The 72,089-nt window shown below is 36.1% G+C and overlaps 1 protein-coding gene and 1 non-coding gene across 2 annotated transcripts; both read right to left on the bottom strand.

Annotated features, from left to right (window-relative positions):
- Window positions 1–12,900: 12,900 nt before the first annotated feature.
- On the bottom strand, window positions 12,901–61,416 carry LOC150065054 (aldehyde dehydrogenase 1A1-like). The gene is made up of 13 exons (XM_090329635.1): window positions 61,297–61,416; window positions 51,506–51,610; window positions 43,509–43,649; window positions 40,355–40,484; window positions 36,288–36,349; window positions 34,523–34,651; window positions 32,855–32,968; window positions 28,217–28,319; window positions 26,062–26,246; window positions 23,162–23,326; window positions 20,743–20,900; window positions 18,583–18,657; window positions 12,901–13,895 (listed from the first exon to the last, which is right to left on the bottom strand). The coding sequence occupies exons 1-13, from the start codon at window positions 61,357–61,359 to the stop codon at window positions 13,823–13,825; spliced, it is 1,503 nt and encodes a 500-aa protein (XP_090185761.1). The 5' UTR covers window positions 61,360–61,416; the 3' UTR covers window positions 12,901–13,822.
- Window positions 43,183–43,286, bottom strand: LOC150065055 (U6 spliceosomal RNA). Its single transcript, XR_016535093.1, has one exon. It is a non-coding gene; the product is annotated as a U6 spliceosomal RNA (small nuclear RNA).
- Window positions 61,417–72,089: the final 10,673 nt, after the last annotated feature.

Here is a 72,089-nt window from a genome sequence, read left to right as displayed (position 1 = left end):
AAGCCGCAGAGTGCTAGCTCTGAGCTGAACAGCTGGGGGACAGCACTCAAGCACCAAGCTCAGGACTCACAGTGGCAGGGTGCTAGCCTTGAGCTGGAGAGCTGAGGGACAGTGCCCAAGCCCTGAGTTCAAGTCCAGCAACTAAGCAAGTGAATTGCCAATGGGACATTTATCCCTGTGTGGGGAAACTCTACTGGGACACGACGCAGAAAGCCTCTGCTTGGATGGCAGAGATGGTGTCAGATCTTAGTCACTTGTGCTTGGCCGATCAAATTAATCAGAGCCGGGAGGTCATAGAATAGTTTGTAAGCATGCCTTACTAATGCCCGTGCCTTTCATAACTGGGCAGGAACTTGTCAATCTTCTGTGATAGTGGATAGTTTAAAGCCCTAATTGAGCAAAATTTTTATTTATTTATTTATTTATTTATTTTTGACACCAGCCACAAATTCAGGAAAAGTTTGTGGATCTGAGACTTGTGTCTCTATTAATCTGTTTAGATCTGACAACTGAAGCATTGTTAAGGTTGCAGAAATTTAGTTCCCCAGACAATCAAGAAAAGGCTTTTGCAAATGGGTGCTATGTAACTACACTATTGTAGCCAAAGATGGTTTGTGCAGTTGTTAAATGTCAAATATGATCTCTAGTTTGGAGTAAATTATTATTCCTGATATCTAATCCTTGCAATCCCTAATAAACAGGCTAGGCTTTTTAAGGTCCCTGGTCAAGCACAGAGACAACGCCCCTGAGTCAGCTTGAAGAAGTCACAGAAGCCGAATCTCCGCCCATCTATCCCCTTTAGATGAAGGGACCAGTCATTTTTGGAAAGTGAGACAGGATAATGAGATATTAGAGATAGTGAAAAGAATAGAAATTGCACTTGTGTTTCTTTTAAAAATAAAGACGGGGGATATGTCGGGAGCAAGAGTGGAAACAAACTGTACTTTGATTTGCATCAGATAATTGCTTGATTGTCTTATTGTTTTTTGGCCTTCTCCTGTTCAATTGATCTGAGATTTACCATATGAATGTAACCCTCAACAGCTCCCTGATTAACGATCTGGATGTAACACCTGGGAGGGCCCTGGTCTCGGGAGGGGATAAAAACTTTGTGTGAAGAATAAACGAGGCGGCAGTTTTTGCTTGGGCTGCAGACCTCCTGGACCCGATGTGTTTGTCTCTCTTCTAATTTTTCCAGTCCCTGCCCCTTATTTCAGGAACCCCAATTTGCTGCCGGGAGGCCCCGGCAAGTGTCATCAAGGTGAAATTTTTGCTAAGTGTTATTTTTATGGACAAGAAAACCTATTAAATGGTTTTTGATCTTTATTTGCATCTTGTTCTCCCAACAGGTTGTTGTATCACCACCAGGTGGAGGCAGAGGCCATTTTAATAAAGTGTTAAATTTCAAGCCTAAATGTGGTTAAATGTTTCTGTGTCACCTTGGGGAAGAGTATATATATATATATATATATATATATATATATACTTTATACTTTCATAAACACTTATAACACTAATTCCTTCCAATGGATGCTCTTGCTGGAAAGTTATCATGTTATTTTTATATTTTCCATGACTGTTGAGTCACTGTGTCTCCATTCTCTAGCTATGACTTAGGACATTTCTGGCACAAGTAGCAGAGTCATTTCAGCTGACTCAAGAAAAAGGATATTATTATAAATATGGAACAAGGATATCATAGATATTTGTGGAAGAGGAATAAAATACCTGCTGAGCATACCAGGATCAGGGGCCAATTCTTTGCTTGTCCTAATCAAGATATGGCTATTCTTATTATTATTGTCCTTATATTCAATATTGATTCATTAAATATACATGGAGTCTCCACTATCGTGCTAGGCCTAGATAAGAGGGAATAAATGACATCAAATGAGAAAATAGACTTTAAACAAATAAGCTTATACCAGTATATACATTTCTACATATAACATTATAGCTATTTGTGTGTGTGCGTGTGTGTGTGTGTGTGTGTGTGTGTGTGTGGTGCTTGTACTTAAGGCCTCATGCTCATGCTTAGCATTTTTAACTAAGATTGCTACTTTATCACTGTGCCACAGCTACACTTCTAGCTCTTTGCTGGTTAATTGGGAATAAGAGTCTCACAGCCTTTCTTGCCTACTCTTGCTTTCTCCTTATAAATATCAATCTTGAGCTTGTAGTCTCCTGACTAGCTAGGATTACAGGTATAAGTAGCACGTGGCAACAATATAACCTTAAGGACAATATGTAACACTGACATTTGATTAAAAGATTTAGTAAAAACCTGTATTCAATGTGACATTTATAATCAGACCCCAAACCATGAGTAGGACTTGGCCAGTGGGAGAATGGAATAAGTAGTTACATATGTCATCAAGCGGTCAAACCAGAAATAACTTATCTCTTATGTCTCCATGCATAAGCAAAAGGCTAATTAGTTAAATAGGTCAATGATTTAATATGGAATGGAGATGAATTTAAGGTAAATGGAAGAAATTTTAACAGAATTAGTAGAAATTCGTTGATGTAGAAAGCTGGGGAATATTAATGGGTTGGTTACACTTAGACTATTTATAATTATTAACTGTTAGTTAATCGAGGTAGAAATTATACATCTGCCCAATGTTTTCAAGACTATTATAATTTGCAAGTGCATAAAGGCAACTTGCCTTACATTTTAAGTGAGTTGATCTTTTGGCTTCTTGTAGGAAGATTAATCCCGACTAACTAGCAGATATGGATATCTTTCTCACCTCTTAAATAGCATAAAGAACTAAAAATAATGTTATAACTCCACAGGATATTTCATTTAAATCAGGCCATCAGGACTACAAAAACACCACTTGACCAGCAGCATCTGGGACATAACTAAGCACAATGATGCATAATTCACTCTAATAGTCCTCACAGCCTCCCAACTTTCCTGGTCTCAATTTAATCATAAGTGCCAGTGAGCTACACAGAGAATCTGCTTCATGGCTTTACTTCCACTCTCACTCCTGATTTCACCAAGAACTATCCACAGGGAAATGTGGTGAATTATTAGGGTTTTAATAACAATCCTGATTCCTATGTTGATGTTCAAGTATTTCCTGGATTTGGAATAATGCAGAACACAGACATCTAAGACTGACTAGAAGCAGAATCTAATATTGGAGTAAAAGAATGGATATAAAATAATAACTACACTATAAAGCCAAGCTATTGAAGTGAATGAACTCTATAAGGATCCTGTTTGCACATGCATAAACCATTTACAATTTTCTGAATAAACTATAAAATTTGTAATGCAAATTAAAACTTTTTTTTAAAATTCAAATCTTTTGGAATATTTTTAATGAAAAGAAAGAAGACAGTATTCAAATCTGCTTTTGTCTGTTATGGAGCCACTCTATTAGAAATAACTGGATGTATCTGGTCTTAGTCCATAATATTTTATTAAACATCAGAACTTATTTTTGATTCCACAGTGTAACTAGACTTCCAAAGGTATGATTAAAACTGTAGAATCTCAGAGTTGTTTCTTTTATGACCAGAAATGCTGAGCATTTCTTCATGTGTCTATAGGCCATTTTTATTTCTTCTTCAGAGAAGACTCTCTTCAAGTCTTTGGCACATATTTCATGGGATGGTTGTTTCTTTGGAGATTAGTTTTGGAGTGCTTCAATTTTTTGAGCTGTTGATATATTTGAGATACAAGGCCTTTGTCCATTGTATAGTTAGTGAAGATCTTCTCCAATTCTGTAGGCTTCCTAATTAATTTACCAGCTATGTCCTTTGCCATACAAAAGCTCTGCAGTTTAATGCAGCCCCACTTATCCAGCCTTTCTCTGATTTGTTGTGATTCTGGTCCCTATTAAGAAAGTTTTGACATGTGTCAAAGAGGCCTAGTGTATCTCCTATTCCTTCTGGTGAAGTTTTCAGCATGTTGGCTTTTACCTTGAGGTCATTGACCCATTTGGAGTTAGAGATTCCACCTCACTCCAGTAAGAATGGCAAGGAGGGATGACTACTACAACAGATGCTGGAGGGGATGTGGCCAGGAGGGATCACTTCTACACTGTTGTTGGGAGTGCAAACTCGTTCAACCACTATGGAAAGCAGTATGGCAGTTCCTCAAAAGACTAAACATAGAGCTCCCCTATGACCCAGCAATTCCACTACTTGGCATTTACCCAATTGTCCAGAAACAAGGACATACTAAATCCACTAGCACAACAATGTTCATTGCAGCAATATTTACCATAGCAAAGATATGGAACCAACCCAGATGTCCATCAGTTGATGATTGGATCAACAAGATGTGTTATTTGTACACGATGGAATTCTATGCTGCTGCAGAAAGAATGACTTCGCCCCATTTTGTTAGGAAATGGAAAGACTTAGAAAAAAATCCTATTAAGTGAAGTAAGCCAGACTCAAAGGAACATAGGCTCAATGGTTTCCCTCATTTGTCATAATGTGTAGAAACCTTGGGCTCTCCTAGCAGAGATCTGCAATAGAGCAAAAACTAGATACATAAGACCATACAGTATGACACTAAATGAAAGGACCTCTGGGATATAGAAAGAAAAGCCATATAATGAGTGATTGTTGTCCTTAATGTACTATGTTATCTCTCATCTCTTTTGCTGTCCCTTGGTTATCTCATATTGTTACAGTATCTCACTTTGTTATCTGACATATCGGATACACTTGTATTTGGTTATTTGAAATTGGATAGGGAAGGGGGGAAAACAAGATGAGGGGTGGGGATGGGAGAGAGGGAAATGGGGACCAAGACATGAGACAGGGTTTCAATATATGTGAAGGAATGCACCTTCTATCTGGTGAATATAATGTAACCCTTCTATTAATTACAATAAAATTATATGAAAAAAGATTAAAAATGTACCCCATTTTTCAAAATTAGCTTATGTGTTTTTTCTGGATTTATGAGCAATATTTATACAACCAAATCTTCCCATGTAAATTGGGCTAATTAGGTACAGGATGGAACAGATAAAAATATTCACAGAAATGACAACAGTATAAGAAAAATTGGAAATTCTTTTCTTTTCATGCCTCCAGCTTCTGTCTGTAGTCATGTAGACAAAATGAGTGAGTCAAACAACAGTTGAAAAACCACTTCTCATAGCTCTGAGCTGTGATTAAGATGACAGCCAGGATTCAGTTTGCAGTATTCCTAATTATGATTGTGCAACCCTGTCAATTCAGCCTTTGTGCCTCAGTGCCCTTACCTATAAAATGGGCATTGTTCCAGTTGGTACACACCAGGAGAAAATAATGAGAATGGAACATGATCAAGTTTCTAAACTAGATGGTGGGAAAATAATTCCTTATGAAGTGTAGATAGCATTCTTGATTGCCCATGATTTTGTTTTATTGCTTATTTTTACCAAACCATGTTGCTAAAATAGTGAATCTCAGTTTGGCACGACTTTGGTTCTCATCCCCAGGGTACAAAATGGTATCAGTAGAAAGGAATTCAGAGTAGCTTGTAAGTAAGTCACAGTTCAGGCTGTGTCCCCACTCCACACCCTCTACACAAGGAAGACTTATGAAGCCCAAGAGGTAAACAGTGCCAAAGTTGAGTAATCCTGCGGGAAAGAGTCAATGACTCATTTTGTTGCTGAGTGTGTGTTGTATAAGGGTACAACTTTATTCTATGTTTTCTAGTTGATTCTCTTCTTCTCCCCTATTATTCTGGATTGCGATGTTTCAATATGACTGTGTCTACAGATGAAGATAAAGATAACGAAAACTGAAGATTGCTACTAACAGCTGGGGAAGAAAACAAACCTGTCAACACTTTGACATTGGATATTTGTTATTGTTGTTGTTGTTGATGATGATGATCCTGGGGCCTGTAGAACTTTGTTCAACTTGGGGCTAGAGCTCTCACAGCAACACTTCTGGCTTTCTGAAAGTTAACTGGAGACAAGAGACTCATGCACTTCCCACTGTGTTTCTCAGATCTCAACCTCCTGAGTAGCTAGTATTACAGGCATGAGCCACAAGACTTAGAGACAAAACATTTGTGTTATGTAGCCACCTAGTTTGTGGTATTTCATTTTTGCATCTCTAATAAATAAACACTGAGGTGGGTAATGGAAGATGACAGAGCAAACTGAGGTATAGAAAGAGACTTCAAATTAATGGGTGTGGCAATCCTAAAGATTGTGTGAGAACTAAGTGGAACAAATGAGTGGTGAATAAATACTTATTGGTGTGGAGACAAAATGTGTTATCTGAATTAGTCTGAAGAATAGGCAACAGTAGGTCAAGAATTGTCAAATTAGTAAGGGCAATCACTTCGTACAAATGTGTCTGTAGGCAGTGTGAATTCATCTTTCCTAATTGATAAAATTCTCAGGAGTGGGTTAATGAAAATCAAATTTCCTTACCAGGATTCATCTTTAAGGAACAAGAGAATTCCTAAGAGTCTCTGTTTATGTGCAAGTTAAGATGTTAAATGTGTTCGCCTAAGTTTCACACATTCAAGTCTTCGTTCCCAGAGTTGGGAAGAGATAAAATCTTTGGAAGATAGATTCGTGGGAGGCAGGAAGAATATATCTAGCTTATTGAGAAAAATGACCTTAAAGGAGATTGTGGGAATCTAGTATCTTCCTGCTTCCTGGCTCATTCCTAGGGCTGTTTGGTTTTGTTATGATAGGCTGCTCTTGTCAGAAGCCTGGAGTGATAGAGCTAGATCAATTTTGGGCCAGAACTTCTAGAAGCACGCACCCAAATTACATCTTTTCTTTTTGTGTTTTTCTTTTCTTCTTTTTTTTTTGCCAGCCGTAGCTTGAACTCAGAGCCTGAGAACTGTCCTTTGGCTTTCTCAAGGCTAGAGCTCTACCACTCAAGTCACAGTACCACTTCTGGCTATTTCTATGTATGTAGTACCAGAGTTGAATCTAGGTGTTTGTGGATGCGAGGCAGGCACTGTACTACAATGCCAAAGTCCTGGTCCCTTAAATCTCTCTTATAAATAGTGGCTTTAACTATATTTTTGGCAGTGGAGGAAAACTGATTAATGTAGTCTGCATTCACTGTTCTCTAAGCACCGTTCCTTAGAGGAAATTAGAAACAACACACCTTATTTTGTGGTACCTATTCATGAATTCTTCACATCTCTTTTCCTCATATTTATTGATGTTACGGTAGAAATCAACATGGAAAATAACTGATTATAGTGAAAAATTAGATAATCAAAAACATTGAGCTATTTACATGCCTTTTTTCTCTTATCAGCAAAGTACATAAAACTTAATGCCTTGATGTTCATATGCAGAAAAATAAGTGCTGTCTAGTTTCAAACTTCAAGAAACAATTGCAATTTTACAATATATTATACCAAAAATTGTTCTTTTATGTGTGATTCTACATGTTGATATAGTAATAATAATTATTATTTTGAAATAATAGAGCTTGAACTTACCTTGTACTTGCTTAGCTGATGTTCTATCTTGGTGGGGGTGGGAAATAGGGACCAAGACATAAGAAAGGGTATCAATGTATGTGAATTAATGCACCTTCTATCTGGCAAATATAATGCAACTCTTCTATTAATTACAATAAAATATATGGAAAATTGCCGGGGCCAGCCGGCAGCAAACCAGGGTTCGCGGATTGGGATTCCTGAAATAGGGGCAAGGACTAGGAAAAAAATAGAAGAGAGACAAACAGATGGAGTTCGGGAGGACTACAGCCCAAGTCAGCAGTCCAAGAAGACTGTGAGCTCCAGACTGCTGCCTAAGACTCTCTCGTTTATTTTCAGTTCCAACCTTAAATACTCTTCTTAAAACTAGGGAACTGCCAGAGGCTACATTCATACAAAATAGTAAACAAATCACATATACTTATAAATGAGAAAGGATTAACATTGCTTAAAGTCATCATGATAAGAACTGATTGACATTGCTTAAAGTCATCCTGATAAGAACTGATTGACATTGCTTAAAGTCATCCTGATAAGAGTTACTTCCTTGTGTATACAGTTGTGTAGGTCCAAGGTCAGGTCCAAGGTCATTGACCCCACAGTCGGTCCCCAACAGAAAATAAATACTATTTTGCAGTACTAGAGCTTGAACTTACCTTGTACTTGCATAGCAGGTGTTCCACTATGCTTTCAGTCCTACTTTTTGCTGATTATTTTGGGGCTGGAATCTTGTGCAGTCCTTTCTATGTGGGCTCACCGTGAACTTCAATCCTTCTAATCTCAGCCTCCTGAGTAGCTAGGATTATAGGTTTGAGGCACTGGCACCCATGCCATCATCATTTTCTATGTGGTAAGTACAATAGTGATTCATATCTAATTATGTTATTAATATCATGCCAAATCCTAGTGATATTTTTTTTCCTGTGTTTGATTAATTGCTCTATGTGGAAACAATGGGAAGTCTCCATTTACACTCTCCTGGGTATTTGCATTGGTGCTGAACACAGAGAAGAAAACGTAACATGGTGTGATGAAGTCAAATAATCAATTTAGTAGAGCTGATATGAATAGTTAAAATTGATTAAAATTTCCTTATGTCATTTCAGAATATAATATATCTTTTATATACATTTTACAATTGGAGAAGAAAATGTGTCTTGGCAATTATTAATCTTCACTTTAGACTGCATCTTGAAAGAAGGATGCATTTTAGCTGAAAAGGAAATTTATATTTTCTGAGTAAGGTAACAGCATGAAATATTTTTCTGCTAGAAACCCAATTAACTCTTTAATAAGATAAGCACATGATTAGCAAAGGCTATCTTTCTCAACCTTTTCTTTAAAGCAAGGTTTCTCAATCTTGGCACTATTACAATGCTGAACTAGGTAATTCTCTGTTGGTAGAGGCTGTCCTACAAATTTGAGTGTTTGTAACTTCCTTGGTCTTGATACATTTGATGCCATTAGCATTTCCTATCCAGTTGTGACCACCAAAAAATGTCTTCAGACATTATCAGTTCTCCTCCATGAGCGATTAAAGAATCCTAATTGTTTTGCATATTGGTTTTACCAGGAATATGGAGGGAACTCTAAAGATGCACAAAGAACTCTCAAAGCCCTGAACATTTTCCTGTGTATACAGAATGGGCAGACAGCAGGGGAGACCACGTACTACTTGATGTCTTCTGAGTTCTGTATAACCATTATTCTATTCTTCCTGTCAGTCTGTCTGCTACTGTTTGTCTCTTTCTCTGTCAGTTGGATTCATACCCCTTCATTGAGATTCTATCCTTCCTTGACAGAAATGGCCATCATGTTTTATTGTTACATTTACTAGCTAATGCTGCTGTTTCCTTTTATGATGCTGAAGATATCCAGAGCAAATGTGCCAAGAACACCTCAGAGACTCAGAGATGCCCAGATAGACAGGCTATCCATAAACTGTCCTGTGAGATACTAACTTCATTCTTGGTATTACCAGTTACCAAATAGAAACTGTAGGTAACTATAAGTGGCAAAGCATTTCTGGGCACCCTGATAGCTTCTGTCATCCTCAGTGGGTGGCAGCAGCAAGAACAGTGTGCATCAGTAAATGGTGCCTTCTAGTGTAGAAGCTCTTGTGCAGACCCTGGATACTGTGACTATGGCCCTTGGAGCTTAGGGCCCAACAGTGGCAGGGAGTATGAAAGCTCTTCAAAGTTAATCTTCCAGTAACTAGGTCCCAGCTTCCCTTCTGGCTCTTTACAGCCTTCTGATTTTCTTCCTGCTCTAGCAATCTACTCTGTAGCACATTCTGCCTCATTCAGCCATTCCTCTTTATCTTGGCCACTTCTACTCTTGAGCCACCATCTCCATAGTTTCTGTCTTCCTCTTCCAGTTTTTTGTTTGTTTGTTTGTTCTGTTTTTGTGTGTGTGTGTGTGTGTGTGTGTGTGTGTGTGTGTGTGTGACAGCTCCATTGTATGAAAATTTTTATTCCTTTTAGGAAAATGAACTGAGCCCAGAACAAATTTATAAGATGTGTGTCTGGTTTCTTTGCTGTATATATCGGATCTAAGGGAGGAGAAGGGAAGCATAGTAAGGAAGTGGGGGAAACAAGATGAGGGGCAGGATTTGGGGGAGGGAAATGGGAACCAAGATATGAAAAAAATGTATCAGTGTTTGTGAAGCAATGCACCATCTATCTGGTGAATATAGTGTAACCCTTCTATTAATTACAATAAAATATATGATAAAAGAGAAATGATGGGACTCAGGGTGAACTAATTCAGCAGTGAAACCCACTAGGCACTATGCTGGAAATGAACTATACAATTTGGGGGAGGAGAATTAGGAGGGAATAAATTTGGAAAGGATGAGGGCAGGGGTGACATTGTTTAAAAGGAAATATACTCATTATTTGACTTAATTGGAGAAAAGAGTATGTATATTTTACTTGCCTGGTCTGGTTTCTTCACACCCTACTTCCGGTATAGCTAGGATTATAAGCATGAGCCACAAGTGCCAAATCCAGTCTGAAAGACACAGCCTCAGCATTATCACTGTGATTCAGTACATTTTTTTTACTCATTTGGTACTTGTGTGTACAGTGTTATTATTCTCTCATTCCTTTTTCTTCCAAGCTCTAGTTGGACTATTTCCCTTAGTTATGACTTAACTATGTGAAAATTCTTAATTGAAGGGCTTCCTTCCTTCACCTTTATCTTCACTATGTTTTGCTTATAACTTCCATTCCCTTGTTTTTTGTAGCATACAAACCCAGATTATATTTCACCTTTGCAAATCAGTAGGCAGTAGTTTAAACGTTGCAGAATGTTATATAGCTATTATCACCACTTTATTTAGCCTGAATCAGGATTGCACACTGGAAAAACCATTCTTTTTCAATGATAGGGGGAGAGTTGAGTCTGGTATAGGTGATATATAACAGAGGTATCATGAGCTGTGAGCATCCCTCTTTGGCGCCCATGTGGTGAGGGTAAAGTGGCGGCAGAGCCCACAAGTAATGACACAAACCCTTAGTTCAACCCTCAAGACTGGCAAAAAGTACACTAAATGAGCACGTTTTAAAGGCTATTGCCAGTATGTCTTTTATATAAATAATGGGATGAATACAATAATGTCCAGAAATTCAGGATGAGCTAATATAAAACAGTTATTTTTTCTGTTTAATCCTAAAAGGTCCTATTTATACAATGAAGATTTAATTTTCAAATATTTAACATTGCTTCTGGTTTTTATCATGTTTTCTGTTCAGCACTCATTGTTATACATTAGAAGATGTCCTGGTGGAATTCTATTGCAATAGTAACATATCAACCACCATTACGGTGAGGCAATATCAGAGTCACTAGGGCATTAATAACTGTAAAATATTAAAAATAAATAAGTTTATTTTGTGAATGTTGATTTTGCCTTTCAAAGGAATTTTACTAATTTAGATTTTTCTTGAATCAGCTGTATTTCACTTAATCCATTTGTGTACACTTGCATACCACCTTATGTATTCACTTCCATATATAAGGAAAAACAGACAGCCTTGGTCTCTCTGGTCCTGAATTATTTCACTTAACATAATTTTCCAGATGTTTACATTTCCTCAAATGGGGTGAGATGGGGTCAAGGTATAGGTAAATAAAGAGAGGAAGGAGAGAAGGCATCTAAGAATCCAAGATTATTAAAAGTAAAGAAAGGTGTGGTAGGGGAAAGATGGGTGAGTATGTTGCAAGAGATGACACTGATCAAGATATATTGTATTTATAAACTCCTTTATTAAAAGGCAAGTTCTTTGTCTAACTAATTAAACAACAAGATTAAAATTAATTTATATAAGCTCTGAATTTGGAGTTAAAGCTATCCTAAAAATTACTTAGCTTAAACTTTAAGTTGTTGTACTAAGACTATGTCATAAGAATACATAAATCTTCACTTGCTTTTACTTGGGTCTAACTTGCTTCCTGCAGGTGAAGACAGCAGAATGAACAGTCTTTGTTTTGAGGGTATAACAGAAACTTGCGAAATTTAGGTTTACAAACAATATATGTGATTTTTCATATGTGACCACCATCAAAGCATCATTCAGCATCATTCAGGTTTCCTTAATAGTCAAGTGTGTTAAAGGAGGCCAGGGGAAAGATAATCTCACAACTAAGGGGAATTGTAGAAAAATTTATATTAAAACAAAATTCAATCCAACATTTCAATCTATTTCCTGCAAAATTAAGAAGAGAGAGAGAGAAGGAGCAAGTAGGAGAGGGATGGATGAAAATGGTAAAGGCGTGACTTTGGTAAAGACAAATTACATTCATAAACACTTTTTTTAAATGGCAAATCCTTTGTAATAAAAATTTAAGTAAAAAAACTAGCCGCAAATTAACAAAACTTAAACAGGTTTTAGTCTTTCAACACCTAGAATATATTGTTAAAGAAGGGAATATGTTGTATAGAATGACACAGATGTTTTAAAGAAATGTATCCTGATGAGCTATGTTGCTGTAAATCACATCAACACTAAGGGTAATACCTGGTATAATAATCTTTATTAAACCATTCAAAATTCCCTAGACTAGACCTTATCATTACTCTTTGGGCAGATCATTCAGTCTTATGGTTTATAGAAACATTATTTTGTTTATGCCTGCTATTAAGCATAGTAGGGATTGTGTCTTTTTTCTCTAGTAAAAGAATTCACTTCCATTGAACAGATCACTTAGTGTTTGCTTGTTTTGTATACTATTTGTGTTTACAGTGACATGGAAAGGCATTCTCTACAAAGAACTCATCCCAAATGTGTACTATTGATTTTCAAGGATTCTTCTGGAAATTAAAATATTTCTTTACGCACGTGAAGAGTACTGGATTGGATGTTTATTTTCAGGGCAATTGTATGCTTCATAAAATGATGTTTTGAGAGACACCATAATTCAAACTTTTGTCAAAAAAATCGAACAGAAAAAAATCATTCAGGATTACGTTTATTATGCTTTGCATTCAGATACAGCTAAGTATTTCATTTGACAAGCAGGCATGACATTCTAGGAAACATTTTGAGCAACTTACTGTGTGATTAATGTGCATTAAGTACAACAGGAAGTCAGGATGGGATACAAAAACCTAAAGAACTAAAGATCTTTTCCTATAAAGTTATTATTTTAGATATGTAGCTATAGTGGAATGCATATGAGCTATCTTTTACTCAAATCCATCCTTTTTATTTAGGATAGGAATAAGGATCATAAATGAAAAGGAATGCACTACATGGTTTCATGGTTTCAGAATTCACAACATGGTTCCCATGTGTAGTAATTGCCTGAGTTTTTAGTCCTCGGTCCCTCACGACCTGCAGGAGGGATCGATAGAACAAGCCCCGACCCTGACCAGCCTAGAAAGGAGAGGGCCAACTGATGGCTCCCCAGCCCTTCCTCGTCAGAGGACAATCAGATGTGTCAGGGAGACCTGACAAGGCAGGAACTCGTTTATTGAGGAAATACATTTAGCTAATATAGGATGCAGGAGCCAATCAGCACAAAGGTGGACAGGGCAAGGGGAGGTAGGTAAAGAAGGGGAATCAGGTGCTGTCCAACAAGGCGGAAGTGTTCCGGGCCAATCCCAGAGGTAGCCTTACTTTACAACACAAACCACAGCCAAGCCTTCCAACCAGGTGACAGGCAGGTTGGGTCCCAAAACTAGGACACTAGTACACGAGGTAGGACTCCTTTCCGTTTCCCTGATGTGACGTGCCCCACAGTATTAGCACTAGTGATTAGCTATGTTTTTTTAAAATCAAAAACAAATGAGTTTATACTTAAATCTAACTGTATTAGTAACTCTAGAATATGCTTAGACATTGAAGAAGTGTCTTTACTTTTGTAGTGGTTCTCTTAGGAATTCTTCTCAGAGATTTTTATGGCAACTGTCTTGACCTCAGTGTATTCATGTAGACCATATTCTCCCCTAAAGAGAAGGAAAAATACCTTTAAACACCACTGTGGAGAAAGAGCTAGTCCTAAATACTGCACAAGTCTCTTTTTTGCTTATTGGACTACAGGCAATGGAAGATACGTTCTATGTGCTGAAAATTTCACACAAGAGCTAGCTGATCAGAAGTTGTTCTGAGAAAAATGAACCTATTTGTATAGGAAATTTCTTTAAAACATCTTTCCTCCTAAATAATCGCATACTTTCAGTTGGCTTTCCAGAATCTATCCACTTTTAATGTTACTTGTCTACTAAAGTTCTAACTACTCTGAAGACAATTCAATTCAACAAAGATTGCATCATTCTTGGATTAGGTTCATATAAACAAGCAAGAGGTAATATAAGGGCAATTGGGTTATGTAATCACTCAGCAGTAACACACACAAAAAAAACTGCAAGCTAAAGTGAAGCTTATATTTACCATTACCAACAGCAAAGATTGTAAAGGGGAAGAAACAATGTCACTTTCTCTCATCTTTTGCAACCATAGTTTGAAGAATATCATTTGATTCACAGCAAAATATAAAATAAAATAAACCTTAATGCTTATCCATAGGCTTTTCTTTCTTTTTAGATTTCTTACACGTATTAAAAAAGTGTGAAATAAAGATTAGTCTAACTTCTACCTATCATAGTTTTGCATGTGTTTTATTCCCACTTTAAATGACCTCTTTTTTCTCAATCACTTTCTCATATATCTCTAAGGCTATATCAAGTACCAAAAGTAACATGCCAAGCTGCTGTATCCTGTAAGTTTGCAGAAGAATAAGATCTTGATCGTTCCCCCCTCTTTTTTTTTTCGTGCTGTAGGCAGGTATGCTGAAGACAATTCCCCCTCCACACCCTGCCCCTAGAAACCTAATCTCCTTACACTGATTATTTTCTTCGATAATTAAGCTTTAGAAAATACCTTTGCAAAAGCTTCAATGATCATGTCATTCAAAATAATTAAAGGGTTGAGACTCAGCTGTCTGAAGTCCATTAAAAGGTAATATTTTATTTCTAAAGGTTCATAAATTCATCCTCGATTTTTCAACAATAGAATTTACATTGTAGTTTGAGTTATAAGAACATTGGAGACTTTTGGGAGGATTATAAATGAAATTTATCACATTCATGCTGCCACTAGGTGCTTTTCAGTAGGATTACTGTACCACATTTTATCTGTGTTGGATCACAAGAACACGTGCTGCCATTTTGCTTTCTTACTGAGCCCAAGTAAGAGTTAATAGTTTTGTGCTCTAAAAGTCACCTGGGACTTTATGCAAAGGCTGATTTGGATTCAGTAGTTCTGGAGTGAGACTGCATTTCTAATAGAATTCCACTTTCCAACCTATTTCTCTTTTCACCTCTGTGCCTAGAAATGAGCTTTGTTCAAATGAAGAAAGAAGAAAATGGAAATATTTGCTGAACTGAATTGTTAAATATAGTCACACAAAATTGTTCATTTGATTTCTTGCTCTAAACCCAGTTATGCACAACATTGCCTTGTACTACCTTTGTTGAAGGAAGCAAGGGAAAGTGATAGCTAGCTGGGTGTTGGTGGCTCAGACATGTATATTCCTAGTTACTCAGGAGTCTGAGATCGATCTAGGATCATGATTTGAAGCCAGGCAGGAAAGTCTATGAGACTCATTTTGAATTAAAAACCCAAAAGGTGAAAGTGGAGTGGTGGCTCAAGTGATTGAGTAAAAGCTATAGGATAGCATGTAGGTCCTAATTCAAGCATCAGTTCCTGCACAGGAAGAAGGGAAGGAAGGAAGGAGCAAGGAAAGAAGAAAGGGAGGAAGGGAAATACTGGAAAGGATTGAGGGTCACAAAATCTGAAATGTCCTCCTGGCCAAGCTCAAGCTAGTCTTCATGAAAATATCAGGATTGTACCAGGGAGTGTTATCTGTCATTCAGCCCAGTAGAAATTCATGGTTAAAGATCCAAAAATTGGACTAGGCCTTCCATATTACCAGTAAACACTAGGATCTACATGACATTAGTTTTGGCTTCTTCAGGACTCTCCTCTAAACTGGTGAATTCTGTTTTTATACCTTTGAATTTATATTATAATTTAACTCTAGGGGGTTTGAGGTTATCAGTTAAGTACTGTTTGAATATCATATAGTAAATGACTGGTTTATTTCTCCAGTTTTACTAGGAATCTCATAGTAGCAATCTCAGCTGGAATTTCTGAAGTAAAAACTATAATCTAATCTTCTTCTTTGTATGTTATTGAATGAAATTATTTAGACCAAAATTGTGAACTTTAAGGAAAATATATGGATGGGAGATTTTGGCCTTTAGTCTTCCTATTTCATTTCCTTATGACTTATGTTAAAGTCTGACAAAATTATTTATCACAAAATGGATATATTTTGCCTAATTGTTTATCCCTTTAATATTTTGCCTTTATTTCCATGCAAATTTGTTACATACCTGGGCCAGCAATGCATGAACTGCCCCTTAAAGTAAGCTAACCTTTCTAATAACGTTTTGTAGAAAGTAATTAGTTCTGTCCAGGAATCCTGCAGTAACAGAAAATACAAAGAGTAGCAATGAAGAAAGGAAAGAAAAAAATGTCTTCATTTGAGTAATCGTAAAGTAGAAACTGAGCATCTTAAAATTAAAGTGGCATGCAATCTCCATTTGAAATATAAAGAAACAGAGGCTCAAGAGTCAGACAACAGAAACTAGGCCATGTGGTTTGCCAGTGTTAGAGTCAAGACTGAAATACGATTTCGTGTCTATATGTCTTCTGTTGCGAGTATGTACACTGCTTACCAGCTGAATTTTCAATAGAAGATATCCATAGCTTTTCATTATTTCCCTAAACAGATCCAAGCAAATTTTTGTTGATTCTGGACACAGAATCTCTACCACTTGAGCCATACTGCCATTCTATACTTTATTGAAGATGAAGAGTCTCATGGATTTTTCTGCCCTGGCTAGTTCTGACTGTGATCCTCAGATCTCAGCCTCCTGAGTAGCTAGGTTTTACAAGCATGACCTATAAGTATGCAGCTACCACTAACATTTCATGCACTGCATTGTTACTGGAGTTCAAACCATAGAAATTTTAGCTGGAAAGAATCTCAAAAATTGATTTCCTTTTTTTTTCTCACATAAGTCTTATCCATCTTTAAGAGATGCACATTATTATTGTTAGAAACATGTTGTATGAATCTCTGTTTACCAGAGGCCAGATTTTCTGACCTTTCAACAGTTTGGACTAGTCCATTATGACTTATTTCATTCTGTGTGTTGTATATGTTCCACTCTCTTTTTTTTAACCTAGTCTTTCTGCCAACAAAGTGATACAGAAGATAAAGCATAGTCTCAGGCTTCTGAGATTCCTAGAGCTTTATTCATAGCAAGTACACAGTTAATAAATATTGAGAAGTGGATAGAATATTTTGTCATATCTCAAAACTAAGGTTTATTTTACTTGCTATTATCAAATGGTAAGCATTCCTTTGTTTGATTTCATATCTGACTACCCCTACATTTATGTAGTAAAAATTCTAAGAGCAGAAAGGTACATGCACATTAAATACAATGTCAGTGATTTTTGTGTGTACATATGTGGGTATATTTTAAGATGTCTATTTATCTTGGTTTCAAAAGCAACTGAAAGCCTATAAAAACATTTATGTACCAATATTCTCAATCTAGTCACAACCATAAAATCAGATTTCCTGAATCAAATTTTCCTCTGGATTTGTATTGATTTTTTAAAATTTTATTGTATTTTTTTTTGCCAGCCCTGGGCCTTGAACTCAGGGCCTGGGCACTGTCCTATGGCTTTCTCAAGGCTAGCACTCTACCACTTGATCCACAGCACCTTTTCTGGCTTTTTTCTTTTTTCTTTTTTTTGCCAGTCCTGGGCTTGAGCTCAGGGCCTGAGCACTGTCCTTGGACTTTCTCAATAGAGCTCTACCACTTGTGCCTCAGCACCACTTCTGGCTTTTTTCTATGTATGTGGTACCGAGGAATCGAACCCGGATCTTCATGCATCCTAGGCAAGCACTTTAACCACTAGGCCAAACTCCTGGCCCTTTTCTGGCTTTTTTCTATGTATGTGGTACCGATAAATCAAAACCAGGTCTTTGTGCAAGCTAGGCACAAATTCTACCACTAGGCAAAACTACCAGCCTTCTATTGATTTTTAATATCCTAAATAACTCATTCAAGTAATTTAAATTTGAGAGTCTGTATAAGTAATCTTTTAATGCATTAAAATCATTCATCTGAATACTAAATAGTTTTGTGGATAAGGGAGAAAATTGTGTTATTTAAGGGGTATATTGAAGGAACTAGATCATTCTTCTATTTACATATTCCTTTTAAAGATTCACCTCCTTTCTGGAAGTATTTCCCAGATGGGTTACATCAACTATTTAACAATTAATTTAGAAAATAATCTATTGACCACCAGTAACATAAAGTATATATGGTCCCTATCAACCACAGGACCTTAGTAATAAATTACCTTTCATTGTGCTGTTGCCTTTCCGCACATTAAGGGATAAACAACCTGTAATAAGCTATTTATAAAGTTGCAGGAAAGAATAGAAGCACACTTATTTAAAGAGACAAACATGGATTAATTCCCTGAGAGTTACAACTATTTTCATCAAAATTAGTATTTATCTTCATAAAATGTTATTCTTACAATTCTCTTCCATTTCCAGACATCTTGAAGCCACCAAAGGGGCACTGGGAAGGTAGCATAAGATAGCAATTTACCCTAAAAGAAAACAAAAAAGTATTTTTTCTATAATATACAGGCAATACTGTACATATGAAATAACTTCTAAACTGTGAATTGTAGAAATTGATAAAATTTTATAGGAATTACATTTACATGAATTTAAGTATAACAAAATATAAGAAAATCATGAAATACAGTACAGACAGTATATATATCCATATATTACTCACAAATGAATATAATCATACAACCACATATGTGAATAGACGGTAAATGACAAATATGATATGAAGGGAAGGATAGGCATTTATTGGAGAATGGAATTTATTGTATTGTGTTCTTTACCACCAATAATCCATAAGCTTTATGATTTTCTTAATGTTTATAAACTTAGTAGGCTAAAATCAACTTTTGTTGTAATTTTAATCCAAATGACACTCAATTTTGTTTTTATTACCTGGCTCAGTAACCTGCTAATACACAGATGTTAACAGGAATTAGACTGCTTATCAATTTATCAGATATCCTAAAGTCTTGAAGATGTTTATACAAAAATTGAATTGCAAAATAGGAATAAATTCAAATTTTTGAAACGGGATTAAGACAAAGGGTCTGGTAAGAAGATAGGTGTGCATTCAATGAATAATTTGTTTACCTTTAAATATCCTAGTATTCTATGTTGGCAGATAAATCCATCTAGATAAAGGACTTTCCTTTCCTTTCCATTTCTTTTCTTATTTTTTGGCTGTCTCGGGGTCTTAAATTCAAACTCAGGAGAGGGGCACTATCCCTTAGTTTCTTTGTGTGTGTGTGTGTGTGTGTGTGTGTGTTTGTGTGTGTGTGTGTGTGTGTGTGTGTATGTGTGAGAGAGAGAGAGTATGTGTGTGTGTGTGTGTGTGTGTGTGCGTATGTGTGTGTGTTTGGCCAGTCATGGGCCTTGAACTCAGAGCCTGAGCAGTCCTTGGGCTTTCTCAGGGTGAGAGCTCTATCACTTGAGCCACAGCACCACTTCCAGTTTTTTCTATGTATGAGGTACCAAGGAATTGTGCCTGGATCATTGTGCATGCTAGGAAAGCACTCTACAAGTAGGCCAAACTCCCAGCCACCCTGTGATTCTTTTTGTTCAAGGCTAGTCCTCTAACACTTGAGCCAAGGCACCACTTCTGGTTTTTAAATGCAAATCAAAACTACATTGAAAGTCCACGTTACCCCTGTTAGAGTGGCCATTATCAAGAAAACTAATAATAACAGATGCTAGTCGGATGTGGCTAAAAGGGAACGTGAATATACTGCTGGTGGAAATGTAAATTGTTCAACAACTCTGGAAAGCTGTAGCGAGGTGATTATATACAGGTTCCCTGTGACTCAGTAATTCTATTCCTGAGCATTTATCCAACAGAACACAAATGATGCCACATTTAACCTACCAGCACAACCATACTCATTGCAGCATTATTTACCATAGATAAGAACTCGACACAGATGTCCCTTAGTGAACAAATGGATCAAGAACATGCGGTATATACACAGTGGAATTCTATACTTCCATCAGAAAGAATGATATTGCACCTTTCATAAGTGGAAAGACTTGCAAAAACGTATGTTAAGTGAAGTAAACCAGACCCAAAGGACTATAGATTGCATCATTTTCTTCATCTGTTGTAACTAGAAAGTATCTATAAATCTACACTGGATGGTGTAAACACACTGGATGGTAAAAGACAAAAAATTCACTTTGACCTGATAGCTATTACAAGACACTAAGTGTTCACACAGTGAAAGTGAAGGAGGATATTCTTAGAAGAGGATCATGGATGCTCAATAGCTTTGTGCATATAATCATATAGGATGATGTTTATTGATATGAATCCCAAGAAATGAAGAGTTTTTTTGTTATTTTTGCTTTTCATTTTTTCTTCTTCGTTGCTGTTTTCGATTTCTCTACTTTCTGTCTTGTATGCATGTTTATCTGTTTGGAGGAGGGTAAAGGGAGCAAACGAATGGTGGGATGAAGGATGGACAAATGTGGAAGTGATACTCACTAGACACTATGCTGAAAATGAAGCATATAACTAGTGTGGGAGTAGGGACAGGAGTATACATTTTTACACTTTGACTTACCACACTACTCCCGCTTGCAGAGCAGAGGAGACGGTTAGAGCTTTATCAAGGTCTTTGGTAAAGATCCCTGCGGCTAAGCCATAGCTAGTATTGTTTGCTCTCTTGATCACTTCATCTACAGTTTTGAACTTCATGATCTGTTGCACTGGTCCAAATATCTATATCAGGAAAAATGAAAACAATAAATAAAAGCAGATTTAAACTCAGCATTTCAAATGAAGGCATAGATAGGTTTTCCTACCCTTCTCTGTGTAGAATTTGTGTCAAACTATTTCTGTGGAAATGATGGTTTCAATTCGTTTTTTTCTTTTGGCTGACTCAGAAAGTGATTATCTCAAATTTTTTCTTTTCTTTCTCTCTCTTTCTCCTCTCTCTCTCTCTCTCTCTCTCTCTCTCTCTCTCTCTCTCTCTTTCTTTCTTTGTTTCTTTCTTTCTTATTCTTTTGTGAGTCATAGGGCTTGAACTTGGCCTGGGCACTGTCCCTGAGTTCTTCAGCTCAAGGCTACCACCCATAGCCAAGCCCCCCTTTCCATTTTCTAGAGGTTAATTGGAGATAAGAGTCTCAGATGCTTTTGTGCCCAGTCTGGCTTGAAACCTTGATCCTCAGATCTCAGCCTCCTGAGTAGCTAAGATTACAGGCGTTAGTCACTGTGCCCAGCGACTCTCCCAATTTCTGCCTTCTGAGAAGATAGGATTCCATGCATTAGCCACACAACCTGGTTTCTATTTGTTTATTTCTTCTTTACGGAAACTTGATTATGCCTTATTTCTTAGTTTGACAACATGTAAGGCATAGAAAAAATAACTTCAGACCTGGGTGTTGGGACACTTGTCTGAAATCTCAGTTATCAGGAAGGAAGACAGTTGAGGACTCAGCTCAATCAAGTTTGATGCATGTGTAAGTACAGCTATCTAGACAAGATAGAAGGAACTGGTCTAAAACTTCCTTTGGCAAAAACACAAGACCCTTTCCAAGAAATAACTCAATGAAAACCTTGTGAAATGGCTAAGGTGATAGATTTCATTCTTTGTAAATGAGATGTTCTCAGTAAAAACCACCAGGTTTGTAAAACAAACAAGCAAATCATAAGTAACAACAAAAACAAACCAAAGAGCCAAAAGAAAGCAAGGAAAAAGAAATCACACACACATACACAAAACAAATAAATAAATAAACATAAGCTCTCTTTCATATTATGAACATAAAGTACAAAGTACAACTTTACTTAAGGGAAGGTTTATGGTTTCATATCTTTGAGCTACTGCTATCTTTATCTTAGTATATGACAGAGCACATTTACAACACAAAGTCAGCTTATCTTTATCAAACTCTACCTGTTTCAAAGTCCTCAGAGTCTACAAGATATATTACTTACCTCTTCTAAATGTAACCTTATTATATATTATATCTCTAGAAAATATCTGTCATCAACTTATTTAATCTCACCTACTATTTAACCAAAATAGACAATGTGCTAAACAATATAATGCTACATCATATATACTAGTAAATATGTTATTTATATATTTAAATCTTCTACTTTCATATGTACGTGGCTTCCAGTATGTTTTTATTTAATTAGACTTCATAATATTGTGAATGCTATTAAATATTTGGCAACTAATAACTATATAGACATATACATCATGTATTTATAATTTATACACATATAAGTATAAAGTATACTGTTGAGAACATGCAGAAGGTGGGGATGAATGGCTCACATGTAGAAAAAATGAGAAAGGAAAACATGGGCTCTTACCTCTCAGAAAATAGAACTCAAGCATTTTCTGATTCATTTACTTGTGGTAAGAATACTTAAAATCTTTCTTGCAATGTTCAGAATATGACAAATTGTTGCTAATTATAGTCATCATATTGTACAGTATGTATCTGAACATATTTCTTGTGCCTAATTCAAATATGTGTCCTTTAGTCACCATCTCATTACTTTCCCCGCCACTTCTCTCACAAACACCATTCTCCTCTCTGGTTCGGTGAAGCTGGCTTGACCATATGCTACCCATAATTGAGATAGATCATTTAGTATATGTTTTCCTATGCCCCACCTATTTCATGTAAGATAATGTTCTCTGTGAGTATTTGGTTATTACATATGTAACAGGATTCCTATTGTATCAGTTAGTTTCAAGCTCTGAACAACACCCAGAGACTGTTGGTAGTCTTGCTCAGGGTTTGACTAGAAATTCTTGTTCCTTATTACATGTGGCATTAACCATAAATAAGCCTTTATGGATCTTACTTTAAGAGTATTTACTGAGAAAGATATAAAAGACATGAGAATATTTTCAGAGAGAAGGGGAGGAAAAGAGAAAGAGAGAGGGAGAGAAGTATATAGCAATAAGACAGAGAGAGTAACCAAAGGGACAGAGCAGAAAGAAACAACAGACAATTTACCTCCTCTTTGGCAATGCGCATCTCATCTGTAACATTAGAGAAAACTGTGGGTTGGACAAAATAGCCTTTATTCCCCCAGCGTCCTCCTCCGCATTCCAGTTTGGCTCCTTCTTTCTTCCCACTCTCAATAAGATCAAGGACTTTATTATGCTGCTCCTTGTCCACCTATTTCAAAGATTATCATATGTATATAGTTAAACTTCAATGGTTGGACCTTCAAAACGTGGGATACTTGTTGAATCCCCATAGAATTCAGAGCAGTTCCTATTCATTCTTGGGTGAATTTATTTCTCATGAATTTTTAGGGAAAAAACATGGAGAATATTTACATTTAGGATATAAGATTATAGGAAACACATGTTGGCACTAGGATCACATATGTGTCACAGATGGTTTTAGCTCAATTTGATAGTAAAGTTTACTCATGATCTTTCTTATTTGACTGAAAAAGAGGTTTGGTTACATAACTCCACATAAAGCTTCTATTAGAAGTTGTTAATCAGACTATGAATTTAAAATCATGACATTATCTATTTCAAATCATAGGGTTTTCCTGCCTGTGACCAGTATATAGACTGATAAGAATCCAAATCCTGCATAAATCCTGCATGTGTATCAGAAGGAAACTGAAAAAAATTTGTTGGGTCCGGGGAGTTTGGCCTAGTGGTAGAGTGCTTGCTTAGCATGCATGGAGTCCAGGTTCAATTCCTAGGTACCACATACATAGAAAAACAAAAAACAAAAAAACAAAAAACAAACAAACAGAACTGGCTCTGTGGCTCCAGTGGCAGAGCATTAGCCTGCCCAAGGACAGTGTTCAGGCCCTCATTTAAGGCCCCTGGACTGGGAAAAAATGGTGGGAAAGCCTGTAGAATGACTGAAAAAAATATGGACTTTTCAGTCTTCTCCCTAGGTCTGATAAATCTCTAGGAAAGATGGAGGCATACGTCATGGACAGAAATTTTTTCTCTTTTTAAGGGCATATTTGGTTTAGTTGGTAAATTTCATTTCACCATAATCACATGGGGTTTTTAGGCGTTTTCACTTAGACTAAAGTATTTGGCTTTTTTTTTAAAGTCACTATCCAATCATGTTTGCACAAAGCAGGAGATCTTAACACTATACAAGTCATCAGCTTGTGTGCTACTGTATAAAATCTAAGAGCTGATGGCATAGTTCAGATAATCAATTTGTACGTTTTTCTTTTCCTTCCTTTCCTCCTTCCCTTCTTTCCTTTCCTCCTTCCCTCTTTCTATCCTGCCCTCCCTTTTTCTGTTCCTTTTTTCTTGTCATCCTTTTTGTACTGGTGTATCAGTACTGAAGCTTGCACTGATGGGATGAAGTCAGGGCCTGACTGCTATCTCTTACCTTATTTGCTCAAGAGTGGCAGCCTACCACTTCAACTACACTTCCACTTCTGCCTTTTTGGTGGTCAATTGGAAACAAGAGTCTCACTGTTTTTCTTGCTGGGGTTGGCTTCAAACCATTAATTTTAGGTCCCAGTCTCCTGAGTAGCTAGAATTTCTAGTGAGTCAGTAGTATCCAAAACAAACTCTATATTTTTATAAGTTTGACTGTATATTTTCTTTGATTCCTCATATTTGATGGGTTGAGAAAGAAAGATTTTTTTTAAAAAAGACAGACAACTCTCTAGTTTAAGGAGAATAAGTATATAAATCAGTCATGTATATATCTATTCATTTAGCATCATTTATTATTTACCATGATTCAAAAATCCCAAGATTTATATTACTATGGACACTCATGGAAGAGGAAAAAGAATATGAGAGAAGTCAAACTTTTAAAAATGGCCAGTAATTTAAAAATCTATCACTCAAAACCATGAGAAAATACTATTTTGCTGAAGTCAGACATTTTATGTAGACTCAATGCCTTTTTAAATTAAAACACTGTTTTAAAGTTTTTACGTACATATTTGAATCTATAAAGTCAAACAGGAAAATTACTCCAAAAATGGAGGGAAATTATACATATGAATATATATGATATAAATAATAATTCACAACTCTGTTGTAGTTGCTCTAACAGTTAAATACTCTGAATGTGTTATCTCTAAAATAAGAAAAAATATTTAAAATTACAAATACGTTAGGCCAGGATTTTCTCTAAATAATGACTCTCTTGTGACATTTATGACAAAGAGCCTGTAGCCATATTTTAAAATACTATTACTAAATCACAGTAGATTAAGCACTAGGCTAACACTTCAACGAGTATCTTTTTCCATAAGTGTTTTCTTACAACAAGAGATGGATAACTGTAGGGTGTGTAAGTCCTGAGGAAGAATTAGTCTTTTGTTTCTCAAGGTTCTAAAATACCTACTTATCCTACTTAGTCAGATCAAACTGTCATAAAACTATATTCACTTCCAGAGATTAAAATCTTACCTTAATAAATTAGATCAATGGATTATTTATTTTAGAATTGTATAAACCAGGATTATAAAACATGATTCTGACTCTTTCTCTTAGAAGGGATTCATTTCAGCCCAGTTTTATAAACTGTGGTTTATATATATATATATATATATTCTCCGTTGGGAGAAAACATTGGCTAGTAAAACTTCAATGTGAAGGATCTTGGAGTTTTCTCTTCTTATTTTATATATGTATGTATGTATATATGTATGTATCTTATTTGTCGGTAAAGAGATAGGACTTCATATTTATATAAACATGTAGGTTTTTAGAAAGAGACAATTATAGCAGAAAATATACTAAAATTCTTTTGGGGAAAGTGATATTAATTTATAATGGAAGTAAGATCCTTCACATTGATTTGAAAAGCTACCAAATATAATCACAATTGGCAACTAAAATAGATTTGTCTTGTTCTTGTCTCTTGAAATGCCATTCCTCCTGTGAGTTTTCAAAACTCACCTGTGGACCTTGAGTTATTCCTGGATTCAGAGGATTACCAAGAACACATTTCTTAGTTCGTTCAACACTCCTTCTCACAAACTCGTCATAAATGGTTTCTTCCACAAAAAGTCTAGAAGCAGCTACACAGATCTGGCCCTGGTGAGAGAACACGCCGTGGTGTGCAAATTCTACGGCAGAGTCCACTATAATAAAAATAGTCACAGTGAAGAGGAAATACTTTCTAAAAATTTTATATACGTATATTATATATATATATATATATTTCTCACAGGCAATACAGTGTTACAGAAAAGTGACATATGGTGTAGTCAAACATAGAATTAATTTAGCCCACTTCTTATAAGTAAGGTAAAAATTAATTATTATGGTCCTGTATTTACTATCGAAACAGCAGCAAAAAAATACTAGAACCTGGCTGGGAGTTTGACCTAGTGGTACAATGCTTGCGTATCATGCATGAACACCTGGGTTCAATTCCTCAGTACCATGTACATAGAAAAAAAAAAGGCAGAAGTGGTGCTGAGGCTCAAGTGGTAGAGCTCTAGCCTTGAGAAAGGCCAAGGACAGTGCTCAGGCCCTGAGCTCAAGCCCAGGACTGGCAAAAAATAATTACTGGGGGCCAGGAGTTTTCCTAGTGGTAGAGTGCTAGCCTAGCATGCACAAAGACCCGGGTCCAATTCCAAGGTACCACATGCATAGAAAAAAGCTAGATGTAGTGCTGAGGCTCAAGTGGTAGAGCTCTAGCCTTGAGAAAGTCCTAGGACAGCACTCAGGCCCTGAGCTCAAGCCCAGGACTGGCAAAAAAAATTACTAGAATCTGAAGGAAAAGGCAGTAATTATTATGGCTTAATATAAACATCACTAAGAAAGTGAATTTTTATACTAAAATTGAATGTTATTACAAAGAATTATTTTGCAAATTATTTTTATAACTACCTATTGATAGGTAATAAATATGTTCATACTCCATTGTTATAACATGTAAATTAACTAAGCATGGACGCAATATTTTTGCCTAAATATACGTTTTCTTGAGATTCTACTTTTACCTAGCTAACAAAAAATCTGAACTGTCTAATGTCGCAAGTAATTTTTAAATATTCTTAAATATTTTGATGATTAGCAAAAGTGATAGGCCTGAGCAGCAATAGCAACTGATATTTACAATCACTCTTCCAAATTACAATTTTATTGGTAAGGAAAACATTTTCAAAATCAGTGTAAAATCACACGTATTTTAGTATGAATAACTATAAACACTTCTTGGTTTGCTTTACATGGAACACTTGGCCTAGTGCTTATCTGGGAAAGTGTGTGTGTGTGTGTGTGTGTGTGTGTGTGTGTGTGTCTTGATCAATCATCTTGATCAATGGGGGACTTCTTGATCCTAATTCTGCAAATCAATTCAACATTAAAGCAACTAAGGTACATAAAAGTGTTTTACAGACAGGTTTGGTGAATTAGAATTCTTGTTGCATTTACAGAATGATTAACATGGTAGTAATTATTTTTTTAACAAACCCTTCAACTAATATCACAATAGTATCTGATTCCTCAAAATACTTAAAACTTTCTACTTTTAGCCTCATTAACCTCATATTAATAATGCACAGGGATATTTGACCATCTATTTTGACTACTGAGTTCCTATTTACAAAGGAATTATGAAGATTCTATCTGGTAATATAACAACAATGAACCTACAATAATAAATGTTGGATTGCACCACCACTGTAGACTTAGAATATGTAAACTCAATTATTGGAGGTAAAAAAAAATGTTTGTAAATAGGTTTCATTTACTTCTGGCCTTTTCATTTAATGCACACACAACCCAGGGCAAATGGACAAAGAAAATATATGAAATCACTATCTCCTTGTTCTCAACCCAATATGTCTGGTGTCCCTCATCTTATCTAAAGCAATGCTAATAATTAAAGACTTAGAATTACTAAAAGTGCAACACTTATTTTATTTAAGGTACATATGATGACATCACATCCTATTCTCCACATTTTAAGTTGATATGGACTATGGTTAATTTATTACATTTCCAAGCAACCTTATTTGTAACATTCAAATTCACTCTATTGTTTGATCTGATTTCAGGAGAGGAAGAAAGATGAAAAATGAACAAAGGGGTGGCTACTCACAGTCTGCATCAGCAAACACAATGCAGGGGCTCTTCCCCCCCAGCTCCAGGGTGACCCTCTTCAGATTGCTTTTCCCAGCAGCTTCTTTGATTAGCTGGCCAACCTGAAATGGATCATTGCTAAAGGTTTAGTCCACCTGTCTAAAGAAAGGTTCATTTAATATTTAAAGTTTATATCATATCTGTGCCATTCTAAAATATGTTGAGAAGAAGCATGGAGTAGCATTTTCAAAGACTTAGATATAAAAGGCTCCATCTTCCAAGTTTATACAAATGAGATGAATGAGAAAAATGTTCACAGGCAAGAGAGTGGATAATAGTGAACATAATAGTGAACTATATGTGTGGCAGGAGGTTATTTCCTTGTCATTCAGACTTCATCTGTGAATTGACAAGACATGTCATGACACAACTGCAACGTATCTATTTTTTGGAGGGTGGGTCATAGGGCTTGATCTCTGGGTCTGGGCATTGTCCCTGAGTTCTCCAGCTCAAGGCTACCACCCTACCATTTGAGTCACTTCTCCACGTCCTGTTTTCTAGTGATTAATTGGAGAGAAGAGTCTCATGTTCTTTAGCACCCAGGCTTGCTTTGAACCATGATTCTCGTATTTCAGAGTAAGTAGCTAAGATTGCAGGCATGAGCTGGGCTTGGCTGCAATATACCTATTTTTTTTTTTTTGCCAGTCCTGGGCTTGAGCTCAGGGCCTGAGCACTGTCCTTGGACTTTCTCAAGGCTAGAGCTCTACCACTTGAGCCTTAGCACCACTTCCGGCTTTTTTCTATGTATGTGGTACAGAGGAATCGAACCTGGGTCTCCATGCATGCTAGGCAAACACTTTAACCACTAGGCCAAACTCCCGGCCCGCAATATATCTATTTTATATTTTATTATTCTACTAATGCTCAGGAGTCTCTCTCTGTCTCTGTCTCTGTCTCTGTCTGTCTCTCTCTCTCTCTCTCTCTCTCTGTCTCTCTCTCTCTGTCTCTCTCTCTCTGTCTCTCTGTCTCTCTGTCTCTCTCTGTCTCTCTCTCTGTCTCTCTCTCTGTCTCTGTCTCTCTGTATCTCTCTCTCTCCTATTTCCTTTTCAGTGCCCCCATAACCTAGCATCTCTCTCTCTCTCATATTCCCTTTCCAGTGCCCCCATAACCTAGCATTTTCTTGCATTTTGTTGACATGACTCATGCTTTTCCAAAGGATAACATAGAGATTCTGTCAGAGCCTGCATTGAATTGTACTATACATACATACATACATACAACACACACATATATAATGTATCACATATTTATATTTCTCTAATTGCCTGCCACTTTCTCCAACACAGTTTAGGTCAGTGGGCTAGAAGAAAAATTGGATCTGTGCTATATGTTATTACTGAATGAACTGGAATTCTGTAATTTTGGTTTCTTCTTTTATGCTAACTATTCCTTTGCAGAAAAAGACATTTATTTTTTCTATTTCTGTATTACTTTTCATTAAGAATATTTTCTTCTGTTTGTTTTTCTGTCTCCATAACCTAATGTGTTTCAATAATTACATCTTCTTTATTGTATTTACTGACAAATCAATAACATGATCTTTGCCTTTTTGTTTTTTTTAATTTTTAGGGACAATTATTTTATTTTCCTTCTGTTATTCTTAGTGTTTATTCCTAAATCTTTATGTGGGATTTTTAATAAAATGGTTTTATTTCAACTAAATAAAAATTTAGTTTGCATGGGTACTGTTGCTGCACAATATAAAATGGATCATTAATATTTTGTTTTATTTCAATATGTCATGGGATTAAGTCAAATTCCAAAAGCTAGGTTTGTAAGAATAATATAAAAGTAGATTTTTATTGGAAAAAAATCTGTTTGAAATTACACTTGCTTTCACAACTTATGGTTTCCCTTCTTTTCCTTCCTTTATTCTTTCTTCCCTTCCTCTCTCCCTCTTTCTTTCTTCCTATCTTCCTTGTCTCCCTTCTTTCCCTTCTTTCCTCTTTCCCTCACTCCCTCTTCTCTCTCCTTTCTCTCCCTCTTCATTTCTTCTCTTCCATTCTTTATTAGATGGTATCTTTCTCTATAGCCCAAGTAGACCTAATACCTGTGTTACTTCGATTTCTTCCTCCCTAGTATTGGCCTTATAGGAGTAGATCAACCCAGCCTCCACAATGGGTTTCTGAGAACCATTTGCTAACCAAAATAATGAAGCATTTTCAATTTTGACATGAAATATTTTGTTCTTCCCCCTTTGGACTGTCCCTGATTTCTCTCTGCTCTCCACCCCTGCACCCCTGCTTTTTATACCTTTCCTAGTTAGAGTTAGGGTTATTGGAAGAACCCTATGGAAGCAAATCCCCTTTGCCTTGGCAAAAGCTACAGATGTCTAAGAACTAACACAAAAGCTGGACAGAAATAGGAGCCAAGAATAAGAGGGAATTTTACAAATGAAAGGTTGGCTTGATTTTTTGCACAAAACTAGCTAGGGAAAAACAAGGCAATCATAATTTTTGTACCATGATATTTTTCTTTTACATGGCAAAACGTCTCACCATTATTTTCCTCCACTGTGTTGAAGATAAAGATAAGAACTGAGACTGGAAGGTAAGCAAGGTGCTCCAGGACATTGTGGCCTGGCCTTGGAGAGTAGAAATACAAGCTCTATTGCAAATGTTCTCACTCACTCTATCTTCCCTTATGTCATCCGGATTTTATTTTAACCCAATCTAGTGGTACCTTGAAATGATTAACTTACTAGAATGTCTCATTGATAAAACCATGCTGACTTATGTTTTTTCCTGGAAGAGAATTTGGCAAGTTTCCTAATGTAAGCCAAGCAATAGACTCAAAGCCAAATGAAAACCCTCAAATAGATGCATAGGAGTATTCAAGTAGGGATTATGAACAATGCACAGTTTGATATGTGGCTCCTAAAATCAGTGTTGGCATTTAAGTCTTCAGTATTTCAATAAGAAGTTCTTTTCCTGTTGCTTTCTGAAGAACAATGAAGGTGGATTTTGAGAAGACTGAGGAAGAGATAGAAATAAGTAGGAGTTGCTATGCACTCTCAAACTGTTTACCAAAGACAACAGAAGCACAAAAGAAAAGACTCCATATTTAGAATGTTCTTAGGATAACAGAAACAAGGTGTAAGCTGGAGAGGGAAACATGGGGTAGTCATGGTAGAGTAGTTTTGGCTTACGTAAAAGTGAAAGCCTAAGGAAGTGAAATGATATATGGAATAATGAGGAAGTGAGAAGGCATGTAGAGACACTTTGCTGTCATACTTGCTAAACTAATGTAAAAAGTAAAGACTTTGGGGAGGAAAGAAACAATGGAAATGAGTTCTTAAAATGTAAGAGCCAAGCCCTTTTTTAGTGTCTGATATATAGTTAAGTATCTTATTATTAGTTAATCCACTTTCATTCTGTGCAACTCTGCATGATGGATATGACAGTGACTATTATGCAAGAGTATGTAACTTTGGGAAGATACATTGCTAAGGGAAATTGAATTTGAACCTAGATAGATGTTCTTGATTTCTTTACTTTCGAAGGTTCTCTTAGATAGGTAAATGTCCTCAAACACTACTGAGGCTAAGATGTGACACAAGAGAAATAAGCAGTGATAATGCTGCTGAAATCAGGGGAAGAGGATCGTCTTGAACAAGGGAATGTGTAATCTAAACCCCAAAATGGTCTGAAATCCCTCCCTGCCTGGGAAAGTTCAGAAGCTAATTTGCAGAACCTGTGCCTTCCTTATGTACCTTTTCTGCTGGGTTTCAAACTGAGCCTCTCCCTTCCTACAGCTGTTACTACATCTGACACACTAATGCTTTTTCATACACAGGTAATTCTGAATTCAAGATTTTCTCCTCCTTATAAGGATCTGCAGAACTCAATCTTTTACAACTCTATCTCTAAGAAAAACAAAGAAAAAGTACAAATTGACTTACCTAGATTTAATAGATCATGAGAAATAAAATTTGACATCATTTCAATCCTTTAGGCATCATTTTCATGTATTGGAACAAGCCATACATAATAAATTACTCAGCAACTAGAATGTTCTTTTTCACCGTCTCCCACCCTCTTCCTCAACTTTTTCTACCTCTTGTACTACCCATGGTTGTTGTCTTATTTTTGTCTTTATATCTGTCAAAATGGGAACCAGGGAGAAAAGGTAGGCCAGGCCATTGGAAGCATCAAGAAAACTGGGTTTCTGGTTTCCTTCAGGATATTCAGGGAGGAGAGAACCCCAAATAAGGAACTCAGATTAAGCCACTACTGTTTAGTTTTCATAACCTATACAATGCAGTTGCCTTCATTCATAAAAATCTCTGTGGTCTAATTTATGTTTTCTATCATAAACTTCACCAATCCCATGACATAGGCTCAGTGGCTGTACTTCTCCCAAGAGAAACTAAGAAACCCACTCAAACAGTTTATTTCAGTCCTTCTGGCTTTTTGTAAGAAGTGTTTCATTTCCTTCATTCTACTGCTGCTTATGCAGTGTAAACATATCTGAAAGCTAGAAACAAGAACAAATCATGAAAAAGAAGTTTCGTTTGAAGGCAGTGTCCGCTTAAATATAGTTACATAGAACACCCCGGTTATGGTTGGAGGTATTGGCTGATTACATGGTAACATACCTCGGTTGATCCAGTGAAAGCTACTTTGTCAACATCCATGTGAGAAGAGATGGCTGCTCCTGCAGTAGGCCCATAACCAGGAACAATGTTTACCACACCAGGAGGAAACCCTGCCTATGAGGTAAAATGCAAAGTAGGGAAAAAAACCCCTCAGATTTTCATTGTAAAATGAGTATAGGGTAGAGATAACTTCTATATACTAACGTTTTGCTTTGTTCTACCAAGAGAAAATTACATGTATGTGTTTATCTTCCTTTCTTCTTCATATCTTATTTTTTTAGCTCACATAAGATAACTTCAAAGGATGCATTATTGAGGCACACTTTCTCCTAAGGATAAATCTGTGGATCACTGTATCTTTATGTGAATGATAGCATCTCTGAATTTCGTAATACAGTTTAAAAACATACTGTAGGGAAGGGTGTATACCCAAAATTGACTAGTAAGTACAAGGCTTTGAATTCAATTCCCATTGCCTCCTCACCTCCAATAAAATAAGGTATATAAAGGGTATTATTAAAATACTTAAAAGAAATAAAAGACAATGCACTTATCCTCTGCTACAAAATTAAAAGGTTAAACGGGATCCACATTTTTAGCTACTAGCTGTCATTGCTCGGTGCTTATATGGTATATATGTTTATTTGGTTATTTGAAATAGGATAGGGAAGGGTGAAAACAAGATTAGGGGTGGGAGTTGGGGGAGGGAAATGGGGACCAAGAAATGAGAAAGGGTATCAATGTTTGTGAAGTAATGCACCTTCTATCTGGTGAATATAATGTAACCCTTCTATTAATTACAATAGAAATATATGAAAGAAAAAAGAATTGGGTTGCAAATCCCCATTTATATCATTTATTCAGTAAAATATTAGCCAAGCACAGTTACTTATGAAATTTCACAGACATCAATCTCAGGCTCATTAGCAATTTCATATTATTAAAATTAATTTCCCTGATTTTGACATCTCTTTTGCTTATTTTTAATTTGACATACAGAACATTTTGAAGTCATGTGTTAAGAGTTCCTGCATAGTTTCTAAATTTTATGCTTCCAGTGATGACATTGTTTTGGTTTTGATGAAGAATGAAAAGACAAGAGATTGCTTTCAAGGCATGGTATATCCTCTCAATTAGGATAGTTGATGATAATCAGTTTCATGTGCCCCTTGTCACTCTGAGTAAGAGGTAAAATGATGGGAAAGGGAATCTAAATTATTGATTCATCGAGATATATAAACATACAAAAATTTGGCTGATACTTATAAACAAGCACATTAGCATATTGGTCAAATATTCCTTTAAGTTTAAACTAACCTTAAACTAACTTATAAAAGCTACCAGACCCTCAGTGGTAGACACCAACAAGCCTAACATTATAACATTTTAAAATGGTGCTTTCATTTCACTATGAGTTTATGAGTATGACATCTAAACAAAAGAAAGAATTGGTCAGCAGGTGATTGACTCTAAGCATGTGAGTCTACCCTCCTATTAAGCATTTGGACAGCTTTCATTGGGCTGGCTGCCAGAAATTCCAGCCAGAGCCCCTGCTATATGAATCTCTACTTGTACCACACAGGAGCCATTTGGAAAAAGGACAGTTTACTCTTGCACTCAGCAAGGTCCTTCTGTTAGTCACTGTGTGTGTCTAGGGAGGAAACTTACCTCTTTTATTAAAGATGCCATGTAAAGAGCAGTGAGGGGGGTTTGCTCAGCTGGTTTGATAACCACAGTGTTTCCACAGCTCAGGGCTTGCCCTGTCTTCCAAATGAACATAAGCAGCGGGGCATTCCACTAGGAAACAATATTTCACAATAGAATGTTGTGTTACTCAAAGCCACATGTGCTGCTGACACTTCTAACATTAGAGGTATTCCATGTAGACGTTAAATAATAATTTCCTAGTATGGTGTAATCATTCATTTTATTCTAAACTATGCTTAAAACAAATGGTAAATGATAACTAGTTCTGCTGAAATCAGATAGAAAAATAAAAGGCGAGCCTTCAAATATGCTCAAATACTGTCATTTTTTTTTTACTACCAGGAAAATTTACTGCATGGGTTTTGTGTTGTAAGCCATCTGTACTCAAAAGTACGAACTCTTTCCTGTCCTTTAGGTGACTTATAACAGATTCAATACTATTATTAGCAGTAGTGATATCTAGGGCAGTGTGTTGTGTGTGTGTGTGTGTGTGTGTGTGTGTGTGTGTGTGTGTGTGTGTGTGTGTTAATTAAAACCAGAACCTTTTTCATGCAGATATGTGCTTTTCCTCTGAACAACACTTAGGACAAGTACTATCAGAGACAAAATGTAATATCTAGGGTCTAGAGGGGGAGTGTTTTTTGAGTTCAGATATTAGCAAAATCACCATCAGCTATGTGAATAAGAGAATTGAATTGTTCTTTGTATAAGAGTTTATTATGGATGATTACTGAAAAAATATTGAGGATTACTGGAAATAGAAAAACAACTGGGCAGTGTGCTGGTGGCTCATGCCTATAATCCTAGCTGCTTAGGAGGCTAAGATCTAAGGATTGTTGTTCAAAGCCAGCCTGGGCAAAAAAGGCTGTGAGACACCTATCTCCAATTAACCACCAGAAATCTGGAAATGGCGCTGTAATTCAAAGTGGTTGAATATTTTTCTTGAGCTGAAAAGCTCAGGGACAGAGCCCAGGCCCAACAAGTTGTAGTGCCACAACTGACAAGAAAAGAAAAGAAAAAAAAGGAATGGCTCAGTCTTCAACACCTTGCTTAGCTTTTGAATTAATGAGCAATTTCATTAAAAATATCAGTATAGTTATACTGCAATTTCATTGAAATTGTGAAACTATAGAATACTTCATCATGTCTGATCTTTAGCTTTTTTCAGTATGTCTATCATATTTAGAGGTTCTCCTTATATTTTGTCTAAAAAGTAAATCATCATGATTTCACAAAAACACAGAGGAGACCGTAGTATCCCAAGTCTGTTCTTCAAAGATATATTCTATACAGTGTTCCATCTCTGGAATTCTTTCCTCTGTTTTAATTAAAGAATGTATTTCTCAATCTGAAAACTGAGCTTGCTCCTGTTGTCCATGCTAAGGAATGTTAAAGCAGAGACAGAGTAGTTGGCCACAGAAGGTCCCACTGAAGTCGCACAGCTGAGGAGCCTGTGTGAACACTGAGGGGAATGCCTGTAATGCAAGCTCTTAATAATGAGTACATAGTACATGTTTTAAACAGTGAACTGTTGCATAAACACTAAGTAATGCTAGGCTATTTTTCTGGATTCTCTAATTAATATCCAAAGTTAGTAAAGCAAGATCAAATTCAACATGTCCTACTTGTTGCACATATTAGCAATCATTTGAATTAGAAAGAGCAAAAGACTTTGATCCCTTCCCTCCCTCACCCCCAGTGAAAATCATCTGGAAGAATAACTTACAGGAATTATTTGGCCACAAACTCCAATTGGTTCACGTCTTGTATAAGTGAAAAGGTTTCCATCTGGAAAATATGGCATAACCCAATTCTATAGGCAAATGCATTTGATACTCATGAAAGGGTTTTAAAATTAATGTCAAAGGACTATGTTAACACTAATTTAAAAGGAAGGAAGGAAAAGAAATAAAGAAGGAGAGAAAGAAAAGAGAGATAAAGAAAGAGAAAGAAACAGAGAAAGAATTTTTGCTTTGCAAAGAAAAATATGACACCCTCCTCCTTTCCCCCCAAAAAGCACAAATTGGAATGATAGAAACCACATGCAGAAAAAAAGTGAAAATAAAGATGTAGGGCAGTAAGATAAACTGAACAATAACTTAATATTTATCCTTATTTTCAAAGTTTATCGACAAAGAATGATAGAGAACATGAGTTATCTCTAGGTAAGAGAAGAACCATATTCAAACGCATTTTCAGCAGCTCAGTGTTTTGGTAGCAGTATAATCTCCTAAAAGGGTATTATGGTTTTAAAATAGTAAAATGTCTATCAGTAAGTAATAAGACTGTCTGTGGCTTTATACTAAAATGTTCCTTTTTATAATGCCCAAAGTGAAAGACATTTCTATGCCTTCCAATGTCAGTAATTCATGCGCATGGTTCATAGCCATTCTGAGAATTTTGTTTTCTGGGTTCAGTTCGGTTTAGTTCCCATGGAAGCTTCTTGGCTATTACAATAATTCTTCTTCTCAAGACCCATCTCTTTCAGTAGCTTTCCCATGATTTTGGAAGGTAAAAGTGTGGAAAGTAATAAATACACTTTTTGGCACAACCATTGTCTATTCTTTTAACTTTCTTTTTTTTAAATTTTTTTATTGTAATTAGTAAAAGGGTTACATGATATTTGCCAGATAGAAGGTGCATTAATTCACATACATTGATACCCTTTCACATGTCTTGGTACCCATTTCCCACCCCCCCCACCCATCTTGGTTTTCCCCCCTTCCCTATCAAATTTCAAATATCCAAATACAAATAAATTCAATACATCAGATAACAAAGTGAGATACTATACCAATATGAGATAACCAAGGGACAGCAAAGGAGATGAGAGACAACATAGTACATTAAGGACAACAATCATTGATTATATGGCTTTTGTTTCAATATCCTGGAGGTCCTTTCAATTATATGGCCTTATGTATCAAGAGTTTGCTCTATTGCAGATCTCTGCTAGTAGAGCCCAAGGTTTCTACTGATTATGACAAATGAGGGAAACCATTGACCCTAAGTTCCTTTGAGTCTGGCTTACTTCACTTAATATGATTTTTTCTAAGTCTTTCCATTTCCTAACAAATGGGGAGATGTCATTCTTTCTGACAGCAGCATAGAATTCCATTGTGTACAAATACCACAATTTGTTGATCCACTCATCAACTGAGGGACATCTGGCTTGGTTCCATATCTTTGCTATGGTGAATAGTACTGCAATGAACATTGTTGTGCTAGTGGATTTAGTATGTCCTTGTTTCTGGATGGTTGGGTAAATGCCAAGTAGTGGAATTGCTGGGTCATAGGGGAGTTCTATGTTTAGCCTTTTGAGGCACTGCCACACTGCTTTCCATAGTGGTTGAATGAGTTTGCACTCCCACCAACAGTGTAGTAGTGATCCCTCCTGGCCACATCCCCTCCAGCATCTGTTGTTATTCATTTTCCTGATCCTGGCCATTCTAACTGGAGTGAGGTGGAATCTTAGAGTTGTTTTGATTTGCATTTCTTTTATGACCAGAGATGTTGAGCATTTCTTCATGTGTCTATAGGCCATTTTTGATTCTTCTTCAGAGAAGACTCTCTTTAAGTCTTTGGCCCATCTTTTAATGGGATGGTTTTTACTTTGGATATTAGTTTTGGAATGATTCAATTTTTTGAGTTGTTGAAATATTTTTGATGTGAGGCCTTTGTCTGTTGTATGGTTGGTGAAGATCTTTTCCCACTCTGTAGGCTTCCTGATTAGTTTACTAACTATGTCCTTTGCCATACAAAAGCTCTGCAGTTTAATGCAGTCCCACTTATCCAGCCTTTCTCTGATTTGTTGTGATTCTTGGTCCTTATTAAGAAAGTTTCGACCTGTGCCAAGGAGGCCTAGTGTATCTCCTATTCCTTCCTGTAAAGTTTTCAGTGTGTCAGCTTTTACCTCCAAGTCTTTGATCCATTTGGGGTTAATTCTAGTGCCAGGTGACAAAGAAGGATCCAACTTTAGTTTTCTGCAGGTGCTTAACCAGTTCTGCCAGCACAACTTGTTGAAGAGGCTGTCTTTCTTCCATTCTATTTTTTTGGGTCCCTTGTCAAAGATTAGGTGGCCATAGGTCTGTGGTTTAATATCTGGGTCCTCAGTTCTATTCCATTGGTCTTCAGGCCTGTTCCTGTGCCAGTACCAAGCTGTTTTGAGAATTATAGCTCTGTAATAGAGTCTAAAGTTTGGAATTGAAATTCCTCCAGCACTGTTCTTTCTGCTAAGAAGTATTTTTGCTGTACGGGGTCTTTTATTATTCCATATGAAATTTTGGATTGCCTCTTCTATTTCTTTAAAGAATGACATTGGGATATTGATGGGTATTGCATTGAATTTGTAGATAGCTCTTGGCAAGATTGTCATTTTCACAATGTTGATTCTTCCAATCCAGGAGCATGGGAGGTTTTTCCATTTCCTTAGTTCTGCTTTAATTTCCTTTTTTAGGGTTTTAAAGTTTTAATCAAAAGTGAGAGGAATGAGGCAATAATCAGGAAAGAAACTCCTTTCACAATAGCCTCAAAGAAAATAAATTACCTAGGAATTAGCTTAACTAAGATTGTAAAGGACCTTTTCGATTATTCTTTTAACTTTCAAGCTGGCACTTCTAACCAACTGAATGTTCTAATTAGTGGGGGAGGGAAATGGGGACCAAGACATGTGAAAGGGTATCAATGTATGTGAATTAATGCACTATCTATCTGGCAAATATCATACAACCCTTCTATTAATTACAATAAAAATATATGAAAAAAAAGAATGCATACTAGGTTCAGTCCTGGAGGAAAAGACTTATATTTACACAGCTTAAATTCTATTCTTAATGTTTCCAAAATGCTTTCTTACGTGAAATATTTTATATCAAATTTGTAATACCCCACTAAATACAGGATAGGTACATAGTCATATACAGAGACTATTAAGTCTAGCTATAAGCACAGTCTCATCTTACTTTGGACTACTTGAACCAAATCAGGAGTTTGTTTAATTGGTCTGGTATACTTCTACTGAGTCTGAACCGGCACAGTGGACCATGACAGACTTATAATGGAACATGAAAGGAAGACTAAATAATTATATTAGAGCAAGGATGTAAAAGTCACTATGGAAATAGAATTCAAATAATTTCAGAAGGCAGTGTTGAAAAGTTCTAGCCCTTTGAGGGACAATTTACTTAACTCAGTAATTGAAACTATAAAGAATATTCTCACCAGGTACCCATGGCTCATATCTGTAATTCTAGCTCCACATGAAGCTGAGAATTGCAGTTAGAAGGCCTCCTAGACTGGGAAGTGGGTGAGATTTTCTCACTAATTAACCACCCAAAAATCATAAAATAACGAAAGAATCTTCTTAATTGAATGTTTTCTAAACTACCCATAGTCCTGTCTTCTGCATGATTATACCCAACTTTAAAAATAATTTGTTTAATCTAAATTTAACTAATAAATTCAAAAATGTAAGGCCAGGAGCATGGCCTAGCAGTTGATAGAGTACTTGCCTAGCATCCACGAAGCCCTAGGTTCGATTTCTATACCACATACACAGAAAAAGCCAGAAGTAATGCTATGGCTCAAGGGGTAGAGTATTAGCCTTGAGAAAGCCCAAGGACAGTGACCAGGTCCTGAATTCAAGCTACACACACACACACACACACACAATGTGTTGGCTTAAAATAAAGGGAAAACTAATTAAGATTTATTTGGTTGGTATCTTTAAAGAACTGAGATCTATCACAGTCTGTTCACTACACATAACTCTGGTGGTTTCCCCAATTTACTTACCACTTGGTATGGTGGAGCCATGGATTTTATCAGCCCAGCCAGCACAGTAGCGCAATGTCTTGATGCAGATTTCTAACTCCATCATGTAAGTGTTAGAAAATAATTTTCCTCCATTGATGGACTCTATTGTCTGAAAAGCAAATCCTTCCATAACTAAAATTTCACAGAAAAATCAGAAGAAAAACTATATGGTCAATATTATAAGTCTTTATGTGCTAGAGCATTTTGAAACTATAAGGAATCTTATACCATGTTGTCTAAGTCTTCTTCTAAAAAGGGAGATCTAAAAAGAGTGAAATATTAAACTGATTTTGGTCAGAGAGAAATATAGTAGTGGTGTGGGTGGATAGTATTTTCTATCAGAATCTTGATTATCTCCAGCTAACAACTTTTCTAGGTATTCTGCAATGACGATAGTATTATTTGATATTCTTCATTATTTGATAATGATGTTTAATTTTCATATTATACTTAGATATAAGTCTTCTACTCATACAAACTTAACATGTTTTTTAAATCTAACATTTTCTGTAGACTTTAAAGCTATGTACTATTCCCGACATTATCATTTCAAGAGTCAAGCTGCAAATGTAAACATTTTCTGGTCTAGTAGTCATTTTAGATTGACTTTCTTCTTTCCTTTTTCTTTTTCTCCTGAGCTCATTAGGGTGTTATGTTCTTTGGGGTGGTCACTTCCAGAAATGTACAAGTGAGTAATTATTAAAGATATTCTGCCTCTGTACTAAACTATCCCAAAATTTAAACAAAAATTATTTTGTGTGTCTGTGTTTGTTGTCCCCATAAAGACTCATGCTAACAGAGGTAGTTAATACTTACACAGTATAGATCAGATACATAAGGGAAGTCAAAATTTATCAAAGCCTTTCTTGCTTTTAAGACATGTTAGCCCTGGATAGTTTTATTGTAAATAGCTTTTGGTTTTATATTTTGGCTTAATTTGAATTATTCTGTATATCTGAGTAAGAAATTATCTTTTAACTGTAATTACTAATTTCTTCAAATATAATAAAGCACTCCTGTTACTGCCACTTTAAAATTTTAAAGGTAACTTTTCTTTTCCTGAAACTGAAGCTGGGTATTAATTTGTGTTAAAATGGCTCTCTTATAGTGCCTGGCTCAAAAAGACAAGGAAGAAATGCCTTCTGCAACCCATGTATTGTGCTGATTCATGTAACTGAGAAAATTAATAAACACAACTGGTAGACATTAAAATGTAATTTCTCTAAACTATGATTTTCTGTCTTTATTTTTTATTTTGCCTTTGAAAAGGAGAGAAAACGGGCCCGGCATTTGGCCTAGTAGTTGAATGCTTGCCTAGCATGCACTGGAAGACAAGGGTTCGATTCCTCAGTATCACCTACTTAGAAAAAAGAAAAACAAAAAAAAAGCCGCAAGTGGTGATGAGGCTCAAGTGGTAGAGCTCTAGCCTTGAAAAAGTCCAAGGACATCTGCTCAGGCCCTGAGCTCAAGCCCAGGACTGGCAAAAAAAAAAAAAAGAAAAAAAAATGAGAGAGAAAACTTTTTGTGAACATTGTGTACAGACATATCTTAGGAAAAGAAGAGATGGCCATTTGTGAAATCTTTTGCTGAGTTAGCCAAGTGCCACATCTTTTTGATACATTCATCTACTGAGGAACATCTAGGTTGATTTCATATCTTAGCTATGATAAATATTACAGCAATGAACATGGTAGTGCTAGTAGCTTTAGTATGGCCTTGATTCTGAACATTTGGTAAATGCCAATGAGTGAGATTGCTGGGTCATAGGGGAGCTGTTCTGAGGAATTGCCATACTGCTTTCCATAGTGGATGCACAAGTTTACACACCCACCAACAGCGTAGTAGAGATCCCTCCTGGCCACATCCCCACCCACTTCTGTTGTTATTAGATTTCTTGATTATGACCATTCTAACTGGAGTGAGGTGGGATCTCAAAGTTGTTTTGAATTGCATTTTGTTTATGGCCAGAGATGTTAAACATTTCTTCATGTGTCTATTAGCCATTCTTATTTCCTCTTCAGGGAAGTCTCTCTTCAAGTCTTTAGCCTACCTTTTACCCAGATGGTTGTTTTTTTGAGGATGTTTTTAAAGAGATTCAATGTTTTGGAGCTGTAGGTATATTTTAGATATGAGGCCCTTGTCTGCTGTTAGTCTAGTGAAGATCTTCTCCAACTCTATGGACTTTCTATTTAACTTGCTAACTATGTCCTTTGCCATACAGAAGCTATGCAGTTTAATGCAGATTTGATAAAAATTCTTTAATTTGTTGTTTTTCTGGACATTTTTAAGAAAATTTTGACCTGTACCAAGGAGAACTAGTGTATCTCCTATTCCTTCCTGTAAAGTTTTGATCCCTCCAGAACTTTTAAAGTTCATTACCAACATAATGCCTTGTGAGTATTGCTGTTGCATTGGTTCACCTTTTTCTTTTTTGATTATTTTTTTTTGTTTAGATTTTTTATTGTAATGAATAGAAGGGTTACATTATATTCACCAGATAGATGTTGCATTACTTCAAAACACTGATATCCTTTCTCATGTGATGGTCCCCATTTTCCTCCCCCCTCCCCTCATTTTGATTTACCCCCTTCCCGTTCCAATTTCAAATAACCAATCAAGCACATATAAAATATATCAGATAACAGGGTAAAATATTGTAACAATATGAGATAACCAAGGGATAGCAAAAGAGATGAGACATAACATAGTAAATTAAAGATAACAATCACTCATTATATGGCTTTTGTTTCCTTATCCTGGAGGTCCTTACATTTAGTGTCATACTATTTGGCCTATGTCTCTAGAAATAAAATATGGAATGCTACACGACTTTGCCTGTAGTCCATGCTGAGTGGCCATGCTAATCTCTGTATCGTTCCAATTTTAGTATATATGCTGCTGAAGCGAGCACATGTTTTCCTTTTTTAAATATCCTATGTGAACTTATTTTTTCTTTCATTTTACCCCCTTTTGGTTTATCCTGTTGTCACTGTTTTCTATTTTGGTGCCCTGTGCTTTGAACATGTTTATCTGATTTAAAGAAGGACAATAACAAAAGACAGAGAATGAATCAATTCTGAATGTTTTTTGAGAGGTCCCAGTTTGGATATTATCCAATTTGAATTCTACTCACTGCTAGCACCAAACGATCTCTTTCAATCAGGTTTGCCAGCTTGAAGAGTAGGCGTCCCCTCTCTGAAGCATCCATAGTACGCCATGGAGAACCAATCTGGAAAGCCTGTCTTGCGGCCTTCACAGCTTTGTCCACATCTGCCTGTAAGTTATCAGGAATTCAATTCAATAGGCTTGACATATTGATTTGTATAATATAAAAGCAACAACTCTATAAAATAGATCCTGCTCCACATTTAATCAATTCCCTACCACCATTGTAAGATGTAATGATTGATAATGAATAAATAATTTTAGAAAGATAAACACCACACCTATATTAATATTTGAATTCCTAGATTATGTGTTAATCATACATCTGTAAGATTCTTTGCTACACTTTACACATATCAGTCATTTAATTCTCAGTAATATTATAAGATAAATGTATTCCCTAAGTCTGTGCGTGTGTGTGTGTGTGTGTGTGTTGTGTGTGTATGTTGTGTGTGTGAGGGAAAGAGAGATAGAGACAGAGAGACAGAGAGACAGAGAGACAGAAAGAGAGAGACACAGAGAGAGAAGGTACATAACCCAAAAGTTGTTGAACTAAGTTTTAAATGTAGGCCATCTATAGACAATTTCTTTTTCTCTTTTGGTTAGAAGGGTTATGTAGAAGGCTTAAGAGCAAATATAGCGAATATATTCTAGTGACTTCAGAGACTCTATCATCCATACATATTCTGGAAGAGTGCACAGAGGAGTGAACTTGAACTTTAGTGTAGTAAAGGATTATGTCTGTGCACTAATTCATTATATGCAGAGGGAAAAAGAGATAAATGGGTACTAGACAGAACAGATTCATCTATAGAAGGGTCTGCCTGTGTTAAGCCCAAATGGATGCCTAATCTTTTTCATTCTCAACTAAGTAAAGCTATTTTTTCTAATAATACTCACGTTAAAACTACACTGATTTAAGAAAATATCCACCAACAGAGTAAGTCCACACTTATATTAAGAAGTTGGAATTTCTTATTGTTTTTCTAAATTAGGTGTACACCTTTACTTTGTCAAACTTTTCCTTGATTCTCTCCTCTCTTATAGTCCTCTGTTCAGACTCATCTCCTAAAGAATGTACCTACTACTAGTCTAACACTTCTTTTATTACTACTAACATGGGATTTCTACCATCAGGTTAGCTGCAAATATCTTAAAGGCATATATCATTCTAGTCTTATATTTTTGTACATAGGACTGACCAATAAGTTTTGACAGGAGCATAATTTACTTTGCTAATTATGATGGGAGAAAAATAATGAACCAAATGTTTTGAAGTAGTTTACAATGAAGCATCTCTTTGGAGAGGCATAAAATTAAAATGTATATACCTGTCCTTAGGTTATATACCATTGGGAAGTCTCAGTCTTACAAGTTTAAACATTAAAATGCAAATAAATAAACACTTTTTTTTGCCAGTCCTGGGGCTTGAACTCAGGAACTGAACACTTTCCTTAGGCTTTCTCAAGGCTAGAGCTCTATCACTTGAGCCACAGTACCACTTCTGGCTTTTTCTATGTTGTGGTACTGAGGAATCAAACCGAGGTCTTTTTACAGGCTAGGCAAGCACTCTATGACTAGGCCAAATTCCTGGTTCCAAATACACTTTTTTTTATAACATAGATGCTCCTTGATTTATGACTGAGTTAAATGCACACTCCTAAAAAAACAAAAATGGATAATACACTAAAAGTGCATGTAACACACCAAAACACCAGATATTAGCTGTTCTGCACATAGAGAACCAACATTTATGATACAGTTTTGAGACCCTTACTTAATTTGAATATACTACATTGTGTGTCAACATTTTGGGTTTTACACTTGTGATTGTGTGGAGAACATTTCCCCAGCAATACAAGAGTGTACTATGAGCCAGGCATGGTGGTTCACCCCTGTAATCCTTGCTAATCAAGAGACTGAGATCTGAGGATCATGGTTCAAAGCTACCTTGGGCACTAAAGTCCATGAGATTCTTATCTCCAATTAAGCTCTAGAAAATTGGAAGTGGTGCTGTGGCTCAAGGGGTAGGGTGGTAGCCTTGAGCTGAAGAGGTCAGAGACAGTGCCCAGGGGACCAGAGTTCACGTTCTATGACCAATCAAAAAAAAAAAAGAATACAATATGACATACTACTAACCTAAAAAAGATCAACATATGAAAAACAATCAGTTGATATTATACAAATTGTGAATTGCTATCACATTTGATTAAATCTAAAAAACTATTAGTTGAAAAAGCTTAGTGAATCAGAGACCACCCCTGTTTACTATCAAACTCTTATGAACTAGTGCAAGAAATATTTTAAGGAGTATAAACTGGTTTGTTTAATGCTAATACTTACTGGATATATGCAAAGATTCTTTCATTATGCTAGATCAAATATTGGTTTATATCACTGTCAAACTTTTGAGGGAACAATGAGTTGTTGCAATGAAGTAGGTGTATTTATACTTGTTTTAGTGTAAAATAAATAGACAGCACATGTTGGGCTTATTCCATTAATTATAAATATTTTTGAGTTTTGTATTTAAATATTGTTCTGACCAACATGTTTTAACCTTTTCCAAATTGAATTCAAGACAGTACTATTTGGGGGAGGGGAAATGACCAAGAATTCCATTGCCAGCACGATTTGTGGATTCCTTGGCTTATAAAATACATACAGCTTTTTGTTTAAACAGAGTTGTATGACACAGATTTCATTTGAATTCTTCTGCCATGGGCCTAAGCCAAATACGGGCATGCTGGTCTCCCAAAGTGATGTGGAGAATCTGGCTCTAAGTCAAATAATTCTACTACATAAGAAACACATCCCTAGAGAACTCTGGTACAAATGAAGGTTTTCTTATATCTATGTCATTTGAATCTTTCCTTTCCCCACAGTTTTTATTTAATCTTTCAGGAATAGAACTGGGGTAATGACACTCTTTTAGAATAACACAATGCAGTTCTGAACTCTGGTTGCTTCTGCTCATTTATCCACTCAAGAATTTTATACCAATTCATTTTGTAACATTATTCATAGTTTTCTAATGAAGAAATGGTAACATGAAGAGAGTCTCCTCCAATGTTCAATCAAATTGCAAAAATACAGCCATTCTCATCATCTAGGAGGAATTTATTTCAAGATCCCCTTGCAGGTAAACTAACTTGCTGAATGATGAAGTCTTTTATATTGCATATAAAGTACATTTATCCTCTCGTATGTTTAAATCATGTCTTGATTACTTAGATTGCCTGATACTATTTAAAAATTAGGTAGATTATAGTATATTACTTAGGAAAAATGACAAGAAAACATTCACACACACACATATATACATATATTTCCATATAGATATATACATTCATTATCAACACAAGTACAGCAGGCCTAATCACTTAGTCTATATGAGTAATAGGAAAACTACTGTTATTTTTCTCTTTTTGTGGGTCTTAAAGTTTGTACTCTGGGCCTGGGTGCTGTCCATGAGCTCTTCAGCTCAAGGCTGCCAGCTTACCTCTGGGCCTGGGCATTGTCCCTGAGCTCTTCAGTCCAAGGCTACCACCTTACCATTGAGCCAAGCCCCACTTCCTGTTTTCTAGTGCTTTATTGGAGATAAGAGTCTTAAGGTCCTTTGGTGCCTGGGCTGGCTTTGAACCTTGATCCTCAGATCTCAGCCTCCTGAGTAGCTAGGATTGCAGGTGTGAGCCAATGTGCATGGTTGGTTATCTTTCTTATCAATTTATTACACTGTGGTAATGCAAGTGTGCATCTTATATTATTTATTTATAGTTAGTTTTGATCAAGCTTTACTGATCCCAATATATAGGCACAGAAATGGTTTTGGTTTTGTTTAATTGAAAGGCTATCATTTTATTCAAAGACTGCCATTGCCAAGGAAATAGTTTTTGAATTAACCATAAATAAATTTGATACACTGGCTATCATTCTAGCACTGTGGTCTATTCTATTTAAAACGCTTTTATTTTAAAATAAGTGCCCATAATCACAATCTGATAATGTGAAGGTGGTTTGAATATTTATGACAGCCAATGGTTCTTAGGCCTAGTTAAGAAAGGACTGAATTTTTCAATCATTCCCAAATTAAATTTATTCATAGACTGAATGGAGAACATAGTTATCAGACCAGTTTTATTTTTACACCTGTCATAAGCACTTACTTTAATAGACATTTACTTTTATCTCTACCAATTATTTGTTATGTCATGCTATATTATTTAAAAAATCATTTTCAGGATTAGCCAAAAAAGCCACTGAAGTGAAAAAAAACAGTTCCCACCACATTTGTAACCTCCATTCGTTCTGGCTCCTCCTCCCCTCTTTATGATACCATTGAAACATGAAGAGTAGAGGCCTTTGTTAGTTCCACTGCACTCATAAACAAAATCACCACAACCCTTTGGCTCATTATCTAAAGAGCCAATTTCAACATATTAGGTTTACCGTGACTATATAATGTATTAGATTTCTACCTTTCAGTAAACAATGTTAGTTTACAAGACATTAATTTCCCTGCTGGCAAAGTTTTTTGAACGGCAGTCAATTTTAAAGACAAAAGGTTTGTTTGCCTTTTATTTTTTTGTAAATCCTTCATTAAACACAATTATAAGAATGCTTGAGGATAATAACCAAACTATTGCTTACCATGAAGAGTTTGTACCATAAACTAGGTATGATCAGTTGTCCATCCACATGGACTAGCATTATGACCTGACTTGTAGCTTTCCTGGGTGTTAACAAGAGTCCTCTATCCTCCCCCATGCACAGGAATAATTATCAATGACCACAGAATGAATCACTGGCAGTCATTTCTAAGCCTTCTAATGTGATAATTAATTTTCTATCATTTTAGGAAAAAACTGTGGTAAGAAAAGTCTTCAGACTTGCCTGATGAAGTTTTAACTGCAACCTAAGTATAAAGATTTGTTCACAGTTTGAAACTCAATCTAACAGCAATGCCAGCTGTTTATCCAGGAACCTAAGGACAATTCTAATGGCTAAAGGCCTTTGAGCTAAACATTAACAATATTGTTTTTTTCTGAGTGTGGGTGGATTACATCTGTAATCCTACCTACTCAGGAGGTTGAGATCTGAGGGTGGTAGTTCCAAGTCAGACCAGGCACTAAAGTCCTGGAGCCTCTTATCTACAATTAACCACCAGAAAACTGGAAATGGCACTATTGCTCAAGTGGCAGCATGATAGCCTTGAGCTGAAGAGTTATGGCCCAGCGTTGAAACACCACAACCGACCAAAAAAATAAAAATAAAAATAAAAACAGAGTATTGTTTCTTTAATTGTCAATAATATATGACTCTGTAGCCTTTTTATTTATGTTTGTCTGAATGACACTTATACCAGCCATTTTGTCCACATCTAGGCTTTTATTTTATTCATGCCTCTATAACTTATTAATATTCAACAAAGATATCAGAAATGTACAAAGAAGAAAGGATGGATCAATTCTTCAATCAATGGTGTTGGAAGAATTGGTAATCAAACATTTAATCATTCATTGAATACAAAAACCAACTCAAAAAGAAACCTGAATGGAAGATCTAAAGCTATGTGAATACTACTAGAAACTACAGGGATATTTACTGTGATAGGGGTATGGGCATTGTTTGTTTTTACTCTCATACTGCAAAATAAGAAAACAAAATAAATGTTTTTATGTCAAACTCAGAGTCTGCAGAGCAAATAAGTGAAGAAGAAACCTGTAAAATAAAAGAAAAAATTGCAGACCACGTGACAATACTTAATACCCAGAATATATAGCAAAATGTACCAAAGAAAAACAAGTAAATGAAGGTGTTGCGTGTGGGGAGGTATATTCCTGTTCCCACTACATGGGAAGTGGAGATAGAAAGATTGTGGTCTATGGCTGGGCCATATCGAAGCTTAAGATCCCATCTGAAAAAATCAAGCACACAGAATTTGTGTCTCTAGTATACAAAAGTTCCTCAGTTCAATTCCCAATTATTTATTTTTTTTAAATAAGGGAAGGCAGCAATGATCTGAAAAGAATGTTTCTCAGAAGAAGATCTATCATTGGTAAACTAGTAAAACCAAATTTTGTTCAATATCACCAGTAATCAGAGAAGTACAATTAAAAATTATATTTTATTGATATCACCTTACCATAAAGCAACTGGCTCTTACCAGACATAATGCCAGTAAAGGTGTGAATAAAAGATGAGATCTTAATACACTTTTGGTGGAAATATAAAGTAATCATTATGGAGAATTATCTGAGGCTTCTTCAATGGATAAACTACAACCACTAGAGATCAGAGACCAATACAATGTTATAGGATGATGCAGGAAAGAACGGCTCTGTCCAGACAGACTTGGAAAAGGTTTGAAAACATAATGATTGGGGCTTGAGGCTTCCTGTGTCTAGTATTCTGAAGATCCTCCTGTATTGTGTTCAGTGCTCCAAGTATCTTTTTCTGTTTTCTTGGTTTATGCAGAGGAGAGTACAAAGAAACCGAGTACAAAACCAATGTGGGACCTGTGAACTCTTCCTGCAGATGGTGACTTGGCCCTGTTCCTGACGCCCACACTGGATCGACACAGAGGCAGGGACAAGCAAGTAATATTTGGGGTGGGACGATGGGCGGGATGAAGTTGGAATTATTTGGTTGATGAGGTGGCCTGGGACTGAAGCCATTAAAAACAAAACAAACAAACAAAAAAAGGGTTGAGTAATAGTACAAAGAACCTTTGAGAACTTTTCCCCTGAGTCAGTGAGAACCTGAATAAAGAATTTATATTCGGGTGAATTCTTCAATATACCCAGAAATAAAATTGGAAAGTGAGTGACACATGACAATTAGATTCCATTTCTCACTCCTTTACTTTGTTGATGCCCAAGGCCCAGGTATCATATCCTGATAATGCTGAAATCTGAATGAATCTTTTGCCTTCTCCATACCAGGAAAAACTCCCTGAGTTCTATGGCTGAGAGTAGGCCTGTCTGGCTTAGTCTGTGTTTGTGATTTGAGATCTCAGAGATTCAGACTGATAGCAGACAAATCATAAGAAATTAGATACATTTTGATATACAGTTGAAATCCAAGTTCAGGAGGCTTGCATGTTCTAATACCTTAAGTTATTTAATACTATCCTGCCTTACTTTTATGATAATCACAAGGAAAATTAGTAATCTTGCTCAGGACAGGCTCTTAGCTTAGCAGAACAATGTTCAAGTGTTAATTTCAAAACTTATTTTACAATGTCACTGAGTAAATTCATGTATCCCAACATTTTAATATCATTTTAAAATGCAGCTAAAAATAGTATCTTCTTTGTATGATTGCCTTAAGTACCAAATCAAAAAAGCACTGAGAATAAAATTAGCGACATTAAACTAATTTGACTTTAGTTTCTGTTGTGATTATTAGCCCCAAATATAACAAGTTCATAATGACATATTCAGTTTCAAGGCATCAATTAATGTTAATTCAATGACTTTTATATAAATAACTTGGTATGCTATTATTTCCAATAGTTCTATATTAGTTTTATTTTTATCTAGCAACTTAAAAAGGATAATTTCATATAAATGAGAAAAAATTTCTCATTTCATCAGTTCTCATGTGATCACTTTTACATATATAAAACTATCTCCTATTATCAATTTATATGATATGTATATAGATAATCATCTTATTTTATATAATTTCATTTGATCAGCTTTCATAAGATCAGTTCAGTAATATATTGTCTATTGGTAAATACAGACAATATTTGAATGGAAAATAATCAGGAAAAATAATCCCTAGTCATGGTTATTACATGATTGCTATATGTCCTTTCTGTATGAAAGATGCTGTGTAAAATTTTCCCAGACTGCCTGTTTATCTATTTTTTCATGATGTATTCATGGGATATAGGAACTTAGAAGGGTGAGAAACAAAGAAACCAGGCATGGAATAGAAATCGTGTTCTAAACTTACCTTATCCCCCTCTGCTACCTGGCAGATCTCCTCTTCAGTTGCAGGATTGAAGACAGGAAATGTCTTGCCACTCACAGCATCATGCCACTCATTGTTGATGAAGATCTGTTGATACAAAAGAGAAAGGAGATAAGCACTCATTTAAATGGGTCCACAAAATTTTGGAAAATATTATGAACTTAAACTTGATAATTACCACAACATGCCTTGATATTGCATATTCCTAGCTCTCTCAAAATACCTGGTTGTTTCTGACATTTTACATATGAAGATGCACGCTTCCAACACATAAGCACACACACATGCACACAAAAACACATGTTACAACATACTCGCTCCAGTTTGTGACTATTTTTATTTGGGCCTATAGGTGATTTGATGCAACGGCTGATTATTTATCTAATATCTTTCTTATGTTACTTCTTTAAAGCTTTGATTTATGGCTAAAAAAAATAAAACCTTGCTTAGGAAATTTGTGCTGATTCACTCTAAGAAACATTGTGTAATTTGGCACTTTCATCAGAATTTATCTTAGTCCAAGTTGAACTGAAGTACCTTTTTAAATTCTGGGGACAGAACAAGATGAATTTTCTTGTCTATGAACTATATTCAATCACTTTGCCAGAGAAATAAGGATTGACTTGGAGTTATTCCTTCCACATCTGGGTATACTCTGTATTTCTCCACAGCACTCCCTGCATCTAAGTACATTGGACTCTGTCCTCCTTTCATACCCTTTTCTTCTTCTGGCCAAGTCTATGCTATAGTCCCTGAACACTTTAACACACAAAGAAGAATACTGCTGTGCTGTAAATAGTTATTTTGAAGCAAACAGGCAAGCAAAGAAGCTTTCATCCACCCCATTTTATAACCAATCCCAAATATCTTATTTGCAGAATTACAATCCTGATAGCTATCACTGTGGAATTTTTAATAACTAAGGGATACTTGCTAATAACTAAGTGACTTGCATTTAATATAGCAACCAACTTAAGCCTTAGGGGAATGATGTGTTACTATATTCCTCCTCAGGGCTGAACCTCGAACAAGGTATTCTTTTTTATGCAAGTCCTAGACCTTGAATTCAGGGCCTGACCACTGTTCTTAGATTCTCTCAAGGCTAGAGCTCTACTACTTGAACCACAGCACCACTTCCGGCTTTTTTTCTATGTATATGATACCGAGGAATCAAACCAAGGTCTTCATGCATGCTAGGCAAGCACTCAGTAAGGTTCTTAAATATCAGTGAAGAGAGGGGGTTTGTGAATAAAAAGTTAAGCTGCTAACATAGGGCGTAATCCAAACTTTCTTTAACAAAGTATGTATAAATGTGAAAATATTCAAAATTAAATGGGTTATTTCATAAGTTTACAAGCCTCACAAAATCTTGAAATGTATAACTTCCTCTACTTATGACTATTTCCAAATTTAAATAATGAAGGACATTAAAATAAATAATAAAGGAATGGAGAAGTAAGCAATTCTAACAGTCTTACTTCAATAATATGAATATATGAATATGCTTCTTGTTTCTTTAAAGCTCCTTCGGTCTTGTTACTTCAGACAGGAATAGAGAAAAGACAGTACTGCACTTAACAAGGTCACACAGTCATTGCACTGTACAGACATGCTAGACCACATATACTCTGTGTCATGAAGAGTTTTGACTATGGAAACGCAGAAGATTCTATACACAATATTTAGCAGTATTTCAAGGAATACCTGGAGTCATCAGTAATGCTAAGCCTATAGATGCTAAGACATCTATAGTCTATATTTCCTATAGATAGGGAAATATGTATCCCATAGATAGGGATATATACTTATATAGATAGATATAGATATACTGTATATATACACATACATGTATGACAAATTTCCATTTAGAAATTAGGGAAAGGAAGAAATTTACAATACAGAACAATTAAAGTACTACCTTCTAATAAGAGTTACATGGATGTCATCTCTCAAAATATCTCACTTAATTTTCAATTGTTTATTAAAGGAATACCTTTCTAATCATTTTTCCCTGTTTCTTCCTTCCTTCCTTCCTTCCTTCCTTCCTTCCTTCCTTCCTTCCTTCCTTCCTTCCTTCCCTCCCTCGCTCCTTCTTTCTTTCTTTCTTTCTTTCTTTCTTTCTTTCTTTCTTTCTTTCTTTTTTTTCTTCTTTCTTTGTTGGTCCTAGAGCTTAACATCAGAGTCTCATTGCTTTTCTCTGTGCTTTTCTGCTCAAGTTTAGCACTCTACATCTTTGAGTCACTGGTCCCCTTCTGGTTTTTTGGTGGTTAATTGGAGATACAGTCTCATAGACTCTCCTGCCAGGGCTGGCTTTGAACCATGATCCTCATATCTCAAACCTCCTGAGTAGTAAGAATTACCAGTGTGAGTGTGGTACCAGGCTCTGACCTTTCTCCTGTACCACAAAAACCGACAGCATCCTGGCCTTTGCACTTTGAGACCATTTTTAAAGCAAAACAAGGGCTCCTTGCACACTGATCAGTGCTCTGGTGTACTGCTTGGTGGGAATTGAGTAAGTGCATGTACTGTATATAACATGGACACCTAAGAAAGACGAGTCACTTCTCAAATGGGACAGTGTAAAATGATGCGGGATTTCATCATACCTCTCCTATAGATACATAATTTAAACATTATGAAACTTTTACTTAATATTTCTTACATTGGCTAACTCCAGATAAATGAAACTGTAGAAATCAAACCTGGGACTAAGGGAGTCTACTGTATTTATTTTATGGATTTTCTTTGTTAGATTATTACTATTAAACATTTAATTATGATACAACTATGTGCTTGAATTCCTTGGATTATGACTCTGTCTGGGTTGCTATTTAAGGTTAGAAAATGTCTCATGCATCTCAGAAACCACAATCTCATCGTAAAAATCCAAACTGCCTCCATATTTCACCACCTTGAACCAGATAACCACATGTAAGTCAGGGAGAGATTTCTTATTTCATCAATGTCTGCATTCTCACGACCTTTCTTCCTTACCGAATAATGTCATGCTATACATTACCTGAGCCTTTTTTGAGGTCTAAAATCTAGCTTGGATTGCTCTTCAGTGAGTTTGACACACTCACTCTACTCTCTATTTTTTTTTAAATCAGTCATGAAGCATGGGTGCTCCTTGAGTCCTTTTTCTCATGGCTAGTACTTTACCATTTTGAGCCACATGTTCACTTGGAGATAAGTGTCACAAGCTTTCCTTTCCAGGCTGGCTTTGAACCATAGTCTTAACCTCCGGAGTAGCTAGGATTAAACATGTGAGACAACAGCACAGCCTTGTCACACTGTTTGAGAGTGTTTTTCACGTAGTCTTCCCATTGAGGCAAAGAGTGAGAGATTAAGTAAATGAAATCCAAGTGTCTGCCAAAGACTTCTAATATGGAGAACACTTATGGAATAGGAATATTGTATTTATTTTGATATTTCTGTTCACTAAATTTTCATGAGTAAGATTATTATTGTTTTAAGGAGTTAAGAAAAGAGCTATAATGGAGAAGTGTGAGATCTGAAATGGCAAGGATCAGAATCCAGTCTACTGAGCTTTCATATATAAAATGCTGAGCAATCCTTACTAAGCCAGGCATGCTCTCTGAGTTCAGATTGCTGAGCTTAACAATAGCATAGAATAACATTAATAAGATAATAAGCAATAACAATAGAATTAGAATAACAATAGCATTAGAATAACATTAATAATATAATAAGAATTAACAATAGTATTAGGATAATACTATCTTTTCCAACTACTTTCCATAAGTTAATTCTGAATCTCTAATGAAGTTAAAACATGAAATTAATTTTGAACAGTGATAAGTACACATGTAAACTCCTCTAACACAAAGAGCTGAATCATGTCAGAACTTTAGGATCTCTCTTATAAAAGAACGTTTAAGAATAGATCACTGGCCTGGAGTGTGGCCTAGAGAGAAAGAATGACATCACCCCATTTGTTAGGAAATGGAAAGACTTAGAAAAAGTCATATTAAGTGAAGTAAGCCAGACTCAAAGGAACTTAGGCTCAATGGTGTCCCTCATTCGTCATAATCAGTAGAAACCTTGGGCTCTACTAGCAGAGATCTGCAATAGAGCAAAATCTTGATACATAAGGACATATAATGTGAAGCTAATTGAAAGGACCTCCAGGATAGTGAAACAAAAGCCATATAATGAATAATTGTTGTCCTTAATGTACTATGTTGTCTCTCATCTCCTTTGCTATCCCTTGGTTATCTCATATTGGTATAGTATCTCACTTTGTTATCTGATATATTGAATTTATTTGTATTTGGATATTTGAAATTTGATAGGGAAGGGGGGAAAACCAAGATGGAAGGGGAGTGTGGGAAATGGGTACCAAGACATGTGAAAGGGTATCAATGTATGTGAATTAATGCACCTTCTATCTGGCAAATATCATGTAACCCTTTTACTAATTACAATAGAAAACAAAAAAGGAAAAAAAAAGAAAAACTACACTATGCTTTTTCTGTATAATATATATTCCAGTGTTCTATAGACCTTAAAGAATTGAGACATTGCCTTGTATATAAAGTTTATATCTTGGTAGCATTACTGGGGAAATATAGCAGGCACCTCTATGTATAAACTCCTATTAATTACCCAAGTAAGTTAAATCTGAAGTAAATGATTGAATTTTCAATTACTGAAGCAAATAATTGGACTAATTTCTTCTCAGTAATCTAAAGTCACAAAAATATAATCACTGAATAAATTAAATAATGAAGATAGCAATTGGGTATATAAAACAAAAAACTCATCAAGGGGGAATAAATGAATATTCATAAAAAAAAGAAAAAAAGAAAGAAAGAAAGAAGGCAAGAAAGGAAGAAAGAAAGAAAGGAAGAGAGAAAGAAAGAGCAATAAAATATTTTAATAAAATATTAAAAATATAAAATAAAATATAATATAAAAATATTAAAAAGAGTATTTCTGAAATGTCATCAGTCTTACAGCACAATCACCTCTGCCTTTATCACAAGTCATATCTTGTCTCAACGACTCATGGTTTCTTGAAAATAGACTCCATCAGCCAATGTGGTCCCAGAGTAAATCTCTAGTCTCATTCCACCTTGTCTATCCTTTATTCACTTGATTTCAGTAATATTAAATTAGTGACAGTTCTTTGAACATACCAGTTCTCATCACAGGGACTTTAAATGTGCTATTATTTCTGTATTTTTGTTCTTCACGGGCTTCAGGGACACCTCATCAGGCTTATACCAAATTTCCCTTCTAACAGGATTTTTCTCTAACACCCACATTCAAAGTTAGCTCTTCTTGGAGTCTTTGAACTTTTGATTGCATTCCTTTTAACATATCATTTCTGACCATTCTCTTGCTTGCTTGTGTTCTGTTTCCACACATGGTCTAGGAAAATAACCCTCACACACCTTGCACAGGATTATATTTCTCTTTTCTTCCTTCCTCATCTTCCTTTCTTCCTCTCCCACATTCCTTCCTTCCTCCCTTCCTCCCTCCCTTCCTCCATTCCTTCCTCCCTTCTTTCCTTCCTTCCTTCCTTCCTTCCTTCCTTCCTTCCTTCCTTCCTTCCTTCCTTCCTTCCTTCCTTCCTTCCTTCCTCTCCATTCTCCTCTCTCTCTTTCTCTCTCTCTCTCTCTCTCTCTCTCTCTCTCTCTCTCTCTCTCTCTCTCTCTCTCTCTCTCTCTCTCTCTCTCTCTCTCTTTCTCTCTATCTGCACTACTAAAGGTTGAACCTTTAATTGCTGGAGCTGGTCAGGGGCATTGCCACTAGTTCTCTACCCCTGTTTTATTCCACAATTGTAATCATCCTTCCCCGCTTTTTTTCAAAATTGCTGGTAAACGTATTTTGTTTTGTCTACCACCAGGCCAACAAGTCCAATACAGTGGTATTAATCTAAATCTATGAGGGTTCAGCCTGCTTGCATACAAAGTTCAATTATATATGTAATTTAGGCAAGTTATTTTGTCATTGTTTCCCTGAGAATGTCCTTATCTGCTGAAAGAGAACCATAACCTCCTCAGCAGTTAACATGAGAGGCCCACTTGAGATCACTGTAAAGTGCCAAACCATCCCTGGCCGAGTAAACCTGGTAAGTTTTAGCTTTCATTTCCTGTGTGTGTATATGTGTATAAAACATCATTCACTGATCAGATCTTTTTCTGCATGAACAAGGTACTGTTTCATAACCTGTTTCACAACTGTTTCATAACTGGAAAGAATTCAGAAAACCAACTAAGGTGAGGACAGTTAATGTTAGTCAATCATTCCCCATGTACTAGGCATGAATTCCACTGCTTCACAGGCATTAACTTCCTTAAATACTTCCACTCACCTTCAAAAATGGGTACCTGTTGCTACTGTGGAGCAACACGGGTATGGGGAGGGACACCTAGAGCCAGTCTGATGTCCCCCGAGCTAAGTGAGATGGTAAGTATCGATGACCCAGCCCTCCCCCAATTACCGGGAAAGAAACCACACTGAGCCAGGAGATGTGTCAGCCATGAAAGCGCAGCAGATCTCTCTCTTTATTGTGTCAGGCACTTAGTTATATACTGTTGGGGAAAGAGAAGGTGGGAACTGGGAAGCTAGCCAATAGGAAGAGGGCCACGGTGCTATCACTAAGGGTCCAGGGCAAACTTTTAGGTACTGGGTTGCACAAGTGCAGGAAAGCGTACCAGAACTGCTCTGCTGCAGAGGGCTCAGTCGAATCACATGCACAGAGATGCCTTAAGAGAGGTACGCAAGGAGCGCGAGGAATGCCTATCCAAAGCCCTTAAATGGCCACTGAGCTTGAATGATGATCAGGCCTCAGAGATGAAGGTCAGGCCCCAACAGGTACCTTGGGCTGGGAGTTTGGCCTAATGGAAAATTGTTTGCCTCGCATGCACAAATACCTGGCTTCGATTCCTTGGTACTACATGCATAGAAAAATGCCAAAAGTGCTGCTGAGGATCAAGTAGTAGAGCTCTAGCCTTCAGAAAGTCCAAGGACAGTGGTCAGACCCTGAGTTCAAGCCCAAGACTGGCAAAAAAATGGGTACCTTGATAATCCACATTTTATTTAAAAGGAAACAAGTGACATATATCTTTTAATGTAGTGCTTCATGTAAAGGCTCAATACCAACAATGAGCTGGTATGGGAATTAAAGAGAATGAGAATGTGGACTTAGGATTTTATTGAGGTTTAAATTCCACACGTTTTCACATGTGTGTGTATGCATGTGTGTGTTTTGTATGTGTGTTTTGTATGTGCTTGTGCTAGTTCAAGAGACTGAACTCAGTGCTGTTCCTGAGCTTCTTTTGTGCAAAGCTAGCATTCTAACCTGTGAGTCACCATTCTGCTTCTATTGTTTTATTAGTTAATTGTAGGTAAGAGTCTCACAGGCTTTTCTTCCCAGACTGGCTTTAATCACAATCCTCAGATCTTAGCCTCCTGAGTAACTGGGATTACAGGTGTGAGTCACTGCTGCCCAGCTATGTCTCTCTTTAGAAAACATTTTTGAGGCTCTATTCCATCTACCTTAAAAAAACAATAAATCTTCCCTTACTAGAAAGTAAGACATACAAAATCTAAGCATCAATGAATTCTTTTGCTTTTTGTCAAGCTGAAGAGTATATAGCTTTACTACTTTAGCTTATTTTATTGTTGTTGTCAAATTCTGTTGGTCTATTCTCCCTTCTTTGCCCCAATGACCAAAATATTCCAACAATCAAAAAGAAGGACATTAAAATAATTAAGGAAAACTAATACAGATGTTTAGAGGATGGTTAGAAAAGCCAATTACTTAGATATTACAAAACATTTCTTTTCTTGGTTTGCAAACAGAAAGCTCAGTTAATAGTCACCATTTCTCCAGCTCCTTTTGCAAGTGCAATTTTGGTGGTACATAGTAAAAAGTAAATGCAAAGGCATTTTAAAAAACCACCCATTTATTAAAAAACATACATAATTGGTAAATTTCCAAGTGTGACAATATTGCATCCTAGCGTCATACAATAAAATTCCACTGGATAAGATCCCATTTATATAGAAGAGGAATGTGTTAATTAAAATCCACAGGATTCAGCTGTTGAGAGAACACATATCTTACACTTAAAATGTCCTCCTTTTGAAACACTTAGGTTAGTCACTTTCCACCAAAGAAAGATCTTGCACAATGACTGATAAAGAGATCTCAACCTTAAAACACAACTTCTCTCAAGGAATCCATAGTTCCTTTATTATACTGCAGATTTTATGTAACATCTACTTTGTCTAGTGTTTTTATTTGTAGGTTTAATTATGGCTGTTAAAAGTAATTTACTGAAAAGGCTATTTCATAGTAAAGCTTTCCTGAAAAAAATATATTAACAAGGATGACTTTGCAAAATTCTACAAAGCCAAAATTAATACAGGGCGAAGGGGCACCTAAAAGGTGAAAATTGTTTTCTAGGTAGAATCACAGGAAAATGTACTCCCTATAATCATCATTAATAATTACCATCTTCATGAGATAATGGTTTTAAATGTACCTCCTTGGAAATAAAACTTCCTGTAAATGATAGACTTGGGAGAAGATAGGGAGAAGAGTGAAATCCTGGGATATTTTGGACATATATTGGTCAAAAGAAAAATTATTTGAGAATAGGTCTCATTGTAATTTTCATGTTCCCACTCACGATGCAATTAGTTGGCAAGGAATCTTCCTGCTAGTAAAACATGGAGAAGTAATACCAAAATACTCTTCCTAAGTTCATGTTTACCATGATAAATATACAACTTTATGTTTGCTGACATTGTCCTAAGGAAAAGAGCGAAAGCACTGTGCAGCTTCCACATTCATCGTGCTTCAAAATACAAGTATTATTTACATGAAATAAGTATCACGTACTGGTGATTTATACTTTATCATGGGGTTTAATGGTCTTAGTTTTGCATTGGTTAGTTCAGAAAGCAAAATAACTCTCCCTTGAGTTGAATTACTTTTACTTTCTTTATGCACACTGAAATGCTAATTTTAAATGGTTTGAGTTAGATTGCTTTTTATTCTATTTCTTTGTTTTGAAGTGCTGGGATGTGTGAGGAAAGCAGGCACATAATTGAAGTAAGAGTTACTCTCAACCTCAGCAGAATCTGTTTGCTGTTTCTCCCTAGCTGCAGAGTCTGAAGTCTAGTTCTGGCTCTTGGTCTTGTCACTCTAAATATTTATCAGCTAATAACAATTAGACAACCACTCCAATAGCAACAAATTAACTGGAAAACAAAGCATGCTTTCGTTTCCAAATATGCAAAATTATACAAGTTCATTTGAAGTTCATTTTAAGTCTTCATTCTATTTTCAGCCTTAAGTCCTCTGATTCTTACAGTGCTTTTATTAAACATATTGAAAAGTGAGCTTTATTTCTCCATTTATAAAAGCTAATATATCTCATTCCTTTGGCTCTATTTAGCAAGTTCTTCTTCCGATTTGCTGACTTATCATAAGTGTATGCTGCACTGAAGTTAACAGAACTGCCTTTCAAAGTCTGCTGACTTCTGGTAGAAGAACCTTTCACACACAACAGATTTACTATCACTTGGAGAAATTGTAGGAAATGAATTTATATCAAGTAGTTTGACGGGATTTAAAGTCACCATATCAGTAGTTTGTAAGCCTTTTGTTTTTCTTCTTACATTTATAAAGGGCTCTTTGCAGAGTTTGGCTAACCTGACCTTTCATGCTTTTTAAAGGGATGGACTTTTTACAAACCCAAGGCAAAGCAGCATGTACAAGTTATACTGACCTTAGTGTATTGATACTTCACGTTGTCGAGTGGAGCAGGTATGTCTGGTTTTGCTGAGGACATTTCTGATTCGGCTCCTGGAATACAGGTGACTGGATCAGCAATTTGTTTCTGATAGAACACTTGGCTTTATTTGTTCCTTTTTATCTACATGGACTATTGTACTATTTACAGATGAATTAAATTATAAAACCGAAGGCTGTGATAAGACAGTGGGGCACAGCTGTTCTGGCCACTAAAGCCAGTTCTTATTATGATTTAGTTTAGCTTTTTATGCTTTTTTTTATGCTGTTTTGTAACATTCAGTTCTCTGACTTGGAATCAGAGAATTTCAGAAGTGATTGTACAGGGGCTCTTGTGTAGAGGAGGAGATGATTCTAGAGTCTTAGGGCAAAACTGTCATCAAATTGATCTATCTATTGATCCATAAAGTTAGCTGAGGGTGGGAAAAGAGATACCCTCTATCTAGACCTGACCCTAAAACAGTTAAAAACAAACAAACAAATAAACAAGAAACCAAAATAGATCAGTCTTTTCAGTGCTGAGTAAGTGAGCTGGTGTGATTTCAGAGGCTCTCAATTGTATTTATTTTTCATACTGTAAAAGAAAAGAGACTAGGGCTGCTAGGAAACTTAGAGAACACAGTAATATACAGTCACTGTAGGTAGCAATTAGCATGGCAGTGTCATTTGAAAAAAAATCAAGTAAAATGAAAATAACTTACGGTTTGGGAAGGTAATCTGTATTTGCCAGTCACAACTGGTAAGAAAGAATTAAGCCAACACTCCCCAATAACTTAAATGTTTCAAGATGGGAACTTTCAGAGCCAGTGACTTGTAACAGTATTACTCCCATTTTAAGTACAATGCTCTCTTGTGTTGAAGCTTCAGCAAAAGTTACAAAGGGAACATGATAAAAATTCTCTGGGTGTTCTGCTGAACCTTAACAACTTTTTTTATGATAAAAATTGGCAGCTCTGGGAATATGAAACTCAGGTAAGGAAACTAAGAATCAAGTGTTGGGGCCTCAGTTTCTCTTTCTCTTCATTTGCTACTCTCATTTTATAGATTTTGACAAGCAGAGCAGCTTATATACGATCCCAGATCTAAGAAGTTTAATAAGGGCACCATCTCCTTATAGCCCAAACCAATTCCCAAAACTGCATTCATCCTTTCCTGTTTTCCCTCTGCTCCATAAGTGGATAGCCAGATCCTTAGACATAAGCTTTTATTTCATCAAAGGCTGAGATTAGAAAACTTTCAGGACAGAACAAGTAAATTATTTTCATCTTTTTGGGTCAGGTAAGCTATTTTGCAATTTCTGCCAGTCTGCTTAAAAAAAAACTATAAGCAGTAGGCAAGTTAATGTATGAGTAAGTTTCTAAATAAAATTCTATGCCCCCCCCAAAAGAAAAGAAAAAAGAAAAAATTGGTGAAGCCAAACATGAGTGCAAGGAACAGTCCTATAGCTTTTAAGGCAATGCATTTTCAATGTCCTTGACTATGCTATACCTAATTTAACATTTCCTATTCTCCCTCTCAGTTCCTTTTCTTTAAAAGGTAAACTGATTGGTTTATTTTTCACAAATATGTTTTGAGTTAACTGCACATTTGCACGGGAGTTGTTACGTAACAGGCCGAATAGCACTCCAGCCACCCTAACATCTGCGTTTTCTTGCTTTCTTCAGCTCCCAGCCTCACAGTTGTTCATGGATTCACACTACCTGTTTTGTGCCCAGGCTCGCTTTTAACCTTGATCCTCAGATCTCAGCCTTCTCAGTAGCTAAGATTACAGATGTGATCCTCCATACCTGGCTCCAGTCCTCAATTTTAATACTGTTTTTAACACTGGAAAAATTCAGGTGGTTAACTGAATCGTGATTTAGCACAAAAAAAAGTAAGCAACTATTTTGGAGAACCTTTGCAAATTTTTGTGTTTATTTTCTCAGACTGTTTAAAAGCAATTCATCAACTTGTATACTGTTTACAAGATATGAAGAAATTATGTGACTTTCTTGGTATTTTGCCCATATTTTCAATTTCTCTTTCACTTTCAACCTCATTAACTGAAAAGTTAAATGTGTTAACAAAGTGTGTCTGTTTTTCTGTCCTATGTGGGAGAAATTATTTCTTAAAGTGGGCAGATCTGGCTATGAAAAAACACACCTTGAGTGCATCTCCTGCAGGAAGGATTTGATGGTAGTCACAGCATAAAGAAGTAGGGTGATTAAAGGCCTAGAGACAGGTGTCAGGAGATGAAGCAATCTCGATGTGTGCACTTGTAAAAATCCAGTACCTCATGGCTCTTTATTGACATAGGGCACACATGAGAGTTGTGATCTGCCGCAAAACCAGTGGGCTATCAATCACATATCATTCAAGTGTGTGACCGCCAATACTAGTGATTTTGAAAGCCAGTCATAAATCAAGTAACTAAAGAAACAAGTAGAAGAGTTTAATCAGTTTTTCCCTCTGTTTCAAATCACTAAAATTCTACTTCAGTGTTACTTCTGATATTTGAAAATTCATGTCTGGGAAAAAAATGGGCTTATGACAATGTTTAGGTTTCATACAATTTACCAGACTGACTGTTGCCCCCTCCCCTCTCCAAATTCAGGAAACAGAATGTCACATGGCAAAATAAAGTTTTTAAATCAGGAATCTTGAGATAACTTGCATTTTCAAGGTATACCCAGCATACGATTACATATATATACATAAACACACACACACATGTATATACACACATATGCATAGACACATGCGCACAAATACGCACACACATATGTATGTATACATACACAGGGAGGGAATAGATGGAGTTTCACACCTCAGTAAATTTCTTTTGTACAGTTTACATAGGCTAACACTTAAAAAATAGGGAGAAACATATTTAATTGTGGGAGTAAATGAAAACTTATTTGTGAAGATGATGATGATGATGAATATGATGATGATGATAGTAGTTATTTCTGAAATATGTTCCTACATTTATCATTAGTAGTACTTGCTATCTTGATATTACTGACTTTAAGTTTTTAGTGTATATGTCAGAAATCATCTTGAAATAATCTCCACTTTTTTAATCTGATAAAATTTTGATTCAAATACATGATTAACTTTTCAACTTGTTCCATGGGTAAATATATCCATAGATACATGCTTTTATATAAGCATTAATTCTAGTTGCTACTGAAAGAGTATACATTTTTGTAGGTAGGTCCTGTGGTGTGCTGATAAACACTTAACAACAACAACAACAACAAAAAAACTATGAAAAATAGTAACATCTTTTGTATTTTGGTTGCTTTTTTGTAGTTGTTGTTTCATTTTGTTTTGTTTTGGCTCAAAACTGTAATGCTATGTGGACAGACTGGCCTGGAACTCAATATGCAGCCCAGGTTGGCTTCAAATTCACTACCTTTCCCAGTCTCTCAAGTGCTGGGATTATTATTGTATTCCTAATGTTTTGCATCCTGTTTCAGAAGGATATTATTGGTAGGCAGTTTTTCTCTTTTCCTTTCTCTTCTTTCCTTCCTTCCTTCCTCCCTCCTTTCCTTCCTAGCTTTCTTCCTATCTTCCTTCCTTCCTTCCTTCCTTCCTTCCTTCCTTCCTTCCTTCCTCCTTCCTTCCTTCCTTCCTTCCTTCCTTCCTTCTTTCTTTCCTCTCTTTTTCTTTCTTTTCGTCCTTCCTTCTTCCTTCCTTTCTTTCTTTTTCTGTTATGTCTTTGTTGGGCTTTTCTTTGTCTTCATCCTCCACTTTTTAAAAATCAGGAATAATCTTGGCTTAAGAAAATCAATTTCCTGTCTTCTATTCTCTTTAACTATCTTCTTGCTTACAACCCATACTCTACCAGTTGAGCCATGCCTTCAGCCTCTATTTTCTTTTTAGTGGGACTTGGTATTATAACATCTAGCTCTTTCAAACAACAGTGGGCCTTAGTGTGTCAGGATCAAAGATGGAGCCTCAGATCAGGACTATGATCCACTTGGAATATTTGATGCCAAAAGGTGTTCGTTGTTTAACACAGCCTTGAACCTTCTCAGATTTGTCTATTACAACCAGAAAACACCCAAGCGAAAATCAGCCTAAACAATGAGATTCCGTGTTTGAACGGCTGTGCAACCTAGAATATGGTTAAGAAAAACTTCACTGTCTAGTTGGCCAATGACATACCTTTATGTATTACTCCCATTTGTTTGTCATAGACACAGTTTGACTGGTTATTCTAGCAATTTTTCCATGGACATCCAGTGGAAGTTATAGATTCTGCCATTAGTAGAATTGGAAGTTGAGAAAATGTTCTTGTGCTGTCCTGAAATTTTCTGGATTCAAAACTGAGAGTGAATGATAATTGTATGTTACTAGTTTACTGCTTTTCAGCCATTTTATAAATGTTTTCTTCATGACATTATCATCTTTATTAAGAAATGCCTAAGTGTATATTTCATTTCTGTCTGTTTTAGGATTCATTTTGATACTTAAATCTATGTCTAATTACCGCTGCTGTTTTTGTAGACTGTAGTTTTCATTTCTATTACATATATATTGGCTCTTCTCACCCTAAAATTTATGTTATTGTATTTATTAAAAACTTTTTACATCTCGGGCTGGGAGTTTGACCTAGTTGTGGAGTGCTTGCCTAGCATGCACCAGGACCCAGGTTCCATTCTTCAGTACCACATACATAGAAAAAAAGCCAGAAGTGGTGCCATGGCTCAAGTTTTAGAGTTCTAGACTTGAGAATGCCCAAGAACAGTGCTTAGGCCCTGAACCTGAGCCCAGGACTGGCAAAAAAAAATTCTTTCTTCTACCTGGGCACTGGTGACTCTGTCCTATAGTCTTGGCTACTCAGGAAGGTGAGATCTGAGGGTAGCAGTACAATGCCAATCTGGGCAGAAATGCCTGTGAGGAAAGCCATATAATGAGTGATTATTGTCCTTAATGTACTATATTATCTCTCATCTCTTTTGCTGCCCATTGGTTATCTCATAAGGTTACAGTATTTTACCCTATTTTCTGATATGTTGTATATATGCTTACCTGGTTATTTGAAATCAGAAAGGGAAGGGGGAAAACAAGATGAGGGGTGGGGGTGGGGGGAGAGAAATAGGGGCCAAGACATGAGAAAAGGTATCAATGTATGTGAAGTAATGCACCTTCTATCTGGTTAATATAATGAAACCTATTAAATACAATAAAAATACATGAAAAAAAGAAATTCCTGTGAGACTCTTATTTCCAATTAACTAACCCAAAAATTGGAAATAGAGCTCTGGCTCAAATGGTTGAATGCTAACTAAACACAGTGCCCAGGCCCTTAGTTTAAGCCCCAGGATTGTAACAATCTCTGAAGTGTGAATGCTTTTAGAATGCCCATTTGTTACAATAACACTTTTGAGGGAATGTATTAGCAAATTGGGCAAGACTAAAATCTGTTTCAATACTGGTCTCCATGAGTGGAGGGAGAAATGTGTTGTGATGTTCCTAAATGCTGTCAACTTATCACTTTGTCCAACCTAAGTGCAACATATGAAATTATGTATCTATAACTCTCTCACTGTACAGGAAAAGAATATATGTCTATCATATCTTCCAGGTGGTGTTTTATTGGCATTGGGAAGGACTACACTTTAAACTCTAAGCGCTAAAAGACAGGTAATGGATTTTAAGCTTTGTTTATATAATGACAAGAAGGAAGATTATTTTCCATCTAGATAATGTTGCCTCCCTATCAAGGCATTCAAAAACATTTTTCTCACATATTGCTCAGTGGGTAATAGTCATTCATCAATGTAGAAATTCAACACCCCTGTCCTAGTAAAAGAAGCTTGTTTTCTTTTTCTTTTTGGCTATTAAAACCTTACTCTATCTGGGCTGCAGATTCTCAAGAACAGAAACAGCTTGTTTACCTCCTAATTTTTAGTTTTATCATTGTTCTCTGGCCAGCTGAAGATTTCTTTTCATTTTTATTGGACCAAATGTGCATTTGATAGCTACTAATGATATTCATACCATTATATTAGCTGTGTTTTAGAAGCCAAATTCTTATGTTATATAAGACCAAAGTAGATTTCTTTTCAACCAGAAGAGAACCCATAGTCATTAAAAATAACTTGAGTGGTTCATAAAACCAGATTTCTATGGTTTGTTCATTTTTCAGTTTTGCACATTTTCAATTTTGCATGTTTTCCTTACATATATCAATCAGTTTCTAAAGAGATCTTCACTATTCCACATTTTAATTTGTTTGGGCCTATCTTTTGCTTATGTGAATAGATGGTGTGTGTGAGTGAGTGTGTGTTTTTGTGTGTGTGTGTGTGTGTGTGTGTGTGTGTGTGTGTGTGTCTATATCTAGGTCTATGTGTGTGTTGAAGTACCTCTCTCAATATGAATTTGAGCCATTTCAGTTCTTCCCTTTCATGGATACTCATTCCATTTAATATTACAAAATCATGTTTGTTCGTTTGTTTTTTACTTTATCTAGTGTTATATTTAAAGATCTAGGTTGAACTTAATTCAAATGAAAATCCACTATGATGTTATAATTTTTGGATGTGTCCAGGCATAATTGAACATTAGCCTATTAGTAGTAATTACACTTTTAGTTTTTTGGTGCCAGTATGGGGGCTTGAGATCAGGACCTGTGCACTGTCCTTTAGCTTTAATGCTTAAGATTGGCACTTTACCATTTGAGCCATAGTTCCATGTCTTTCTTTTTGCTCCTTATTTTGAAATAAGAATCTCATATATTTAGTTGTCCTGTCTGGCTTAGAGCTCTGATGCACAAATCACATTTTCCTAAGTAGCTAGGATTACAGGCAAGAGTCTTCAGTGTAGGCTATCAGGAGTACTTTTAAGGGAGGGAAGAACAGCTTCTCAGAATTGTCACTCTGGAAGTATAGGCAGTGTCATTCAAGTGCACTTAACCTTCGATAATGTTTTGTATATCAGAGATGAAGATGAATCTGATTCCATTTGGACACCTACAATTGATACTTGCTTCTGAGACAGTGTTCCTCTTCCAAACATGGTCTCTGATCACAGTGATGGGACTAGAATAGAGTAGAAGGAAATGAAGTAATAGAAACTTAATTGATAAAAAGCATTTTATTCAATGTATCTGATGCCCACAGGATATGAGAAAGTCAAAAAGAAAGACAGTGGCTTAAAGATGGCAAATGAAATAGGAAACACATTCTTATTGGTATTTTTTTGAAAACTTGTGCATTTCGCTTATGGTGGCAGAGATGTGAGACTGCAGTAATGATCAGCAGACAGGACATCCAGAGGACATAGCACAGCAGCAAGAATGCAGAGGGATAATGAGTGGGGGCTTAGTGACCACCAAGAGAGACTGTTTTCTTTGGTAGTATCTCAAGGACATTCTAATGGCAATATCTGGGTGTTGCCAGATGATTTTATGGAAAAGCAAAAGCCTGGTCAATTTCTTACCAAATGTAATGGATGAAGCAGATGAAACAGGATTTTTAGGAGGTGGAGAGTGTAGGTAGGGACCAACAAATACAAACAAAAAAACCATCCAAATAAAGGGCAAAGTAAGGAGCATGAAAGTGTAATAGTTACCCCATACTGCAACTGCTACAAATGCAGCTGAAGTATTTTAAATCATTTTTTTTCTTTTTGTCAGTTCAGGGGCTTGAACTCAGGGCCTGGGCACCACCCTTGGGTTTTTCTCAAGGCAAGGGCTCTATCATTTGAGCCACAGCACCACTTCTGGCTTACTCCTGTGTGGGTAGTACTGAGGAATGAACCCAGGCTTCATGCATGCTCACGGCCTTATTTTTTTTGTTGTTGTTCTTTGTTTTGAATCTTTTTTTTTTTTGCCAGTCCTGGGCCTTGAGCTCAGGGAGTGAGCACTGTCCTTGGACTTTCTCAAGGCTAGAGCTCTACCACTTGAGCCACAGCACCACTCTGGCTTTTTTCTATGCATGTGGTACCGAAGAATTGAACCCAGGTCTTCGTGCATGCTAGGCAAGCACTCTACCACTAGGCCAAACTCCCGGCCCCTTGTTTTGAATCTTTACAAATTAGTCTTAATTGCCTCTAAAATGCTAATAATGTACTACAATGTTAAAAACAGGTTAGACAGATTTCCAACATAAATGCTTCAGAGTAAATAAACATTTCTAAAGGGGAGAATGGAGGGGCATTAAGGAAGGCTGGGAGCAGTGGGAAAGTATAAACTTATTAAAAAGACTTTCCCTTGAAAAGAGAGCCCTTCTGAAGCACTTTGTTCCCACAGTCCAGCCTTTTTTTTGGTAAATAATCAACATATATAAGCATATGTTATATAAACATATATTAAATATATAACTGTAAATATATAATAGAAATCAGAACTATACTTTTATAAACACATAATCTTATTTTATGTATTTTAAACACAAAAATATAATCCTATAATACTAATTAAATAGGAGAGCAATATTATTCCTATCTCTGCTGCCATCATGTCCAGAATTATAGAGCAGCTACCATGCCTGATTCATTTGTTAAGTCCTCCCTGATCTTTTGCTTAAATTTGTTCCAAAAATATGGTTCTTAAGATCTCTGCCTCTTGAAAAGCTAGGATTACACGCATATATCACCAGGCTCATCTAAGACATAATTTGTTTTTACTACATTTAACCTGACCTGGGAATTAGTAGATGCCTTTGGGAAATATGAATTTCACAGCACTTAATATATGTTGCTGCCATGCACAATTGTTTCATTTATATCTGTAAGATGCTGGGACATCCTAAATAACAATTACCCTATTGGATAGCACTCCAAGAATATTCTGCAAAGAAAACATTTGTATATTTTCCTCATTGTTTCTGAGCATAGTCTAAAGGATATGAGAGGATTTCCCTTATATTATTCCTCTGTGGAGAAACAAAAGTAGCTATTAATTGAAAACATTATCCACTGGCCCTAATTAGTTTTTGAAAGGTTTTGGATAATGTCCTCAGAATCATGAATTCATTGCTTTTTGAAGTCAAACCACTATAGCTTTACTCCATAGAACAGCAATTTACTGTCAGACTTCTAACATTTTAAAAACAAATGGTGTGTAAACATAGGAAACAGAATTTTTTTTCTAGGAGATGGTATCATGGTTCATCCTGGACCCAGATTTCAAAAGCTCCTTTGAGCCATGGAGGGATAGTTCTACAATGATATGTCTTTCTTCTAAGGAAAACGATGGAACATATCTTTACTGTATATTCCTGTAGAAAAACCAGTTTCTCCAAATGCATGGACCATGAACATATACAATTTTCTAGACGTATCTGTGAGCCATCTGAACCATCCAAACTGTTTGCTTGTGGAAGTGGTATTCAAGAGTTCACAGCTCTGGAAAGAGTATGGAAATCTCATTTAGCATTAACTAGATGATTTGTTTGTTTGTTGTTGCTGTTGCTGTTTAAATATGAAATTAGGTCTGTAATTCAATCTCTCCAAACTGAAAAATTCTAAGAATCACTCAGGTGATGCCAAAAATAATTTCCTTGGAATTTAAGCACTGAGAGTATAGATAACACTTTGCACCCATAAAATTGTGTATTATTCATTCTTCATCAACTGACTCAAGTGTACCACTTCAAGTGGGGAATTAAAAGGACATTCAACAATTGTTTTTCTTTCCATGAGATTCCATATCTGGATTATCAGTGTTAAAGTTTGTAGTAAAATTAGTTTACACAGTCATACACAAAGAGGATGGTGGACTTCTCCCTCTAATGGGTAAAAGAGGAGATAATTTTTAAACTGGAAAAACAAATGATTATTTCTAAATATAGAATCAAGGTCAAAATACCTAGTACCTCAGAATTCCACATAAGCTTCTGGATTAAGAAAGGCACTTGGCTTTTTAAATCCATGCTAAATCCTGCTGCATTCTGAACCCACCCTCTCAAAATACCTGAGGCTTCCAGGCCTTCACCATCGGGTTCCACATCCCATCATTTTCAGTAGTTGGAATATTGGTCATTATTCACAGTCAGATTTTCAGCATTCTATTGACTGTCACAAAATGGCAACTATGATACCTAGATTTATTTGTAATTATTATGAGCACAATTCTGCTCTAAGCGTTGCACAAAGCTTGGTGAATACTAATAACTAACTTTCATGTTGGACACAGCAGAATACTAATGTGTGGTATTAATAGTATCCTGGGATTCCTGCTGCCTTCTCAAGCCTTCCCAATATCCCTACGTTTGTAGACTTGTCAACTCCTATAGAAGTGAATCAATTTGATTTTGCAATAAAATTGCCCTCATCACTCAGTTTACAAAAAGAAACCCCTAAATAAAATTTTTCTGATAGATTTTCTTCTAAGCAACAGTAATTAATTTATGTTATGATCTCCCTTAATGGAATCACGCTTTTTAGGTTTCTGTAGTGTGTGTAGATACAGTGGCATCCATCCCTTTGTTAGAAACTAGACTCTCACCAAAACCTATCACCTTCATCTCTAACAGCATCAGTAAGTGAGGATGATACATTGCTAGCTTATTGACTTTTCTGGTTATTAAAAAAGAAAACACAAGTACAGGCTTTATGGAAATGAATGAGTTATGGCTACATTACAATAAAAATTTATTTATAAGAACAGCTTTAGAGAGAGATTTAGCTTAGACGTTGTCGTTTGTTGAACCATAGCTTTCATATACTTACAGGACAATTATTTTCACTTCACTTCTCCCTGTGTCTTCAGTTGTGGAGTGATCTAGTATTTGAATATTACTTGCTATGACAATCTATATATTAGTATTTATTGTC

The sequence above is a fragment of the Megascapheus bottae genome, chromosome 3, assembly GCF_031878675.1.
Source record: "Megascapheus bottae isolate mThoBot1 chromosome 3, mThoBot2.hap1, whole genome shotgun sequence".
In the NCBI taxonomy this organism is placed as follows: Eukaryota; Metazoa; Chordata; class Mammalia; order Rodentia; family Geomyidae; genus Megascapheus; species Megascapheus bottae.
The sequence above is the reverse complement of the archived record's forward strand: the minus strand, read 5'-3'. Positions and strand labels throughout refer to the sequence as shown.

Coding starts and splice junctions, on each gene's coding strand:
- LOC150065054 (XM_090329635.1), bottom strand. CDS start 61,359: ATGTCCTCAGCAAAACCAGACATACCTGCTCCACTCGACAACGTGAAG. Junction 20,901..23,161: donor TGCGCATTGCCAAAGAGGAG/GTAAATTGTCTG, acceptor TTCCTGATATAG/ATATTTGGACCAGTGCAACA. Junction 18,658..20,742: donor CTGCAAGCGGGAGTAGTGTG/GTAAGTCAAAGT, acceptor GTTTTCTTTTAG/GGTAAATTGCTATCTTATGC.